This window comes from Pseudophryne corroboree, assembly GCF_028390025.1.
Source record: "Pseudophryne corroboree isolate aPseCor3 chromosome 3 unlocalized genomic scaffold, aPseCor3.hap2 SUPER_3_unloc_9, whole genome shotgun sequence".
Taxonomy (NCBI): domain Eukaryota; kingdom Metazoa; phylum Chordata; class Amphibia; order Anura; family Myobatrachidae; genus Pseudophryne; species Pseudophryne corroboree.
The window spans coordinates 280,116-352,204 of record NW_026967585.1 but is presented as its reverse complement, the minus strand read 5'-3'; the positions used below and the strand labels follow the sequence as shown (position 1 = coordinate 352,204).

At 46.0% G+C, this 72,089-nt stretch overlaps 1 protein-coding gene and 1 pseudogene across 1 annotated transcript; both read right to left on the bottom strand.

The window, feature by feature from the left end:
* Positions 1 to 12,338: 12,338 nt before the first annotated feature.
* LOC134984874 (oocyte zinc finger protein XlCOF7.1-like) lies at positions 12,339 to 65,562 on the bottom strand. Its single transcript, XM_063950353.1, has 6 exons — positions 65,525 to 65,562; positions 53,611 to 53,794; positions 46,557 to 46,635; positions 46,340 to 46,437; positions 45,785 to 46,181; positions 12,339 to 14,213 (listed from the first exon to the last, which is right to left on the bottom strand). The coding sequence occupies exons 3-6, from the start codon at positions 46,588 to 46,590 to the stop codon at positions 13,249 to 13,251; spliced, it is 1,494 nt and encodes a 497-aa protein (XP_063806423.1). The 5' UTR covers positions 46,591 to 46,635; positions 53,611 to 53,794; positions 65,525 to 65,562; the 3' UTR covers positions 12,339 to 13,248.
* A 1,689-nt stretch (positions 65,563 to 67,251) lies between these two features.
* On the bottom strand, positions 67,252 to 67,370 carry LOC134984899 (5S ribosomal RNA; annotated as a pseudogene).
* Positions 67,371 to 72,089: the final 4,719 nt, after the last annotated feature.

The window sequence follows — 72,089 nt, the reverse complement described above, 5'->3', positions numbered from 1 at the left end:
ATGCCCTTAATTAGTTTGGTCGCCCTCCTTTGTTCCTTTTCAAGCTCCAGGATATCCTTTTGTAGTACGGTGCCCAGAACTGTACACAGTATTCAAGGTGTGGCCTCACTAGTGATTTATATAATGGGAGTATAATACTCTCGTCCCTAGCATCAATACCCCGTGTTATGCATGCTAATATCTTATTAGCCTTCTTTGCTGCAGTCCTACTTTGGGTACTACTGCTTAGCTTGCTATCTATGAGGACACCTAAGTCCTTTTCCAGTACAGAATCCCCTAGTTTTACCCCTTTTAGTAGGTAGGTGTAATTTTTGTTCTTGTTACCACAGTGCATTACCTTACACTTGTCTGTGTTGAAGCGCATTCTCCATTTGGCTGCCCATGCTTCTAATTTAACTAAGTCGTTCTGAAGAGACTCGGCATCCTCCTCTGTATTTATAGCCTTACACAATTTCGTATCATCTGCAAAAATTGACACCATGCTCTCTAGACCTTCTGTTAGGTCGTTAATGAAAATATTGAACAATAGCGGTCCTAATACTGAGCCTTGCGGCACACCACTTAGCACTTCAGTCCAAGTTGAAAAATATCCATTAACCACAACGCCCTGCTTCCTATTATCTAACCAGTTTTTGACCCAAGTGCATATTGTGCTTCCTAGCCCTGATTCTTGTAGCTTGTATATAAGTCTCATGTGTGGTACAGTATCAAACGCTTTGGCAAAGTCTAAAAAGATTACATCCACGTCTTTACCCTGATCTAGGTTTGCGCTTACTGTTTCATAAAAGCCAAGTAAGTTGGTTTGACAGGATCTGTCCTTCATAAACCCATGTTGATTCCTTTTAATGACCTTATTGGTTTCAAGGACCTTCTGAATACTATCTCTTAGAATACCTTCCAATACTTTCCCCACTATAGATGTAAGACTAACTGGTCTATAATTACCTGGTTCAGCTTTACTTCCCTTTTTGAATACAGGCACTACTTCCGCTATACGCCAGTCTTTGGGAACCATACCTGATATAACTGAATCCTCAAAGATCAGAGATAGCGGTTTTGCCAGTTCAGAGTGAAGCTCCATTAGAACCCTTGGATGAATACCATCGGGCACTGGTGATTTATTAATCTTTAAATGTTTTAATCGGTGACAGACTACTTCCTCGCTTAAATAAGTACCTATCAGTGTGATATTGTCCTTATTGAGATTGTGTGTCAGTCCCTGAATTGGGTCCACTCTAGTGAATACTGTTGAAAAAAACTCATTTAGTGTGTCCGCTATGTCATTATCATTTTTGCTTAAGACTCCCAACGTGTCCTTCAAAGGGACTATACTCTCCTTTTTTAATCTCTTGTTATTGATGTATTTAAAGAATTTTTGGGGATTTGCTTTGCTTTCCTTTGCTACTAGTTTTTCAGTTTCTACTTTAGCCGCTCTTATTTCCTTTTTGCAATTTTTGTTACATTCCTTATAGTGCTGAAACGACTCTGCTTCCCCGTCAGATTTGTATTTTTTAAATGCTCGCCTTTTCTTGCCCATAAGTTCCTTAATCTTTTTGTTAAGCCACATCGGTTTATGATTTTTATTCCCTTTTTTGCTACTCATAGGAATATATTTGAGTGTATTTTTAGCTAGCAGGAATTTTAGTACCTCCCATTTCTCCGTAGTATTTTTTCCTAAAACAAACCTTCCCATTCAATATCCCTGAAAAATACCCTCATCATTTCAAAATTTGCTTTGCTAAAATTTAAAGTCCTAGTTGAGCCAGTATAGGGCTGTTTGTAGAAACTGATATTGAATGTGACCATATTATGGTCGCTGTTTCCTATGGGTTCCCCTACTATAATACCCGATACCAAATCCTGATTGTTTGTTAATACCAGGTCTAAGATTGCATTGTACCTAGTTGGTTCCTCAATTAGTTGGACTAGGTAGTTATCATTTAGTGTGTTTAAAAACATACTGCCCCTAGCAGTATCACATGAATCGTTTTTCCAGTTTATCTCTGGATAGTTAAAATCTCCCATCACTACTATGTCTCCTACTCCTGCTGCTTTTTCAATTTGCTTTAGTAACAATTCATCATCAGATGCGTTGATACCAGGCGGCCTATAGCATACACCCAATACTAAACTTTTTTGTTCCTTTTTCCCCGCATGCAATTTCTACCCATAGTGTCTCAACATTGTCTACAGTACCCTCCTGAGTATCTTCCCATATATTAGGTTTTAAAAACGGCTTTACGTACAGACACACCCCTCCACCCTTTTTATTTAGTCTGTCTCTCCTAAACAGTGTATAGCCCTCTAGATTGACTGTCCAATCATGAGATTCATCCCACCAAGTTTCAGTAATGCCTATAATATCATACTGTTTGCTTGCTGCAAGTATTTCTAGTTCACCCTTTTTACCAGTAATGCTTCTGGCGTTTACATACATACATACAACTAAGATAAGTATTTTCCCTTGCATTTAGTGAAGTAGATGGCAAAGGTAAAATACATTTTCACACAAGTCGCACATGTGTATCTACTTTAGGAGGAACTTCTCTTTTTGAACAGTCCGCAGTCGGAAAAGGATAATAAGAATCCCCTCTTTTCAGAATTCTATACTTCTTATTGGGTGTAGCCCAAGGCTCTTCCATAATTTCTGTCAATTCCTCTGACCCTGGAAACTCAATCTTAACTGTTTTTGGACGTTTAAACACAGGTGCTTTAGATTTTGATATTGCCTTAGCTGATTCTGCCAGAGACAGAATAGCCTTCATGGCTTCAATAAGCTCAGCTATATCCTCTGAGCTGAAACCCTCCGACTGTTCGTCATATGGAGTATTTGAATACACTGGATCCTCATCTGTTGTATCATCTTGTGTAGTCTGTAACATAGATGTATCTACTCTGGTTTTAACAGCCTTCTGACTTGTTGCAGCTGCTGGAAATAAACCACAAGAAGGGAGCTGCATGTATGGGTTAATAGTGTAACCTATTCCCGGGGGTGGAACTGCAGGTGCTAATCTGTCAGCTATACTAGACAAGGTTTGTGCGAACACACCCCACCACCCCACGGTGGATCTACTGGTTGCTGAACCAGAACCTGTCTTTTACTTTGCTGATATGCAAAACAGTTTGCACATATCCCCTCATAAGTTAGATACTGGGTTAACATCACCACTTTACAAGATAAACATGTTAAATGTGTAGGAGTCCCGGATAAAGTATTCTCGTCACTTTTGCCGCTCACAGACATGGTAAATAATCTGTATTATACAATATACTACACACTCTGTGACTGAAACCACTTTATATAAATATAGAAGTGATATCAATCTGACCCCAACCCAAGCACCAGCATTGAGGTTCAGAAAATACAGACAAACCTATAAAAGTCAGCAATCACACTAGCAGTCAGTCACATGTTATATATTAGACATTGTCATATAAGTATATAATCAACCACAAATACTTTCCCAGTATGTAGGAGTACAACTACCGTAATCTCTTTGTAAACAGTTATTTCAAAACGTTTTTCAGACATATTATGCAGAAAACAACAGTACTGTACAGGCCTCATATGCACTATGTACCAAAATTACCTATTCATACTAACACAGTAGATAGAATTTTAGTACTGTATAACCCTTGCTCAGTAGAGTGGGATACAGGGAGACTCACCCCACTTCCAGGATCGATCAATACGCTTAACAGACGCTGAGTGGATCCAGACGCTACAGGTGTACACTGCCGCTCTGGTAACTGATAAAGGACACAGACGCTCATTGAACCACTAGTGTATGCAGACGCTCCTGTCTATGACCCAGTCTCGGCAGTAACACTAGTGTACACAACCGCAGCGGCCTAAGCTGCGACCGAGTTTCCTCGTCGTAGCGTCTGAGCCGGAAGTGAGGTCATCAGTTCATGGACGGGAGATGTACGGAAACTGGTCATGAACTGGGGGAGGGGCGACCAGGAGAGCGTCTGACTTCCCCCTGCTTACATCAACCCTAGGGATCGTGGCCTCAACCTAGTCCTGGCGCCTATGATCCCTAAAGCCTAGCGTTGGAGCACCCATGGTGGTGGTGCATCAACCACTGTTTGTAGCCTTCTCCAATACAGTGCAGCTGTGTCCGAATTCCTCTAGTAAGTGGAACCGATGCCTTACCTTCTCCCCATGCTCCGGCCACAGCTTGGTAACGTCTGCTGGACCTGCTAGAACATCCGACATAGATGCCCGCTGAGACAGCACTGTACCCATAGGTAAGCGTTGTTGCGACTCAGTGGAGAGTTGTTGTAGCGACTCTTTCCAGCATGCGTTTAAGACGCTGTTAAGATCACTCAAAACATAGTAAGACTATAAAAAATAAAATAATAAAGCTTAGGGCTGCCTTAACAGCAGCCCTGTGACCATGGTCCGGCTCCTGCCACACCAAACAAAAAACTGATTTGACTGAGTCGATGGGCGGGATTATATGGATGAGCCCAATGCATCCTGGGAGGCCAGAAAACTCATGACTATTTGGTGCCAATCCGCTGTTGCTCAGGCATATCCCAATGTTAATCAATGTTGTATCTGCACACACACTCTTTTTTTTTTTTTCTTGTCAAATGAAAATATGAAACATAAGTTCCTTGTCAGACCCCTATTATGTTACCGGTAATTACCATTTACTTCGGGGGTGCAACCAACTACAGCTATACTAGATACATGAAAGAAAAAGAGGAAAAGGGCTGTATTGTCGGTGCACAAAAAGAAGATCCAATCTGGTTATCGCATCCACTTATATTGTTTAAAATTTAACTTTTATTATTATATATTTAAGAATTGTGCAAAATGATTACACACAAACTAGAAGTATAGGCGAAACATAGAGGTTAAAATATGACATAAACAAAACATAAAGGTGCAATGGAATATAATAAAGGTGATCAAAAGATTAAAAAATGTGTCGTGTGTTTACTCTAACGTCTACGTATTATATTGATAATTGATTATATCATTATTACTGTATTTGTCTAGTTAGTGAATGATATCTCAAGAGGACATTTTGGGAATGTGAATAAGACAATTGGAAATTATGTATTATCACTTATACAACACTCTGTTCTAATGGTTAAGTGTATATATTAATATTATCAAGCGGAGGGAAACACCTTCTTCATTAGGAACTTATGACACCTTGAAGTAGTTCCAGATCATATAGGTATAATCACGTGACAACCTGTTCCAATATTCAGATATTAGTATCGTATAATCCTGGATTTCAGTGTTCGATATACATATTATCTTTATACACAAAAGAAAAGCCACCCTCTATACTGGGGACTGATAATCCCTTGAGGTTATTTAGATTCAATTCCTGTGCGTTAGGATGCAGTAAAATGGATTTCAGATGGTATGTTGTTGAGTGTTTGACATACTGTTACCGTAAACTCTCATTAATGAATACAATTATGATGTTATGATACCAAGGTGTATGCTCTATTTTTATCCCTAGAGGGCAAACGCCTTCTTTATTTGGGACTGGTAACACCTTAAGGCTACTCAAAGTTAGATCAGATATCCTGCAGTAGTCATCATGATATTTTATCAAATAGAGTATGGGAAACACGCTGTCATATCTTTGATCTGTTATAACGTTGAGGTGTATACTCTATTTATATCCCTAGAAGGAAGGCACCTTCATTATAAAGGACTGGTAACACCTCCCCAATACTCTATATGTTCACAGTATTTTTGTCGTTACATGGGAAAGCACCTCCACTGTTACACGACACTGATAACTCTTAAGTGGTTGTATATATTGAGCCGATAAATCGTATGTCACCACCCAGTATTTCACCAGATTACCATATAGTAAGTTTATTATGGTTTATACAAATCACATGACTGTGGTATATTTCTTCTGAAATAATTAGGATGTTAAGATTAAAGCAAAAGGAAGGAATTATCTTAGTATCTAGCTTCACTATGTCTTAAGTGTTTTCATATTTTTATTGCAAGATGTGATCTGAACTTTTTATTCCGGTTGCCATTATTAGCTTGTATCACAGGTGTCTCATAACATTTCTAAATGTGTCTTATATAAGTGCAATATTTCCTTTCCACTGTATATATTAGCCTCTTGTGACGTATCTCATTACACACGCTCTATTAACTGATGCAGTATTACTACTAGCCTCACTGAGACATTGACTAAAGCAACATTTGGTTGATCGTCACCTGTCAGCTACTTAGCACTAGTGCTGTTTGAGGAAACACTATCCCTGCATTCAGTATAAATGTGTCCTGAATGCTTCTGTGTGCTTGTTACAAACAATTTGCTGCAGCTAATATTGGTCTCTGCTATTACACACTAATGCTATTGAACGATACTGCCATTCTATATAAATCAAAACTAACTGGACATTTTTCTAACTATCACACATAGACATTAGGACTCGCGGACACACGCTGCCCACACGCGTGTTCCGCCGTTACTCTGACAGCTTCGTCAGGGCTAAACCAGAGCGCTTCTCCTGGTATGATTTTTAAACTCTTTTAGTGATCCAATCAGCTATACTCAGCTAGTCACATGCCGTTCCAGGTGTCACATGATCTATAGAGCCAATAGCAGGACATTTTGGCTGTCATGACAACGGCTGCTGAGGTCGTTATACTCCGTAACTCTGCCAGTAGTCAGTGCCCTGAGACCTGTATTTATTAATTGTCTCACCTTCATTCGACACTTTGTATCATCCTTGTGACCCTGTCTATTCGTGTCTCTAATATTATTAGCCCACGCATGGACCATCATTCCAACGGAGCATAATTATAATGCTTAGTTGTTAGCCCATTCACTTTAGAATTAAAGTTATACATATCTAATCCTCGTGCTTTCCCTGTATTCTGTATAAAGCAAACTGGATATGACTGTGCTTATTATTACGGGTAAAACCCCGATTTTACATCTTTTTTTGTAGTAAGCATGTGATATGTTACTGAGAACCATTAGAGTTTAAACTTGATTAAGCCACCATATCTGATTTCCACCAATTGATCAATGTATCTGTATTACATATATACATGACTATAAAGACTCGTTAGTAATTTATCATATCAATCCATTATAAAATTGTGAGCATCCATCACCAAGATTTTGTTCAGTAAGTTAGTTAAACATATAAATTAAATGATATATGAAATAATCATGTATTTGTCTACTGCCATAATTATCACCAGACGAATACAGTTATGGGCCAATCATGTGAATAAAGTGAATACTGGATTTTTATCCGGCTATGTATATTATATTAGGATTGGGAGGCAATAATAATACATTACATGGTTGTCAAACGATTCTTTATATAAGTATTTAAAAATGGATATGATGCACACATATATTATTGATCTTGTGATGGCATGAAGGTAATATGAAGTGAGTTGAGTGACTGTGGATATTTGGTGATTGGTGCTGGAATGGTATAATACTCAGATCATAAATTATTGATCTGTTGAATAATTAAGTGCCTACGACTGTTAAGTGAGTGAGTGTGAACAGAATTTAATATATATATGAGGAGGAAAAATAAAAATTTACTAAACATGCTGTAAGACCCCCAATGTGCAGAGTTAGGTGTCATAAAAACGTGAATGACCTACTAATATGAGAAAAGGGAGAGAGAAAGGAAAGGGGGGGGGGGAGAATGAAAAAACAGAGAATTTAAAAGGGGAGGAAGAAAAAAAGGTTAAATGTTGATTGATATCTGTCATATCATGTAGTAATAAGGATTCAGATGTTTTTATACTCCGATGGATTCATTGTTCTGAATAATGCGTTAATATAAATTTCATAATTTATGGACGCCAGATTGGTGATCCAACAGGTAAATCAATTATCAAATAGAGGTAGTTAAATGGTAGATATCTTTAATTTCAATTGTACTTAGACTAGATAAGATGTATAACTGTTAGATTCATTCATCCCATTGGGATATAGAGTGTCAAGGAGAAAGATCATTTTGGTTGCAAATTGAAGTAGTTGTTGATCTAAATCTCCGCCACGTATCCCCAATTGTATATGTCTAAGGCCGAAAGCTCTTAGGCCCATTGGGTCACTATTATGGTGATTCAGAAAGTGTCTCGCGACAGGTTGAAGGGTTTTGAAATTGGAAGCATCTTTTCTGGCATTACGTATACTTCCAATGTGTTCCAAGATCCTGACTTTCAAAGGCCTGATGGTTTTCCCTACATATTTCCTATGACATGGGCATTCAAGATGGTAAACGGTTCCTACGGTAGTACAAGTAATTTTGGGAGAAATTGACCACTTTTTACCAAACTTATCATAGAAGTGGTCAGTGGAGACCATGTGAGCACAGGCTTTGCAATTACCACAGGGCATTGACCCTGTTGATTTCGTTCTGTTATCTGGGAGTTTAGTCAGATGACTGTGTACCAGTCGATCTTTTATACTTTTAGATCTCCTCCAACTTGCTTGTGGTCTCGATGGTAGTATTCTTGACAGGTCCGAGTCAGTTTGAAGTATGGACCAATGTTTCTGTAGGCTGTTTAAAATCCCCTTCTGAGATTAAAAGTGCCCACAAATCTTATCGGTTCTTCTCGAGTAGATTTGGGCTTAGGTTTTAGCAGGGTGTCTCGTTCATAAGAGCTCACTTCCCTCATTGTTCGATTCAGGAGTCTCTTACTATACCCCCTTACTTGGAGACGTTCATTAAGTTCATTCTGCCTGACGTGAAAAATCTCTTCATCAGAACAGTTTCTTTTGATTCTTAATAGCTCTCCTTTGGGTATTGCTCGAATAGTATTAGCCAAAATACCTGCTACAGTGTGTGCAAACCTGGTCAAGAACTACAGGAAACGTTTGACCTCTGTAATTGCCAACCGATGTTATATTACAAAGTGTCGAGTTAAACTTTTTGATTGTCCAAATATTTATTTTCCACAAGAATAAACAAATAAATAGTGTAACAATCATACAATGTGTTTTTCCGATTCTGTCTCTCACAGGTGAAGTCTATGATGGAAATTACAGACCTCTCTCATCTTTTTAAGTGGGTCAACTTGCACAATCGGTGGCTGTCCAAATACTTTTTTGCCCCACTGTATGTTCAAGATTATTCCATACATGAGATTATAGGCCCTCATTCTGAGTTGATCGCAGCAGCAAGAAAGTTAGCAATTGGGCAAAACCATGTGCACTGCAGGGGAAGCAGATATATCATGTGCAGAGAGAGTTAGATTTGGGTGGGTTATTGTTTCTGTGCAGGGTAAATACTGGCTGCTTTATTTTTACACTGCAAATTAGATTGCAGATTGAACACACCCCACCCAAATCTAACTCTCTCTACACATGTTATATCTACCCCTCCTGCAGTGCACATGGTTTTGCCCAATTGCTAACTTTCTTGCTGCTGCGATCAACTCAGAATGAGGGCCATAATGCGGTACTCCTTATGAAAGTGAATGATCTTTTTTTAGTAGATTAGAGGTGGCGTAACTCACTTACACAATGTAATGTGCTATAACCCTTATAATGGTTTCTTTATATTTTAACCCCACAATAAGATATGCAGGTGATCTTAGGAACAGCATACCTCACTTACATAGTGAGGAACAGTATAACACACATCAAGGTATCGTTTTCATAAGATACGTCTCAAGCGTACCATTACTCACAATGAATACAGCATAACTCCACATATAAAGATCTCTGCGTCAAATAGACTTGTACGGTGATGCAATAAAGGTACAATTTATTTCACAAATGGTTTAAAATGGTTGAAAAAATAAACATACAAGCCTTAGTGGGGATGGGGGCTGTGCGAGATCCCAGCAAGGAAGAATATATGATTTTGTTGAGCTGAGGTCCGGTAACGAAGCTCCAAATCCCAAATATATAGAAATAAAATAGGTCTTACCTTACATGGGAGACACAAATCCACCTCACCTGTGTAAAGACCTTCTTTGGGCAACGCGTTTCGAGTCTTTTGTGCCTTTTCAAGGCATGCCTTGAAAGAGTCACCTCAGACTCGAAACACATACAGAAAGAGTCCCCACTCCCATAATGTCATCCACTATTCACATGAGCTGTCACAATTGGACATAGCCAAAATCACAAGTACATACAGTCACTATTGGTGGTTCTGGGCTCCGGACAGTTCAAGGGAAATCGCACAGTCACAATGGCAGTGTGTGTACCCACCTTTATACAGCAGACGGGATATATATACACAGCAACACTGATATTATGTGGACACAAAAGTAACACTACCAGTGACACATTAACAGGAAATTGTTTCTGTCACCATAGCGACAATTATCTGATAATAAGATGATACACAGACACATAAAAAGACTCAACGGAAATCTTTTGTTTTTAAACTTTATTTCATATCTTTAATACACAGATTTTTCTCTATATTTTAAACTTAAAAAATACTTTACTCTGCACAACATGGACAAAATATCCTTTAAAGCACAGAAACAATTCCAGTTACATTATAGTATTGCAGGTAAGTAAAACAGATACATATCAGGAGAGCCAAAACCCTATGGGGGTCATTCAGACCCAGCCGCATTAGCGGCCTACAGCCGTTTGCTGGTGTTGGCAAAATGCACATGTGCAGTGGCCGTGCGGACACGCACATTGCGGCCGCATACCTGAGGGTCGAATGCTGGCGGGCCAGGACCATTTTCCGGATGGCTGCGTGATGTCACATCTGCGTTCATCTCTGATTAACCCCCTATAATCTTCCAGAGTGCACCTCATATCTCATCTTTTCCAAGTTACTACAAATGATATGAGATCGGTAGCAGCACTACTTTCAGGATTATTACACAGAACACACATAAAGGCTGACAGAGCAAATAACAGTAACACATACAAGGGATTCATTAGAAATAAGGAAGCATTATCATCATTAAGTCTAATTATCAACTGGTTCTGTGCGGGACCCATACACCTCTTTACTGCCTCCAGCAGCCCCCGGTACTGCACTGTGACCATCCGCCCTGTCTCCCCCACTACTGCCACTGCCCTGTCTCCCCCCACTACTACCACCACCCTGTCTCCCCTCTTGCTCGCCACCATGTGTCCCCCCTGTTTTACCTCAGCACTGCATGGGGACAATATTACCCACAGACAGTGCCTCCCACAGCCCCCGCAACAGCACTACTGCCACCCACCCTGTATCCTCCCCTGACACCTCAGAACTGCTTGGGGATTCTTGGTACTGCGGGTAACAGTCCTTCATCTGCAAGTAGAAGTAAGCAAGCTGGGCAGTAAGGAGGCAGAAGCTGCTTCTGGTACCTGTGACCCTGGTCATGTAAGGCTGAGAGAGTCAGTAAGATTATGTAATAGAGTCACCATCTTACAGGCAGCCGGTGAAGGGAGCAGAGAATGGGTGTTATATGGCAGGAACGGGCTGGTTAGGTAACAGACTGACTGCTGCATTCTGTACAAGCTACAACCGGTGCAATTCTTTTGGTGGGAGACCCAGGTAGAGGACATTGCAGTAGTCTATGTGTGATGATACAAGTGCATGTATGACTGTAGGTAGATCTTCTGAGGGAAATAAGTACTGGAGTCTGGCTATGTTCCTCAGATGAGGGTCTGATTGTGGCTGATACCTGAGTCTAAGTGTCACTCTACCATCCAGGACACCAATATTCCGCACAGGATCTGCATTCTGTATCTCTGAACCACCAAGCGCAAGTCTGGTTGGTTTGCAAAGCTGAGCTGTAGCCCTGCCCTTTGTTGGTGAGCTTCTACCATATAGACCTGTTTCACCAGGACTGAGTCACAGCTAAATGGCATCACCCACACCTGGAGCTCAGCTAGACAACCATGTAGGATTGGTACTGGGTTCTCAGTACCCGAAACAAAAGACAGGTCATCTGCATAGCAGTGGTAGATGAGGGCATGACATCTGATTATTTCACCCTGCAGTAACATGTATATTGCAAAAAGCATAGGAGATAGAAGAACGTTGAAGAACAATGCATGGCAATAAGGATACTCCAGAAGATTAAAATGGTTTCCCACCTAAATGATGTCTAGTGTGCTGATTTATTTCTCAGAGTATGGAAATGACTTTGCTGATATATAATAAGTTGTGATTTCTGTGTAAAACATTTTACACACTCAGAACAAGAAAATGGCCTCTCACCTGTGTGACCTCTCATGTTTAATAAGATCTGATTTGTGTGCAAAACATTTCCCAAACTCAGAACATGGAAATGGTTTCTCACATGTGTGACTTCTCTGATGTGTAAAAAGATCTAATTTTCATGTAAAACATTTCCCACACTCTGAGCAAGAAAATGGCTTCTCACCTGTGTGACATTATTATTATTATTATTATTATCCTTTATTTATATGGCGCCACAAGGGTTCCACAGCACCTAATTACAGAGTACATAAACAAATAATCAAACAGGTAAACAGCAATTTACAGTTGATGACAGTATAGGACAAATACAGGGTAAATAAACATAGTTACATCAGCAGACTACTGGATTTGATGCAGTTGAAGATTCTTAAAGAAAGAATAAGCACATGAGGGAAGAGGGCCCTGCTCGTGAGAGCTTACATTCGAGCTTACATTCTAAAGGGGAGGGGTAGACAGACAGGGGTGACACAGATGGGGTACATAGAGAGCGTGAAACATAGGGTGAGGATGAGATTTGGCTGGGTTTGGTGAAGTGGATCTTGAGAGCCTGTTTAAAGTTTTGTAGAGAGGTGGAGAGTGTGAGGGGGAGAGGTAGGGAATCCCAGAGAAATGGTGCAGCACGTGAAAAATCTTGGAGGTAGGAGTGGGAGGAAGTAATCCGTAGGCAGGAGAGTTGGCGTGCATTAGAAGAACGAAGAGGACGGGTGGAAGTGTAAAGGGAGATAAAGTCAGAGATGTAGATAAACTTTTGATCGGGGTCATTTGGGTAGTTTCTGTTGTCATTATGATTTAAAAAGCGTAAACACAGTTGTTTGACAATAAATGGCTTTACCCAACCACATGAGTGAAAGAAAAGTTTGTGAGCTATTCATATTCGCTGACAAATGGCCAGAAAATCACAAATTCTGCTAGGGTATGTAAACTTATGAGCACAACTGTATAACAAGATCTAATTTCCATGTAAAACATTTCCCACACTCTGAGCAAGAAAATGGCCTCTCACCTGTGTGACTTCTCTCATGCTTAATAAGATCTGATTTGTGTGCAAAACATTTCCCACAATCAGAACATGGAAATGGTTTCTCACCTGTGACTTTGCTGATGTGTAACAAGTTGTGATTTCCAGGTAAAACATTTCCCACACTCATAGCAAGAAAATGGCTTCTCACCTGTGTGACGTCTCTTATGTTTAATAAGATCTGATTTCTGTGCAAAACATTTCCCACACTCAGAACATGGAAATGGATTCTCACCTGTGTGACTTCTTTGATGTATAACAAGATGTGATTTCTGGATAAAACATTTCCCACACTCAGAGCAAGAAAATGGCTTCTCACCTGTGTGACTTCTGTTATGTCTAACAAGATGTGATTTGTGTGCAAAACATTTCCCACACTCAGAACATGAAAATGGCTTCTCACCTGTGTGACTTCGCTGATGTATAACAAGATCTGATTTGCGTGCAAAACATTTCCCACACTCAGAACATGGAAATGGCTCCTCACCTGTGTGACTTCGCTGATGTATAACAAGATCTGATTTGTGTGCAAAACATTTCCCACACTCAGAACATGGAAATGGCTTTTCACCTGTGTGATATCTCTGATGTTTAATAAGATCTGATTTGTGTGCAAAACACTTCCCACACTCAGAACATGGAAATGGCTTCTCACCTGTGTGACTTCTCTGATGTGCAACAAGATCTGATTTGTATACAAAACATTTCCCACACTCAGAACATAGAAATGGCCTCTCACTTGCCTTACCTGTCTGTGGGTAAATATGCTTTGTGTTCTGTGTAAAACATCTGGCACCTATAGAACAGGGAAACTCTATATCTACTGTCAGAACTGTACCAGATACACCAATATCAGAGTGATCAGAAGAACATTTCCCAGGATCAGAGGGATCAGCTGATAGACCTGGATGTATAATTGGGGTAATGGGGTTATCTCCTGGAGATTCTTGTCTACTGTCATTTTCTTTTATGTCACAATCCGGGGATAACATTAGATGTCCTTCTGAGATATTCCTGCTTGTGTGTCCATCTGCTGGAAATAAAATACATTATGTAAATGTGACTTTTCTGTAACAATATTAATCTTGCAAATAATAGATGACTCTCTGGGACACTTAATTGTAAATGTGTGTGTATAATAAAACATAACTTTTAATGAAGGCTTTATAATATTGTGTCTCAGACTATCATTGTGTCCACCCTCCGGAAAACACTCTCAATAACAAATGTAATATTATAATAAGACTTAGATATATCTCTCTCTTGTACTGGTAACTAACCATGAAGTATAAATGGAGATGTAGTCACTCGCCAACTCCTATGTCAGCACCAATATAAAATAATGGATGGGGAACATATCGTATGAATTGGAGATTCTAGATGAACAATAACATCAGTCATATGAGCTGATGGATCAGAGAAATGTCTCCTAACGTTACTCCTGGAAGCATTGGTAAGGTAGCATTCCTTTATGTGTGTGCTCATACGCTGGTAAGCCTGTACAAGTGTTACCCTTATATAAGGTATATTGCTACAGCAGAGTAGATGTGGAACAAGGTACTTTACATGCCATACATCATATGATACACTGTAATCATCATCATCTGCTAGGTTATAATCTACTTTATTATTTTACGTCCTAGGGGATGCTGGGGATAAATTTAGTACCATGGGGTATAGACGGGTCCTCTGGGAGCAACTGGCACTTTAAGAGTTTAATAGTGTCGGCTGGCTCCATGCCCCTCCTACCAGACTCAGTTTAGAAAATGTGCCCAGAGGAGCCGGTCACTGCTAGGGGAGCTTCTAGGAGTTTTCTTATTTTTTTATTTCTAGAGTTAATTAGGTTACAGGAAGGCTGCTGGCAACAGACTCCCTGCTTTGTGGGACTTGCGGAGATGATGCTCATCCTTCGCAAAGAGGGAGTGAACATAGGCCCTCATTCCGAGTTGTTCGCTCGCAAGGCGATTATAGCAGAGTTACACACGCTAAGCCGCCGCCTACTGGGAGTGAATCTAAACTTCTTAAATGTGCGACCGAAGTATGCGCATTATTGCGATCACAAACGAGTTAGCAGTTTTTGAGTAACTCCAGACTTACTCTGCCTGTGCGATCAGTTCAGTGCTTTTCGGTCCCGGCTGACGTCATAAACACACCCAGCGTTCGGCCAAGCACTCCCACCGTTTCTCCAGACACGCCTGCGTTTTTTCCGGAAACAGTAGCGTTTTGAGTCACACGCCCTTAAAACGCCGTGTTTCCGCCCAGTAACACCCATTTCCTGTCAATCACAATGCGAACGTCGGAGCGATGAAAAAGCCGTGAGTACAAATACTATCTTCATAGTAAAGTTACTTGGCGCAGTCGCAGTGCGAACATTGCGCATGCGCACTTAGAGAATTTTCACTGCGATGCGATGAAAAACTCCGAGCGAACAACTCGGAATGAGGGCCATAATTCCGTATCTGGATGATCTGCTGATCTTCCAAGGAGAAGCTGGTGCAGAGTACTGCGCTCTCAACTCAACTTCTCTGGGATCATGGGTGGATCCTGAACCTTCCAAAGTCACATTTGGAACAGACAAGGAGACTGCCCTTCCTGGGGATGATACTCGACACGGAAGTGCAGAGGGTGTTTCTACCGGTGGAGAAAGCGTTGGAGATCAAATCAATGGTCCAGGATGTCTTGAAACCTCCCCGGGTATTGGTTCATCAGTGCATTCGCCTTCTGTGGAAGATGGTAGCCTCCTACAATATGGAAGATTCAATGCACGGTTCTTCCAGCTGGATCTCCTGGACAAGTGGTCGGGATTGCATCTTCACATGCACCAACGGATATGCCTGTCGCCGAAAGCAAGAATTTCACTCCTCTGGTGGCTGCAAACTTCTCACCTGCTCAAGGGCCGCAGGTTCGGGATTCAGAGTTGAATTCTTCTAACCATGGATGCAAGCCTCAGAGGTTGGGGAGTAACGTCTAAGCATTACCATCGGATTTGGAAAAAGTATGTGTCTTGGTGTGAATCCAAGAAGTTTCCTACGGTGGAGTTTCAACTGGCATATTTTCTCCTTTTTCTGCAAGCAGGTGTGGATGTTGGCCTACGCTTGGGCTCCATCAAGATCCAGATTTCGGCATTGTCTATTTCCTTCCAGAAACAATTGGCTGCTATCCCTGGGGTTCAGACTTTCTTGAAAGGAGTTCTGCACATCCAAACACCCTTTGTGCCTCCTATGGCACCTTGGGATCTTAATGTGGTGATGCAGTTCCTGCAATCGGATTGGTTCGAACATTTACAGGAGGTGGACGTAAAGTTTCTTACTTGGAAGGCGGTCACGTTGTTGGCCTTGGTTTTGCTGCCAGATGTTTGTCAGAATTTGGGGGCATTGTCGCACAAGAGCCGCTACTTGATTTTCCATGAGGATAGAGCTGAGCTCAGAACGTGTCAGCAATTTCTCCCTAAGGTTGTGTCGGCTTTTCATATCAAGCAACCTATTGTGGTGCCAGTGGCTACTGACACCTCAATTACCTCAAAGTCCTTGGATGTCGTGCAGGTTTTGAAAATTTATGTGAAGAGAACTACTCGTCACAGGAAGTCGGACGCACTATTTGTACTTTATGATCCCAACAAGATTGGTGTCCTGCTTCTAAGCAGACAATTTCACGCTGGATCAGGCTTACTATCCAGCATGCTTATTCCACGGCAGGATTGCCAGTTCCAAAATCTGTTAAAGGCCCACTCTACCCGTAAAGTGGGTTCTTCCTGGGCAGCTTCCCAGGGTGTCTCGGCTATTCAGCTTTGCCGAGCAGCTACTTGGTCAGGGTCGAACATGTTTGCTAAGTTTTACAAGTTCTATACTTTGGCCTATGAGCACCTCAAGTTTGGTCAATCGGTTCGGCAGGAACCTCAGCACTTTCCCTCCTGTACTGGGAGCTTTGGTACATCCCCATGGTACTAAATGGACACCAGCATCCTCTAGGACGCAAGAGAAAATAGGATTTTAATTACCTACCGGTAAATCCTTTTCTCATAGTCCGTAGAGGATGCTGGGTGTCCACCCTGTGCTTCGTATTACTGCATTGTTACTTGGTTCAGTATTGTTGGTTTAGCCGTTGCTGAATTGTTCCAAGTTGGTTAGTTTGGCTTTCCTTTTTGTTATGTGTGAGCTGGTGTGAATCTCACCACTATCTGTGTATTTCCTTCTCTCAAAGTATGTCCGTCTCCTCAGGCAAAGTTTCTAGAATGAGTCTGGAAGGAGAGGCATAGAGGGAAACTAGTCCACACTATTAAACTCTTAAAGTGCCAGTGGCTCCCAAAGGACCCATCTATACCCCATGGTACTAAATGGACCCCAGCATCCTCTACAGACTACGAGAAAAGGATTTTCGGTAGGTAATTAAAATCCTATTTTTACAACCCCATCATCAGTGTCTTACCTCTATATTCTCAATAGTAATAAGGATGATGTGTGTACGGTAAGTATGATATAGAGAAGTACATATCAGAATCTATACAGCTGCCGCCATACTTCTGCTTCTCATACGTGTGCTACTGGCAGCAGTGAACATCTGAGTGAAAGTGCAGGGAAGACAGCAGAGTCTGATGAGATAGAGCAGGGGTGGGGAACCTCAGGCCCGAGGGACGTATAAGGCCCACAGAGCCACTTGATCCGGCCAGGCCAGGCTCACCTAGCCGGGCGCCCGCTGAGATTTTGTTACTAGTGGGTGCCTGGCTTCTTACCCTCAGTAGCAGCCGGAGGTAGGAACTCACTCCTGAGCTCCGGCTTCCGGCTCTGGCAGTGTGCGTGTGCTGCTGTGCGGTGTTATGGAAGAGATGTCATGACTTCTCTCCCATAGTTCTGAGGAGCAAGCGGCCAGGTGGATGGCAACGGTCCCGAAGCAGGAGCGGGGCTGGTGAGTATTGGGTTTTTTCTTTTAATGTGTGTGCGTAAGCGTCGCTACTAGGGGGCATATCTAATGGGGAATAACAACTGACTGGTGGCATATCTAATGGGGCATAACTACTGACTGGTGGCATATCTAATGGGGCATAACTACTGACTGGTGGCATATCTAATGGGACATAACAAGTGATGGGGAATACTTACTGGGGGCATATCTACTGGGGCATAACGACTGGGGGTATATCTACTGGGGGCATAACTACTGACTGGGGGCATATCTACTGGGGGCAGGCTCATTTTTAAGTTGATAATTTTTGTATGGCCCCTGAAGGATTTTATAAATATCCAAATGGCCCTGGGTAGAAAAAAGGTTCCCCACTACTGAGATAGAGATTGGATCTGCCTTTGCAAGGATGTACCACCCCTGTTAGTATATAAAATAATAAATAAGAGGAGCATGGTCCATCCAGATGTGTTTTCTGGAGCTCTCCTCACTAAGTGGCTTCTTATCTACCCTACCTGATAGCTCTCAGCCGCTGCTGGGACCAAGACCCAATCTATTAAGTCCCCCACTCCTACTGCCCTACAGCCGCTCGCTCCGAGCCCAGTTTACTGCCGCAGCCTAGTGACGCCTATGAAGCCACGGGATGTATTCTGGGGCTATGTGCGCCCAGTCTTTCCTGCACGCTCCAGACACCTGACTTGAAGGCACTTTTGGCTCAGGCGGGAGTACTTGCTCTCCAGATAACACAAGTGCGCAGCTCCCGCTACTACTGAGGACAGAAGGGGCTGCCCACAGTCACCGGAGCCCGGCGGTGGTATTGGGAGGTGAGGTGGCTGCCATTTTGGATCCTGGTTCCCGGCCATCGCATGCTTTGCCTTCTGCCTTCAATAAGGTTTAATATAAATAAGTGTCCTGACGGCTGGACCGGGGTCACTACACTAAATTGCAGCATTTGCCTGGAGGTGAAACTACCTTCTATTTATATGGTATCACTATAATCTACTTCCTCTCAGTCTACATGCAGAGCCCAGTATCAAGTATCGTCTGAGTACAGCTCATTACACTCTGATTACAACCTCACAGTATATTATTTTGTGGATTTATTCACTGAATATATTTTGCCATTTGTGTCTCTCTGTGCTGAGTACTTCACGTCTGTGGTCACGCTGACCTCTAGTGGAATTTCTCGGTCATTACTGTGTTATTTGAGTTGCATTACATCATGTTTACTTGAAATTTTGGCTCAGATACCCCTGTCACCCCGACTAAGAATGTCATTTTGAACGGAGTCATCTTGATGTAACCTCCTGACAGCGTACTACTGCTCCTTTTATTTACAGATTGTTTGTATTTTCCTATCTCTGAGAGGTCAGTCTCTTTGTAGCCGGCTTATCATGCCTCCAAAAAAGGTTAAAAGGTACCAAATCGGCCCCACCTGTCCATCTCTTTGGTACCATGAATTCAGGTGGTCCTTATGAGACCGCTACAATAATATCTGCTTCTTCTTGTCAGATGCACAGCCCAGCTGTAATGGCTGAAGACGTCTTAGGACACTCTAGATGGTCATCTTACTCTATGCTCTATACATTCTATGTTATCTACATTAAAGGACTGAAATAATCTCAGAATTTAACTCTAATATTCAAGCTTTGAGGTCCAGTATCAGTGAGATTGGCACTCGTACAGACTAAGATGAAAGAAATTGTTGCATCTCACAAAGATCTGATTTCAGCACATGACACCCTTCAGGAAGACATGGGGGTATATTTACTAAGGTCCCGATTTTGACCGAGATGCCGTTTTTTCTTCAAAGTGTCATCTCGGGAATTTACTAAGCAAAAATCTCGGCAGTGATGAGGGCATTCGTATTTTTTTGGAAGTCCAATTTTAAAAATACGAATGAATACACCATTGGTCAAATACACCTGCAAATTGGTAGAACTCTGTAATTTACTAAAAAGTGCAAATCACAAAATAACCAAACACTGCCGTGAAAAAATACAAATCGCAATAAAGTGCTAAAATAAAACAGACCTGCTTTTTTTACCGTGATTGGATAGGCATGCACGGATCCATGAGATCCGTGCATGTTTATCAGTGGGAAGGGGTGGGAAAGTGTTAATTTTCTGGAAAAAAAATGCGTGGGGTCCCCCCTCCTAAGCCAAACCAGCCTCGGGCTCTTTGAGCCGGTCCTGGTTGAAAAAATATGGGGGGAAAAGTGACAGGGGTTCCCCCATATTTAATCAACCAGCACCGGGCTCTGCGCCTGGTCCTGGTTCCAAAAATACGGGGGACAAAAAGCGTAGGGGTCCACTAGCTGGACAGATAATGCCACAGCGGGGGTCACTTTTACCTTTTCACCTGCGGCCGTGGAATTAAATGCCCAACTAGTCACCCCTGGCCGGGGTACCCTGGAGGAGTGGGAACCCTTTCAATCAAGGTGTCCCCCCCCTCCAGCCACCCAAGGGCCAGGGGTGAAGCCCGAGGCTGCCCCCCCCCCCATCCAAGAGCTGCGGATGGGGGGCTGATAGCCTTTGTTAAATGTGTTGAATATTGTTTTTAGTAGCAGTACTACAAGGCCCAGCAAGCCTCCCCGCAAGCTGGTACTTGGAGAACCACAAGTACCAGCATGCGACGGAAAACCGGGCCCGCTGGTACCTGTAGTACTACTACTAAAAAAATACCCCAATAAAGACATAAGACACACACCTTGACAGTAGAACTTTAATACATACATCCACACCACCAGATACACATACTTACCTATGTACCCACGCAGGTCGGTCCTCTTCTCCATGTAGAATCCATGGTGTACCTGTTGAAAAAATTATACTCACATAATCCAGTGTAGAGGGCTCCTTGTTTAATCCATTTGTAATCCTGGTACTTGGCAAAATAACAAACCGAACACCCGACCTCGCACTGAAAGGGAACTTTGTGGTCAGCGGTTGACCGAGAGTAACCTCACCGCTGACCGCAAAGTTCCCACCATTGGTTACAATGGAGCGCATAGGCGCTACATTGTAACACTGCCGGGTGCTGCCTGTCATACACTACAGGAGCACACAGCCAATCAGGAGGGTGCCACAACGTGGCGCTCCCTGATTGGCTGATGGAACCTTCTTAGACATAAGTCAGAGGGGGTTCCTGGCATTTGGGGAAAGGGGTCCCATGTTTTCAACAGGTACACCATGGATTCCAATCTCGATCCCTCACCAGACTCTTGCTACCCTCCAATCTTCACTATGTAAATTTATTTGGAATCATAAAAAACCCAGAATACGGTGAGATATTCTAGCTAAACATTCTCGGAATGGCGGTCTAAGACTCCCCATCCTCCGGCGATATTACGATGCAACTAGGTTGAGCCAAATGATCACCTGGCATGCTCCACAACACACTAAACGGTGGGTTGATTTGGAAAGTGATCTCCTGGGAATCCCGTCGGTCTCATATTTACCTTGGCTTTCAAGCAAGCAACGCCCACCACCTCACCACCCTTCACCCACAATAGATTTGACACTTAGCCATTGGCAGAATTTGAACAAAAAAGTAAAACTATCCACCCATCCCTCCCCTTTGACCCCCATCTGGTATAACTCAGCATTTCCCCCGGGGCTCTCCCACCAAATGGCCCGTCCTTGGCTTTCTGCAGGCATCACCAGAATTCACCACTTCACAGGGACACACGCCATTAGATCATTTTCTGATTTACAAAACACATAATCTTCCCAACTCTCTGTTTTACCAATATCTTCAAATCCGTCACTTTTTTTCTTCTCTTCGTCTACCATTTCTCTGACGTCCTAGTGGATGCTGGGAACTCCGTAAGGACCATGGGGAATAGCGGGCTCCGAAGGAGGCTGGGCACTCTAGAAAGATCTTAGACTACCTGGTGTGCACTGGCTCCTCCCACTATGACCCTCCTCCAAGCCTCAGTTAGATTTCGTGCCCGGCCAAGGTTGGATGCACACTAGGGGCTCTCCTCTTAGAAAGTAATAGTCTTAGATTTTGTTATTTTCAGTGAGACCTGCTGGCAACAGGCTCACAGCAGCGAGGGACTAAGGGGAGAAGAAGCGAACTCGCCTGCTTGCAGCCGGATTGGGCTTCTTAGGCTACTGGACACCATTAGCTCCAGAGGGACCGACCGCAGGCCCAGCCTTGATGTTCGGTCCCGGAGCCGCGCCGCCGTCCCCCTTACAGAGCCAGAAGCAAGAAGATGGTCCGAAAAATCGGCGGCATGAAGACTCAGTCTTCACCAAGGTAGCGCACAGCACTGCAGCTGTGCGCCATTACTCCTCTCACACTTCACACTGCGGTCACTGAGGGTGCAGGGCGCTGGGGGGGGGGCGCCCTGAGGCAGCAATATAAACACCTTGGCTGGCTAAAATACCTCAATATATAGCCCCTGGGGCTATATATGAGGTAACTACCCCTGCCAGAATTCCATAAAAAGCGGGAGAATAGGCCGCGAAAAAGGGGCGGAGCCTATCTCCTCAGCACACTGGCGCCATTTTTCCCTCACAGCTCCGCTGGAAGGAAGCTCCCTGGCTCTTCCCTGCAATCTACAGCACAGTAAGAGGGAAAAAGAGAGGGCGGGGCATCAAATTTGGCAGTATATACATTATAGTGTATTAAAAAGCAGCTATTAGGGACATAACTCAGTTAGTCCCTGTATATATATAGCGCTCTGGTGTGTGCTGGTATACTCTTATTCTGTCCCCCCAAAAGGGCTTTGTGGGTCCTGTCCTCTGTTTGAGCATTCCCTGTGTGTGTGGAGTGTGTCGGTACGGCTGTGTCGACATGTTTGAGGAGGATAATGATGTGGAGGCGGAGCAGATGCCTTTAGCAGGGATGTCACCCCCTGGATGGTTTTATGGCAGGAAATGAGTGCACGTATAGACTCCTTGCATAAAAAATTTGACGACATGCCGACTGTGGGACAGCCGAGTCTTCAGCTCGTGCCTGTCCAGTTGTCTCAAAAGTCATCAGGGGCTCTGAAATGCCCGCTATCTCAGATGGCACAAGTAGATGTCGACACGGATACTGACACCAGTATCGACGACGATGAGTCAAATTTAATGCCCGTTAAGGCCATTCACTGCATGATTGAGGCAATGAAAGAGGTGTTAAATATTTCTGATTTACATCCCGGTACCACAAAGAAGGGTATTATGTTTGGGGAGAAAAAACTACCCGTAGTTTTTCCCCCGTCAGATGAATTAAATGAAGTGTGTGAAGAAGCGTGGGCTTCCCCTGATGAGAAATTGGTAATTCCTAAGAAGCTACTAATGGCGTTCCCTTTCCCGCCAGAGGATAGGTTACGTTGGGAAACACCCCCTAGGGTGGATAAAGCGCTCACACGTTTGTCTAAAAAGGTGGCACTACCCTCCCAGGATACGGCCGCCCTTAAGGAACCTGCTGATCGAAAGCAGGAGGCGATCCTGAAGTCTGTATATACACACTCAGGCATTATACTTAGACTATTGTGTCAGCATGGATGTGCAGTGCTGCCGCTGCGTGGTCAGATAAACTGTCAGAAAATATTGACACACTAGACAGAGACACGATTCTGCTAACAATTTACCATATCAAAGACTCAGTCTTATATATGAGAGATGCACAGAGGGAAATCTGCCGGCTGGCATCTAAAGTAAGTGCATTGTCCATCTCTGCTAGGAGATGTTTATGGACTCGCCAGTGGACTGGAGATGTAGATTCCAAAAGGCATATGGAAGTTTTGCCTTATAAGGGGGAGGAATTATTTGGGGATGGTCTCTCCGACCTAGTTTCCACAGCAACGTCTGGGAAATCAGCATTTTTACCCCATGTCCCCTCACAGCTCAAGAAGGCGCCATTTTATCAGTTTCAGTCCTTTCGGACACAGAAAAACAAGCGAGGAAAAGGAGGGTCTTTTCTGTCTAGAGGCAGAGGTAGGGGAAAAAGGCTGCAGCAAACAGCAGGTTCCCAGGAACAAAAGTCCTCCCCCGCTTCCTCTTCCAAGTCCGCCGCATGACGGTGGGGCTCCACAGGCGGAGCCAGGTACTGTGGGGGGCCGCCTCATGAATTTCAGCGATCAGTGGGCTCGCTCACAGGTGGATCCCTGGATCCTTCAAATAGTATCTCAGGGATACAAGCTGGAATTCGAGGCGGCGCCACCCCACCGTTTCCTAAAATCCGCCTTGCTGATTGCTCCCTCAGACAGGGAGGCGGTGCTAGCAGCGATTCACAAGCTGTATTCCCAGCAGGTGATAATCAAGGTACCCCTACTTCAACAAGGCCGGGGTTACTATTCCACACTATTTGTGGTGCCGAAACCGGACGGTTCGGTGAGACCCATTTTAAATTTGAAATCCTTGAACACGTACATAAAAAAATTCAAGTTCAAGATGGAATCGCTCAGGGCGGTTATTGCAAGCCTGGACGAGGGGGATTACATGGTTTCCCTGGACATCAAGGATGCTTACCTGCATGTCCCCATTTACCATCCTCACCAGGAGTACCTCAGATTTGTGGTACAGGATTGCCATTACCAATTCCAGACGCTGCCGTTTGGACTCTCCACGGCACCGAGGGTATTTACCAAGGTTATGGAAGAAATGATGATACTCCTTCGAAAAAAAGGAGTTTTAATTATCCCATACTTGGACGATCTCCTAATAAAGGCACGATCCAAGGAACAGTTGTTAGTGGGAGTAGCACTATCTCAGGAAGTGCTGTGCCAGCACGGCTGGATTCTGAATATCCCAAAGTCACAGCTGGTCCCCGCGACACGTCTAATGTTCCTGGGAATGATTCTGGACACAGTCCAGAAAAAAGTGTTTCTCCCGGAGGAGAAAGCCAGGGAGTTGTCTTCTCTAGTCAGAGACCTCCTAAAACCAAAACAGGTATCGGTGCATCACTGCACGCGGGTCCTGGGAAAGATGGTAGCTTCTTACGAAGCAATTCCATTCGGCAGGTTCCATGCCAGGATTTTTCAGTAGGACCTGTTGGACAAGTGGTCCGGATCGCATCTTCAGATGCATCGCTTGATAACCCTGTCCCCAAGAACCAGGGTGTCTCTTCTGTGGTGGCGGCAGAGTGCTCATCTTTTGGAGGGCCGCAGATTCGGCATACAGGACTGGGTCCTGGTGACCACGGATGCCAGCCTACGAGGCTGGGAAGCAGTCACAAAGGGAAGAAACTTCCAAGGACTATGGTCAAGTCAGGAGACTGCCCTTCACATAAATATTCTGGAACTAAGGGCCGTTTACAATGCCCTAAGTCAAGCAAAATCCCTGCTCCTACACCAGCCGGTGCTGATCCAGTCAGACAACATCACGGCAGTCGCCCATGTGAATCGACAGGGCGGCACAAGAAGCAGGATGGCGATGGCAGAAGCCACAAAAATTCTCCGATGGGCGGAGAATCATGTACTAGCACTGTCAGCAGTGTTCATCCCGGGAGTGGACAACTGGGAAGCAGACTTTCTCAGCAGGCATGACCTCCACCCGGGAGAGTGGGGACTTCATCCAGAAGTCTTCCAAATGATTGTAAATCAATGGGGTCGTCCACAGGTGGACATGATGGCGTCACGCCTAAACAAAAAACTAGAGAGGTATTGCGCCAGGTCAAGAGACCCTCAGGCGATAGCTGTGGACGCTCTAGTGACACCGTGGGTGTACCGGTCAGTTTATGAGTTCCCTCCTCTACCTCTAATACCAAAGGTATTGAGAATAATAAGAAGGCGAAGGGTAAACACAATTCTCGTGGTTCCGGATTGGCCAAGAAGAACATGGTACCCGGAACTTCAAGAGATGATCTCAGAGGACCCGTGGCCTCTACCACTAAGACAAGACCTGCTCCAGCAGGGGCCCTGTCTGTTCCAAGACTTACCGCGGCTGCGTTTGACGGCATGGCGGTTGAACGCCGGATCCTGAAGGAAAAGGGCATTCCGGAGGCAGTCATTCCTACGCTTATTAAAGCCAGGAAAGAGGTTACAGCAACTCATTATCACCGCATATGGCGGAAGTATGTTGCATGGTGTGAAGCCGAAAAGGCCCCAACAGAGGAATTTCAACTAGGTCGATTTCTGCATTTCCTGCAAGCAGGAGTGAATATGGGCCTAAAACTGGGCTCCATTAAGGTACAGATCTCGGCTCTGTCGATTTTCTTTCAAAAAGAACTAGCTTCAGTACCTGAAGTTCAGACATTTGTAAAGGGAGTGCTGCATATTCAGCCCCCGTTTGTGCCCCCCGGTGGCACCTTGGGATCTCAACGTGGTGTTGAGCTTCTTAAAATCACATTGGTTTGAACCACTAAAAACCGTGGATCTGAAATATCTCACGTGGAAGGTGGTCACGTTATTGGCCTTGGCTTCGGCCAGGCGTGTATCAGAATTGGCGGCTTTGTCTTGTAAAAGCCCTTATCTGATTTTCCATATGGATAGGGCAGAATTGAGGACTCGTCCCCAGTTTCTTCCTAAGGTGGTGTCAGCGTTTCACCTGAACCAGCCGATTGTGGTGCCTGCGGCTACTAGAGAGTTGGAGGACTCCAAGTTGTTAGACTTGGTCAGGGCCCTGAAAATATATGTTTCCAGGACGGCTAGAGTCAGAAAATCTGACTCGCTGTTTATCCTATATGCACCCAACAAGTTGGGTGCTCCTGCTTCTAAGCAGACTATTGCTCGTTGGATTTCCAGTACAATTCAACTTGCGCATTCTGTGGCAGGCCTGCCACAGCCAAAATCTGTCAATGCTCATTCCACAAGGAAGGTGGGCTCATCTTGGGCGGCTGCCCGAGGGGTCTCGGCTTTACAACTTTGCAGAGCTGCTACTTGGTCAGGGGCAAACACATTTGCAAAATTCTATAAATTTGATACCCTGGCTGAGGAGGACCTGGAGTTCTCTCATTCGGTGCTGCAGAGTCATCCGCACTCTCCCGCCCGTTTGGGAGCTTTGGTATAATCCCCATGGTCCTTACGGAGTTCCCAGCATCCACTAGGACGTCAGAGAAAATAAGAATTTACTCACCGGTAATTCTATTTCTCGTAGTCCGTAGTGGATGCTGGGCGCCCATCCCAAGTGCGGTTTATCTGCAATACTTGTACATAGTTATTGTTAACTAAATCGGGTTATTGTTAAGCCATCTGTTGAGAGGCTCAGTTGTTTCATACTGTTAACTGGGTATAATATCACGAGTTGTACGGTGTGATTGGTGTGACTGGTATGAGTCTTACCCGGGATTCAAAATCCTTCCTTATTGTGTACGCTCGTCCGGGCACAGTACCTAACTGAGGTTTGGAGGAGGGTCATAGTGGGAGGAGCCAGTGCACACCAGGTAGTCTAAGATCTTTCTAGAGTGCCCAGCCTCCTTCGGAGCCCGCTATTCCCCATGGTCCTTACGGAGTTCCCAGCATCCACTACGGACTACGAGAAATAGAATTACCGGTGAGTAAATTCTTATTTTCCATTGCCGGTTCCCTCCCCTCTTGAGAGATTCTGCATATATAAGTCAACTGATAGGGGCGCTATTTCTCTTCTCTACAAATCCAACCTCATCCCTGACTATCTCCCTCTTGAACTGCACGAGCTAGCATGGGAAGCGGATCTTGGGCAAAACTTTGATGAGGAGGGGTGTAGCGCAATTCGTTCCGCAATCTCACAATGCTCAATCAGTGTAGCAATTCGCAAAAACTCATACAAAATATATACGAGATGGTACTTGGTACCTGATCGGCTACACAGAATTTATCCGGATACCTCCGACATTTGCTGGAGGAACTGTGGCCATGTGGGCACCTTTTACCACATCTGGTGGACCTGCCCGGTAATCGCTAAGTATTGGACGATGGTCCGCATGCTATCGTCTTAACTAATTGATTTGCCCACACCTCTCTCACCCGCTAACCTTATTCTCTGCGCTCCGCCCGACGCTATTTCTTTTTTTTTTTTTTTTTATTAATATTTTTATTGAAGAAAAGTCGAGCATGCAAGTACAGAACAGACAAGAGATGACAGCTTCAAGTAGATGCTTAATCATATACAAGTTATCCCCTAGGGGGGTAACCAAATATTACAGAAACAAGGGTAAATTGTAACAATACCCAGTATATGCATGTCACGACCATCATAATTTTTTTATGTTTAAACATCAAACAAGCAAAAAAAAAAAAGAAAATAATAAGAAAGGTTCTGAGAAGAGGAGAGAGAAAAAGAATGGGGGGAAAGAGAGGAAAGGGAGGGGGGGAGGGGGATGGGAGAATGGTGGTTCGTCAGAAAAGCGGCCTAAGTGAATACATGAGATGGGAGGGTAATACTTCCCAGCTACTAATCATACCATCTGTACCACCAGGGTCTGTATTACATCTCTTATGTTTATTGGGTCCTGTATGGTATAGAGAGCTGCCTCACAGCGTGACACATCTCGTCAGGTCCCAGTAGCGGGGGGCGTAGTATAGGTGAACCATGGTTCCCATATCCTCCTAAATTTGTCCGATCTGTCATGTAAGGAGGCTGTGATTTTCTCCATCGTGGAGATATGCCAGATTTTTGCTATTAGCATACTCCTAGGGGGAGCATTGGTGTTTTTCCAATTTTTGGCTATATGTAGGATTTGGAGCACTAAGCTATTAGCTTGGCTGTCTAGGTTGGGTAAGGGTAGACCCAGCAAAGCTGACCAGGGACCCAGAGTTATCCGTGAACAGAAGACAGAGCCTAAGAGAGCCTCCACCTGAGACCAAAACGTATGCATTTTGGGGCATGACCACCAGATGTGTTTAAAGTCTCCAATCTGGCCACATCCACGCCAGCACAGTGGGGAGGACCCGGGGAAGATCTTATGCATTGTTGCTGGGACCCGATACCATCTGGTGTAGACTTTATAAGAGTTTTCCTTCACAAGAGAGGAAATTGATGATTGGGCTACTTTTTGTCTAATGGTTTCCCATGAGTCTTCATCAGGTGGAGGGCCTAGGTCCCGCTCCCACCTATGTTCATGGGGGAGGGTGCTTGTTGCCTTCAGGGATCGTAGTAATCCGTAGAGTATAGAGATAATACCCTGCCTCATAGGAGAGTAAATACATAGACGCTCCAAGGGGGTGAGTTGGCGAATAACCTGGGATTTGGGGAGGGAGTTTAAAAAGGAGCGGAGTTGTAAATATTCGTAAAATACGGGTTGGGAGATATCGTATTTGTCACATAAAGATTGTAGGGAACGCCATGAGGAACCTTCTGTAAAATCAAATACGAGACCCGGGCGTGGGTTCAGATGAAGCCACGAGTGAGATTGTAAAGTGGAACCTGGGGGGAAGTCCCTGTTATCCCAGATGGGGGTGATAGGAGATGGGAAAGTGGACAGGCCATAATGTCGAATGCAAAAAAACCACAAGTCGCAAGTGAGTTTCGTCGAAGGGACACAGGTTTGTAACGACCGCAGTGGCTTGGTCGGTGAGAGGAGGGGGACCAAAGAGGAGACCCCAGCTGCCAGAAGCTCGATTCGTATCCAGGGCAGATGGGGGGCAGGGGAGAACCATGCCAGAGCCTGACTCAGGTGGGTTGCATGATAATATTTACGAATGTCCGGCAGTCCCCTACCCCCCGCCAACGGGTCACGTATCAGAGTGGAGGTCCTAATTCTAGGGGGCTTACCAGACCATATAAATTTTACAAATAATTTCTGCATTCGACATAAGGCCTCCGCGGGGATGTTCACGGGGATTGTTTGGATCAGATATAGGATCCTCGGAAGGATGTTCATTTTAATTGAAACTATCCGTCCAAACCAGGCTATAATCTGTTTGTCCCAAGCTCTGAGGTCAGACTCTATACACTTAAAAAGGGCAGGGAAGTTTTCAGAGTATAGGGAGTCATAGGAGTTTGTGATGTACACGCCAAGGTACTTGATTTTCTTGGAGCGCCAGGAGAAGTTATAGTTAGCAGCTAGGAGAGATCTGGTATTCTCATCAAGATGCAGTGGGAGGGCTTCCGATTTGGAGTAATTAATGCGATATCCAGAGTAATGAGAGTATAGTGAGAGGGTTTTAAATAGATTAGGGATGGATATATTGGGAGAGGAGATAGTCAAGAGGACATCATCTGCGAATAATGACAATTTGAATTCCTCCTCACCCACATGGATGCCTTTGATATCGGGGTTGGTCCTAACCATACACGCCAGAGGTTCAATCGTCATGGCAAAGATTAGTGGAGACAAGGGACATCCCTGGCGTGTTCCATTGCTAATGTGAAAGAGTTGAGAGTCCTTGCCGTTGACCCGAACTCTAGCGGAGGGGTTGGAGTAAAGTGCCTGAATACCTTGAAGTAGGCTTCCCCCCAGACCAAATCTGCGTAGAGTGGCAAACATGAAAGGCCATAGTATTTTGTCAAAAGCCTTCTCTGCGTCTAGCGAGAGAAGGACAGAAGGCATTTTTGTTTTGTTAATGAGATGGACCAGATTAATAGTTCTTCGTGTATTGTCTCTGGCTTGTCGGCCTGGGATGAAGCCCACCTGATCAGCGTGTATTAAGCGCGGGAGAACAGGGTTTAACCTTAAGGCTATAATTTTTGCGAATAACTTAATATCGTTGTTTAATAGGGAAATGGGGCGGTAGCTGGCACAGGAGTTGGGATCTTTCCCAGGTTTATGGATTAAGACTATTCGTGCCTCTAAGGTACGGGGTGATAGAGGATTACCATTTAAGAAACCATTGAAGAGCCGGCAGAGGTGGGGCAGAAGCATCCCCTTAAATTTCTTATAATAAGTAATTGACATCCCATCGGGTCCAGGGGCCTTGCCCGGTTTCTGAGTTTTAAGTGCGTTCTCTATTTCTTCGATGGTAATCTCTGAGCCTAATTGTTACACTGTCGCGTCACTCAGTGACGGTAGGTTACATTTGTCTAGGAGGGAGTCAATTCCCTTTTCAAGTCTCGGTGGTGAGGGGGGGGTAGTTTCCGAGTTATACAGCAATTTATAAAATTCCTCGAATTCACCCAGAATGCGGTCAGGATCATGGGTCAGAGCCCCTTGTTTGGTGCGAATGGATAAGATATTTTTAGAGGAAATCCTAGCCCTCAATTTCCTGGCTAATAGTTTATCCGCCTTATCCCCTTTTTCGTAGTAAATCTGGTTGAGACGTCTAAGGCACATTTCAGTCTTATGAGACAACAGTAAATTAAGTTCGCCTCTGATTTTAAGTACCAACTCTAAATCAGCAGGGTCAAGAGATGACTTATGCACCTCCTCCATTTGGTGGAGCTGCCTAGATAACTCCAGAGTTTTTTGGGAACGCTGCTTGGTGATCCTGGCCGCAGTCTGGATGAAGTGGCCCCGGAGGACCGCCTTGTGTGCCTCCCACAGGGTCATATCGGAAATGCCGGGGGTTTGGTTCTTATTGAAGTAATCAGTTAATACCTGAGTAGTTTGCTGTAACACTTCAGGTTGTTGGAGAAGGGCGTCGTTAAGCGACCAGGAGGGGGGGGAAGGAGTACGGGACAGCCCAGTCAGAGTCAGAGAAATCGGGGCGTGATCAGACCACGTGATTGGATAAATACAGCAGTTCTGGATTCTAGATGTTAGGTCCCTTCCGACCATAATCATATCAATTCTAGTGTATAGATTGTGGACTGGGGAATAGAACGTGTAATCCTTAATTAGGGGATCGACTACCCTCCAGGAGTCAAATAGGAGGTGATTTTTAAGTAGCGATTGTAGGGCTCTAGAGTTGCGGGTGCTGATATGGGACTGGGACCGTGGGAGGGGATGGGAGCGAGCCAGATTATGGTGTAGTATGGTGTTAAAGTCTCCTGCTATTAAGAGGTCACCTTTCCTACACTGGGCGATTTTGGAGTCTAAGGAAGCAAAGAACGAGGCCTGGTTAATATTGGGAGCGTAGACATTAACCATGGTGATAGGGACATTATTAAGTTTACCTACTATAATAAGAAACCTACCGCGCTTATCCTTAATGATTCGGTCTGATTCCAAATGTAAATGAGTGGGGATTAGAATGGCGACCCCTCTTTTCTTTTGGGTGCGATCACAAGCGTGTATGGCAACAGGGTGGTGTCTAGAACGTAGTTCAGGGTGGGAAGTCCCTTTGAAATGCGTCTCCTGAAGGAATACCAGATCTCCCCTCACCTGCTTCAGAAAAATAAATAACTTGGTCCTCTTTTGAGGACTGTTAAGGCCCTTAACATTGTAAGATATTACGTTAACAGACATAATGTTACAAGTGTAAATATAGCATGAGTGGTCTTAGTGAACCTGAGGTCGTTTCCCTGGGAAACGAGGGGAACGAGGGGAAGAGGAAGAGCGGGAAGTTTGGGAAGAAAAAGAAGGAGAGGAAAAAGAAAAAGATGAAAAAAAAGAAGAATCAAAAAAGTCACAAAAAGACATTTAAAAAACTGTAAAATAAACAAATAGAATTGACCGAGCCAGTGACCCATCGTACGCTGCGTACGGGTCTGTATGTTTGAGCACCCGTATGGGGAATTAAGGGAGAAAAGAACTCCCTCACGCTCAAAACTGACTATGGAGGCTCGGTGAAGGGCGCGGCTCCGGCCGCCGGGACGCCCACCAATTAAACATATGGGGGGGCGACCAAGGGGGTCGTCGCAACAACCTGCCACAATGGACCACTGTTAAAATTATATAAGTAAATAAACAATCTCAGCTCAAGAAAAAATTCCTAAACCCCTAAACTAGTTTGTAAAACATTAACATTTAACGGATAGTGACCCAGCAGCACCTCTGTGCAGAGACTTTCACGGCGGGTCATGGCTTGTAGAGGTTTTCTCCGGGACCATCGACCAAAGACGTCTAGGCGCTCGCTGAGGGAGGGGTGAATTTGGAGAGTGTCGGAGATCTGGAGCATCCCGTGGGGAGGAAGGTTTGTTGGCCTCCGGGGGGGATAGGTTCAGTCTCAACAGGAGCCTGTGAGCCTCTTCTTTGGATCGTGCCAACAGTCTCTTCCCATCCAGCTGTACAATTAAAGCAAAAGGGAAGCCCCATCTGTAGCGGATTTGATTGTTTCTGAGGATTTGGGTGTACTCCCTCAAATCGAAGCGTCTCTTGAGAGTAGTAGGGGATAAGTCCTGAAACACCAATAGCTTATGTGATTCAAATAGGCACACATCTTTGTTCCGGGCAGCCGACAGAATTCTCTCTTTAGTCTTGAAATAGTGACAGCGTAAAACTACGTCTCGTGGGGGGGACGAAGTTGAGGGCTTTTGACGTAGTGAGCGATGGGCTCTGTCCAAGAGGAACTGCTCACTAGAAATGTCCGGGAGGAGGTGCTGGAAGAACCTGAGGAGAAAATCCTCCAGTTGAGCTGGTTCTACTGACTCTGGGATATATTTAATGCGCAGGTTGTTACGTCGTGCGCGGTTGTCAGCGTCCTCTTGTTGGTCCTGGAGTAGGTATATATCCTCCTGCATGACTTGAACCGAGCGCTCTAGGTCCTGTTGGAAAGTAATGACTTCATCGATTTTCTGTTCCACCTCATTAGTGCGGGCCCCGAGGTCAGATATCTCGGCTTTGAGGCCAGAGATGGCTTTGTGGATCTCCGAGTGGAAAGCCTGCTTCAGCGACTTCATTTCCGTTAGAATTGAGGCGAAGCAATCTTTCATGGAAGGTTCATGGGTTGACGATTCTTCCTCGGATTCCGAGACCAGGTCCGGGGGGGGGGGGGGGGGGCAACTAGGGGTTTGGCCGCACAAGACTTCATCTTGGATATAAAGGTCGAGATTTCTGCCGAAGCTGAGGCTTTCTTAGCCTTGGATTTAGATTTGGGCATGGTGTAAGACAGTCCCGAGGATAGCGAAGGTCAGCGATCAGAGCTGAGGTTTAACGTAAGTAATTAGCGATCCATCATGTAGGCTGCATAGAAATAGCACATGAGACGACCCCCCGGGTCGCACCCATAGGGAATCAGCAGAACATTCCCCCGCTTGGAGAGATCATGGGGGGCTGGGGTATCATATAAAGAGATTCACCGGCAATGGGCCGGGGAGGGTGGCACCCCCGGGCTGTAGGTTGTAGTATAGAAAGAGTCCAGTGTCTTAAGACAGAGACAAATAGCCCCAGTTATATATGGTTATAAGTGGTACTCAGGGGGAGAGTGAGTGAGATTCGGCCTAGTGAATGGAGGCCTCACATAAAGGGCCAGAGGACACCTCCTGTGTATAAACTTAGTGCAAATGCTGGGAAGAGGGAAGGTGTGCCAGCCTGTGTGGGGTTAATCCGCTCAGGGCCCCCAGGTGTACCTTGTCAGCTCAGTGCAGTGGGTCCAGGAGGGAGGGTTAGCAGGGTTCAGCCGTCAGGTGAGGCACTTCAACAGAGAGCCCCGGAGCCGGGCCTGATCATCCCCACCTCGCCGGGAGCAGGGCACAGGGCTGATAACCTTCAACTTCAGCGCGAGACCGGCGCCTGCCGGGTCCGGGAGCCGGGAGACAGTCCCCAGAGAAGACCCCAGTCAGAGCCGCCGCTGGGCCGTGCGTCACCCGACGGTCGGCCGTGAGGGGGGTGACCACGGTCCCTCGTTGGATGCAGCTGGATGTGGCAGGAGTAGGTAAGCGTTGGTGGGGGAGAGCAGGAGTGTGGAGCCCCGTCGGGTCTCGTCGCCGCAGCACCCTCGTAGGCCTGGGAGCAAAAGATGGCCGCCGTCTCTGAGGCGCCGGGGTGGCGGAGTCCGCGTCCCGGCCGTATCTCCCTGCCCGCGCAGTGGACGGGCGGTCGGTGGATGGCGTCCAGGCAGCGGAGGTAGGCTATGGGGCAGACCACCGGGCAGGCAGCAAGACCAGCAGCTGTGGAAACGGCAGGAGGAGGCCCGAGTCCGGAGCTCCAGACGGCCCACCACGGGCGAGTAGCTTAAATCTAGGCCCCCGGCTTCGTAGTGGAGGGTAGGCCGCAACCCGCGGGAGCCAGCAGACCGGCTCCCCGATTCCGCAGCGCTACCACACCATTCAGCACTGCACCCCCAGATCAGGGAGCAGATTTAGAGGGGTTTTTTGTGGTGGAACATGTGGGTTTTTCCGTTTTTTTCCCCAGGGTTCTGAGGAGCTCACAACACTTGCTGCCTATCAGTTCAGCCTCCAGGCCACGCCCCCTCCCGACGCTATTTCTAAGGATTCGAAAAGAGTGATCCTCTTCATCTCTTGCGCAGCTAAATATCAAATAGCGCGTAATTGGAAGAGCCCCGGAGCGCCCAATTGTCAGGCACTAATTAACAGAATTTGGTTCGTCGCAAACATGGAATATATTACTAGCCTCCAACGCAACACAATACAAAAATTCCACTCCACCTGGCTCCCTTGGTACCGATATCATGACCACCCCCTTCCTGGATTGTACTAAAAACGAATTCCAATCTACAACTTTTTTCCCTCCCCCTCTTTTTTTTCCCCTTCCCTTCCTCTCTTCTTCTTTCCATCTCTCATTTCCTCCACACTTAACGGACCCCCGATCCAGGGGAGGACCTCTTCTTCTTTATCTTCTTCCTCTTTCTCCACCTCTTGATTTCTCTCTCTAGTTCTCCTCTTCCAATCAGCTTGACCTTCCTACATTTCCACATGTCTATCGCTTCTACCTCAGCTCGTAACTTCGCAAGCTCGAGCTTCTTCCCGAAGCTATGTCTCTCTTTTCTCTAAAACTGTCCTAATATTCCCACTCACAATATCCAGATGTAACATTATTGTGATATTTAGTCTTATCCCTCTACTGTCTTTTTCACTTTTTTTTGGAGAAATTTGTTATGTATGTACTAATATTGGCTTCCTAGCCACAGGTATACTGATTGTGTCACCGTTTTTTCACCATTCGCTGTTCCGTATGCTTCTCCCTTTCAAATTTTTTTTACATGATTGAAAAAAAAAGTGGTGAGAGAACAAACCAGCACACAACATAAAAAGAGGATAGCAACACAAACCACAACTTGAAAATAGGGACAGCAAAAGCAGACCCAAACTACAACACATAAGAACAACGCTTGCTGGAAAATATGAAAGCACAGAGGCGGGCGCCCAGTATCCCCTATGGACTACGAGAAAAGGATTTACCGGTAGGTATTAAAATCCTATTTTCTCTAATGTCCAAGGGGATACTGTGATGATCTTAGTACCATGGGGATGTTCCAAAACTCCAAACCGGGTGGGAGAGTGCTGAGACCCCATCAAAACTGATTGACCAAACTGAAGGCCCTCAGTTTCCAAGGTGTTAAACCTTTAAAACTTTACAGCATGTTCAAACCCAACCAAGTAGCTGCCCAGCATAACTGCAAAGCTGAGACACCCTGGGCAGCAACCTAGGAAGAACCCACTGACCGTGTGGAGTGGGCCTGAACAGACCTTGGCCGCGGCAAAGCCGCCAAAGAGTGAGCCTGTTGTATTGTAAGCCTGCTCCAACACGCAATAGACTGCTTCAAAGCAGGACAACCAATCTTTGAAGCATTATAGAGAACAAAAAGTGAGTCTGATTTTCTGAGACGAGCTGGCCTCTTGACATAAATCTCGAAAGCTCGAACCACGTCCAAGGACATTGGTGTAACAGACGTGCCAGTGACAACCAGAACCACCATCGGCCAATTGATATGAAATGCTGACACCACCTTAGGCAAGAATGTCTAGCGAGTTTTAAGCACCGCTCTATCCTCATGAAACACCAGAGAAGGACTCTTACAGGATAAGGCCCCTAATTCCAAAACACGCTTCACTGAGGCCAAGGCCAACAACATGATAGCCTGCCATGTCAAATACTCCATGTCCACCTTGTGGAAAGGTTCAATGAAACCGATTGGAGAAAGGCCAGAACCAAATTGAAAACTCATGGCGCTGTGGGAGGCACAAGGGGTGGTCGAATATGAAGGACACCTGTCAAGAACATCTGGACCACTGGGAAAACAGCCAATTGTTCCCTGGAAGAAAAAGACATGGCTGAGATTTGAACTTTTATGGAGCCTAAACGTAGGCCCACATCCACAACAGCCTGCAGGAATTGCAAGAAATGTCCCAGATGAAAATCCACAGCAGAATACTGTTGACCCTCACACCAAGAGACACATTTCTTCCATATGTGATGGTAATGTTTCGATGCGTCCATCTGGCCGGCTTTCAGCATAGTCGAGATAACCTTGTCCGGAATCTCTTTACTGGCAAAAATCTTCCCAATATACTTCCATGGTAAGTCTGGATAGACGAACGGCCCTTGTGCAAGAGGATCATCCTGAATTGGCAGAGGCCAGGGGCCAATGAGTAATAAGGCTAGAATGTCTACATACCAGGCCCTGCTGGGCCAGTCTGGGGCAATCAGAATTGCCTGAACCCTGTCCCTTTAAGTCCTTTGAGAACTTTTGGAATTAGAGTAACTGGAGGGAACAAGTACACCAACCGGTAAATCCACGGTGTCGCCAGAGCGTCCACTGCTGTGGCCTGTGGATCCCTCCTCCCAGAAAAGTAACGCAGAAGCTTCTTGGTGAGCTGAGAAACCATCAAGTCGATTTGCGGTTAGCCCCAGCGATTAAATATCTGCTGAAACACCTGCGGGTAGAGACCCCATTCCCCCAGGTGCAGATCATGTCTACTGAGGAAGTCTGCTCCCCAATTGTCTACTCCCGGAATTAATATGGCGGAAATGGCCTTGGGATTCCGCTCCACCCAGAGGAGTATCTGTGACACCTCCCTTATTGCAGCTCTGCTGTTTGGACCTCCTTGTTGGTTTATGTACGCCATAGTTGGGGGTTTTCCGACCATACCTGTATGGCCTGATACTGAAGGATATAATGAGGTCAGCAGAAGGTCATTGTAAATCGCCCTGAGTTCCAAAACATTTATCGGAAGGGAAGCCTCTTGATCAGACCACCTTCACTGGAACCGAGCCCCTAGGTTCACTTCACCCTAACCATGGAGGCTTGCATCCGTTGTCAACAGAATCCAATGTTGAATTCCGAAGTGTCAACACTCCGGGAGGGAGATCAGCAACCACCATAAAAGGGAAATCCTGGAGTTTGGTGAAAGGCATATCTTCTGGCGCATGTGCAGATGTGACCCAGACCATCTGTCCAGCAGATCCAGCTGGAATGGTCATGCATGAAATTTTCTGTACCGAATTGCTTTGTAGGAGACCATCATCTTTCCCAGTAAGCGTATGCAAAGATGTACCGAGATTTTGTTCAGCTTCAAAATGGAACGTACCATTGTCTGAATTATCTTTGCCTTGTCCATAGGAAGGAACACCTTCTGAGACACCGTGTTCAGTATCATTACCAGGAACTGAAGCCTCTGCGTAGGTTCTAGGTGGGATTTCTGCAGATTGAAAACCCACCCATGATCCGTGAGTAGTTGTGTTGGAAGGCTGATCTTTTCCATCAACTGTGCTCTGAATATAGGGGGTAATTCCAAGTTGATCGCAGCAGGAATTCTGTTAGCAACTGGGCAAAACCATGTGCACTGCAGGGGAGGCAGATATAACATGTGCAGAGAGAGTTAGATTTGGGTGTGGTGTGTTCAATCTGCAATCTAATTTGCAGTGTAAAAATAAAGCAGCCAGTATTTACCCTGCACAGAAATAAAATAACCCACCCAAATCTAACTCTCTCTGCACATGTTATATCTGCCCCCACTGCAGTGCACATGGTTTTGCCCAACTGCTAAAAAATTTCCTGCTGCGATCAACTTGGAATTACCCCCAGAGCCATTATGAGGAGATCGTCCAAGAATGGAACGATGTTCACTTCCTGCTTGCGGAGTTGTAGCAACATCTCTGGCATCACCCCTGATAACACCATCAGTGCCGATGAGAGACCAAAAGGCAAGGCCTGAACCTGGTAGTGACTGTCATGCAGTGCAAACTTGAGGTAAGCCTGAAGAAACGGCCATATTGGGATGTGAAGATACGCATCCTTAATATCCAGAGAAACCAGGAATTCCCCTTCTTCCATGTCACACTTGGCTTGAGTTGGGGATCTGACGACTGATAATTGACTGAGGGAGCAGCTATCGACAAAGGAAGGAAACGAGGTGGCTGAATGTAGTTCTTATTCATGGATTGAACACTTAGGCCCGAAGATGTAGAGCGGTAGGCAATGAGGACAATGACCAAGAATGATACACTGAAGACAGAGGAATTCAGTTTTAATGAGACCACAATCATACACAACGACTAGGAGAGAAGTCTGAGTGAATTTTGAAAGAGGAAAGGTTAGTGATTTGTAAACGATGCTGAAGAACACTGAGTGAAGAGATGACTTGTGATTTTTAAACAATGCTGAAGAGAGGATCGCTGTGAGCACCATCAGCAAATGGAGACCCTCTACCAGATAGAGGGCCCAGTGGTTAAACCACAAGAGCAGGTGGACTGGGAGCAAAGGACTGCAATAACAGAACTGACCACCAGGCGGACACAACAGAACCAGGCTACCAGGGGATAACCTGGGAGCGCAGGGCACCTTACAGCAGCAAGTAACTTGAAGAACTGAAAACATAGCTAAGCATCAGCCCCTTTTTATAAGGGAAGCCTGTACCGGATTGGCTGGATGCGAACTGGGATACCTATTGTCTTAGATTGGTCTGCAACATGGTGGCTCCCTGCACAGAGGACACATGTGGAACCAGCACACAGCCACTTCCTCTGGCCTAAGCCTCCCAGATGCTGCACTCCAGCAACAGGACATTTGGAAACAGACACCTCTGGCTGCCATGCTCCCCTCCCCAGGACCCGGCCTCCAGACACCTGGCAGCCGCACTGGAGGACCTTGCTGCTGTAGCTCCTATCCATCGCAGCGACACCAGCCAGCTAACAGGAAGCTAAGAGGAAGGCCGCAGGGACCAGAACCGGTGGTAAGACTCCGGATGCTGACAGTACCCCCCTTTTTAGGGTGGTCTCCGAACACCCACGCTGCTTAGTGGGATTCTTGGCATGAAAGTCACAACTCAGTCTTGGAGCATGAACATCCTCTGCAGCCACCCAAGATCTTTCCTCCGGACCATATCCCCTCCAATCTATGAGATACTGGAGACGACCATACCTCTTGCGGAAGTCAAGAAACTTATGGACCTCGAGTTCCTCATTTTGAGCAGCTTGAACCTTCGGAGGTTAAGGGAAAGCTGCCCGAAAATGATTTAGTATAAGAGGCTTTAGCAGAGAAATGTGGAAGGCATTGGGAATTTTAAAATAGGGAGGCAGTTTCACCTTGTAAGAAACAGGATTCAACACTCTTTTAATAGGATACGGACAATGAATCTTGGAGCAAACTTTTGGTAGGAACTTTGAGTCTGAGGTTTCTGGTGGATATCCAAACACAATCTCCCACTTTGAGACTAGGAACAGCCCTACGTTTCTGATCAGCATAGGTCTTTTATTTCTGGGAAGCCTTAAGTAGCGCCTTATGAATTTGTCTCCAAATCTTAGTGAACTGACGAAAAGCGGATTCAGCAGCAGGAACCTCAAGAGGTGGGAGAGGAAGGAACTCGTGGATGAAAACTATAGTTAATTAAGAAAGGAGTGGAATTGGTAGAAGAATGATATAGTTTATTGTATGCAAACTCAGCAAATGGGAGGTAATCCATCCAGTCTTCTTGAGCAGGGGACATGAACATCCGTAAGAAAGTTTCCAGATCTTGGTCGACTCTTTCAGTCTGTCCGTCAGTCTGGGGATGGTAGGCTGAAGAGAAGTTCAACTTGATTTCTAGGACAGAGCTTAGAGCTTTCCAGAACTTGGCGACGAATTGAGGACCCTGATCAGAAACTAGTTCCTGTGGAAGGCCATGCAAATGAAAATTCTATGAGAAAAACAATTTGGATAGCTGAGGAGCAAAGGGAAGACCGGTGAGAGGTATGAAGTAAGCCATCTTTGAAAATCATTCCACAATGACCCAAATGGTGTTGTGCCCTCTGGAGACTGGCAAATCGGTTATGAAATCCATAGAGATGTGAGTCCAAGGCTTTTGAGGTGTTGGAAGTGGATGAATAAGACCCGAGGGAGATGTTCGTGAACTTTTATGTTGAACACACTTGGAACAGGCTGCTACAAATTCAAAGACATCCGTTTTAAGATGAGGCCACCAGAAGAATTGCTGAATGAACTTGAGAGTCTTAAGACTACCGGCATGACCCATGAAAGATGAAGAATGAGCCCACGTAAGCAATTTCCTGCACAATTTTTGGTGCTACAAAAGTTCTTCCCGGAGGAGGTAGAGGAACAATACGAGTTGAAGCAAATGAAGCCAGATTCAGAATAAATTGTTTCTCAGAGGAGTTGAGTGAATCATCCATTTGAAAAGAATGAGAAAGTGCATCTGCTCTTCGATTTAAGGTTCCTGGGCGGTTAAAGAGTTTGAAGGAGAACCGAGAGAAGAAGAGAGCCCACCTGGCTTGCCATGGGTTTAAACAACGAGTTTAAGCAATGGGTTTAAGCCATCATGGAAGGACTTGGAGGAGAAGACGGAATGGGAGAAGATTCTGATTGATCAGGACTGGGGCTCAATGTTAGTTGATTAGGAAGAAGAAAAGGTCTCAAGTCAGTTTGAGAGGTTTCCTGTTGAGGACGAGGTTTAGCTTTCTTATGAGATGATTTTCCAGTTCTGCCCATTCTTCAGCATAACATTACGGAGATTAGAGAACAAGGTCAGGAGGCCAGTAGCGACATAGCAGAAGTATTGAAGTGTGGAAATAGGGAGACATCAGTGAGCGTAGATCCCCAGTGGCCATCGGTTACAGAAACATTGTGAGGTCAGTTGTTTATGGGTAATAGCAAGAAGATGCCATCCTTGGGCGGTAAAGTAATTTATAGGAGTCAGAAACTGGAGCCTGCTACTGTCCTGGACATATGGACTGTTACGCCATAGCTTTACTGATGCCCCAAGAGCTCTAATTGGATCTTGATGGGATTGAGGGGAGCAGGAAGAAAAAAAAAACAGCAGCAGTCATACAGTATGGAGGATGTAGTCAGCACAGTCTGCCATTAGAAGGAGTTGACATAGCAGGAGTGGGAGCCAGGCAATAATAATAATAAAAGCAGTTCAGACCAATTACTGCCCAGGTAGGGCCGCAGTGGCAGAAGTCCTTGCAGGAAATCACTGAGGCTGTAGTGAAGGGCACTGACCATGGGCTGGACGTGTCTGTAGCTCCCAGAGAAGCGGCTGGTTTCAGGAGGGCATGTGGCTATATTGTCAGTTTTCAAGATGGCCACTTCTGGCAGGGAAGCCCAAATTAGAAAAAATCTGGCCGGCTATGGCGGGTGAGCCAGGTCAGTAATAAGACAGGAGAGGAGAGGGTACTAGGATGCAGTGACACAGGGTAGCGTATCTGGCTGCATAGGAATTCCACGTGTATGTCCTCTATAATTCACAGCTCCGCTAGATTCCCCCATAGCACCATGGGTTAGGAGGAGAGGTGGAGATGCTGGAACACTGCTTGAGTGATGACAGGCAAGCACTCTGTGTATTACCCGTTGCCACGAGTCTAGGCTTCAACGGCCGGAAAGTAGAAGGCAGGCTGCGGGCGGGTGAGCTAACTAACCTGACGCGTCCCTGCTGAGACCACCAATCCCCATAGTATGCGCCGCATCAGATGCCGGGAGAGCAGCTCCACTCCATGTCTCCAGCCGCGGTTACAGATGATCCCCAGTCAGCCTCTCCACACGACTCCAACAGCACAGCTAGGCACAAGAGTGGACAGGGCGCACAGCCCTCAGTGAGTAGCAGCGCTACCTCGCTGAGGTCCGGTCCGCGGTGGGATCACTGCACAACTTCAGTCTGCAGCTTCAGATCCGGGTGTAGGCCGCAACCTGCAAAAGCCAAATGAATGGCTCCCCGGCTCTGCAACCTTCACACCAGGGTGTCAAAACACAAAGAGGGACAAGAAAGGGCCCGAAAGAGCCGTAGGGCAGCTGTAAAAGGCAGAAAGGACCTATATAAGCAGGAGCTCCTTTATCCTGCTTCCTGCTGCCTTTCCAGTCAGGCCACACCCCCCGTGACATCATTTATTGATGTTGAAAACAAAAGTAATGTAGATTTTCACACCAATCTAAGACTTGCGAATCTACTTTGGGAGCCACCTCCCTTTTTTTTAAACAGACCACAGCTGGACGAGGATAATTGGAATTCCATTTCTTGGAATTCTAACTTCCTACTGGGCGTAAACCCAAAATTTCCATCAGCTGTTTTGGGATGTTTAAACACAGTTGCCTTAGCTTTTATAGTTTTTCACACAGGCTCTGCTGCCTCTTCTAAGGATAGAATGGCTTACATAGCACTAATTAGCTCAGATGATATGTACACTGAGCTGAGACCTTCCGAAGTGCAATGAGTCCTCATCCTCCAACCAATCCTCATCTAAAACATGTGTAGACTGTGAAGATGTTGTATCATGTCTATGTGATTTACTTACCACCAGCCTTTCAGGCTGCTTTTTTGAGAGGCTGACAATTCCCTAGGTGTATAAACCTCAGAATGAATGTTGCATGTAAGTGTTATAGGGAAATCTATCACTGGTATAGGAGCTGGTATAAACTGCTCAGCTACATAGGATAATGTCTGTGCAAAGTAGCTCATGAAGGTTCACCAGAACCTGTGCCTGCCTCACTATACACGTTGGTAAGAGTTGTCGCGACGCGGTCGGGAGTTGTTGGAGCGACTCTAAGGTGCGTATAAGATGCTTTATAGAAAGATCACTAAATAAAAAAATAGTAATACTATAAAATAAAATAAGAAAACTTATGGCTGCTAAAAAAAACAGCAGCCCTCTGACCATGGTCCAGCTCCTGCTGCACCAAACAAAAAACTGATTTGCCTGAGCCAGGAGGCGGGGATATATGGACAGGCCCGTTGCATGCTGGGAGGCCGAATGCTTTGACCGTTTTTTGCAAATCTGCTGTCACGTCATCATATCCCAATGTTATCCTGTGGATAATCTGTGGACCCTGCCAGAGAAAGATATATATATTTAAGAGGATAGAATTTGATCGGTGTTGTTACACTGTTTTGTTGGCAGGTTAATTGATACTTTTGTCCTCATTGGTTACTATAGGTCACGTGGACGAGGTTCTCTCCGTGTCCCTGGACGTAGCGTGTTGGATGACGTCACTTTGATGCGCTGGAGTGCGCAACGGATGGCGACATGGACATTCCACCGGGTATATTAGGAGAGTGGTTGTATGTCTCTTTTGTTCTACACCCTGATGAAAATGCCGCGAATAGAGCATTGAAACGTTGGTACACTAAACCTGCATGGTCTATTTATTCTGAGTGCCGCCTTGTATGGATTCTACAGTACGTTGCACCAACTGATGCAGCCTGGTTTGGAGGGCACCGGCTATTGATTCTTTAATATTTTCTTCAGGTTTCTTTTTCAGATGGAACCATGGGTCATGCACGTGATGCAACTCGGAAAAGGGAGCCATTGGTTTTGGCCGAGACCGGCATTTGTTTGTTGGTGATCCCTTGTAGACAGTGAGTAGTATCCATCTACAGTGGAAGAAGCATGGACACCAAGAATCTCAGCGGGGGAATAGTGGGCGAAGTAGATCATGACAAATCGGGACCACAGGCATTTAGGGCGCCTAGCAACCACCAATTGTTCCAAATGCATCAGGAACTGCACCAACAGTACAATGCCGGACCCAGCCAAGCAGTCCCACAGTCCCAGATCTGGTGAATTGGAGGGCCACGTGAGATATGGTGGCACGTCAGACTGGTGCTCTGAAAACCAATCCGAGCCTTCCGGCCACTGTTCCACCACTGAGAACATACCTAAAGTCTAACACTAATGCGATAGCTGTTTTTATGGTAATTATTTTGGACAATAGAGTAGGACCTGCAGTATAGCGGGGTCCCTTGTCGGGGGCTGTAGGCTTAAATGCACTGAGCAATACATGAACTAAAACTCCACTGTTTATTATTGTTAGTTAAAATAGTGAGTGCAAGACACATTTATGTATGTAGTAAGGCTACTGGGAGACCTTAGATTGAGCAATATTGGATCTGGCCATTACATTCCCTATAGTAATAACCTCAGAACTGCACAGAGCAGGAACTATTATTCACAAGTAATTAGGAATGTGTTCATCATGAACAAGTCCACAATTACCGTCTGAAGGTTATACAATTATTTCAAGTCTGCACAACTGATATTTGAGAATAAAGCCTTTAACAGAAAACTCCCCTGAAGAAGTCACTATTGACGAAACACGTTGGGTGACATGCAATTTGGATTTAGAGTGAATTGGAGTGGATAAGAGGAAGCCTGCCCATGCAAGGGTGACAACAAGTGCAAAACGCTTGTCTTATGATTATACAGATATGTACTTGTGATAAGCTTTTAATCTGTTTAACTTGAAGTTCTAGATTCAAATTTCATTTTATTTCTGAATCTTATACGAATTGTATTTGGTGAGCTCAGGTCTACTGTATAGCAGGAAATATGTTATACCTGCATCATCTAACAAAATGCATATAAATTAGGCACTCCACAAAAAACAATACTAATTATATTATATACATACATATATACACATTTATATATAATCACTAATAATAAACTTCTGCTTGTTACTTTTAATAACATTATAGTGTTGTGTGTAATAACTCTCTACATGTGATGTTTGTCATGGATAGCCTTGTGTTAGAAACACCCAACTGAGAACAGGGCTGATGGCAGAGGAGGGTGTAGGATAAGAGATTGCTGTAGTGACTGAGCAATGAGAATATGTGACTTCTGTAATAAGTGTTTATTACTCACCTGTGCTGATATCTGTAGGGATCTCCTCCTCACACTGCTGATCACCCCTCACATACGTCTCTTCTTCTCCCTCTATATCTTCTGCCTTTATATTAGTCACATACGTCTCTTCTTCTCCCTCTATATCTTCTGCCTTTATATCAGTCACATACGTCTCTTCTTCTCCCTCTATATCTTCTGCCTTTATATCAGTCACATACGTCTCTTCTTCTCTCTCTATATCTTCTGCCTTTATATCAGTCACATACATCTCTTCTTCTCCCTCTATATCTTCTGCCTTTATATCAGTCACATACGTCTCTTCTTCTCCCTCTGTATCTTCTGCCTTTATATCAGTCACATACGTCTCTTCCTCTCCCTTTATATTTTCTGTTTTAATATCAGACAGACGTTCTACCTAAAAAAACAAAAAACACTATAATGACATTTGCATACAGTCAGATGAAACTAAGGTGAAACAGTATAATATCAGTGTATAAGACACACACAGCTCCTCTACAGATCATATAGTGACAGTCACTTTGGAATATTGGGGAGACCCTAAATCCCACCTACCTGATCCTCCTGTGGGATCCTGTGATTCTCCTCTGTACAGTCCTGGGAATACAGAGGACGGGGACATCTCTCTGGGGTATCTCTGTTACTGGGCCCATCTGTAGGAGACACACAGTGACTGAGTACAGTGTATATATGTGATTATCAGGTGATGTGCGTATATAGGGGGCCCCCATACCTGCTCTCCCCTGTACAATACATGACAGTCTCCTCTTACCCAGTGATGTGAGGGGCCGGTGATTCTCCATCATCACGTCCTTGTACAGACCCCTGTGTTCCTCTATATACTCCTCCTCCTGCATGGAGACATAGACAGTGACATCCTGACACCTTATAGGAACCTGACACACACAGTGATACAGTCATCACCCAGACACATCCCCCTGTGTTACTGTATAATGCCCCATTCCCAGCAGTCACCTCTCCAGTCATCATCCAGACACGTCCCCTGGTGTCACTGTATAATGTCCCATTCCCAGCAGTCACCTCTCCAGTCATCACCCAGACACATTCCCCTGGTGTTACTGTATAATGCCCCATTCCCAGCAGTCACCTCTCCAGTCATCACCCAGACACATCCCCTGGTGTTACTGTATAATGTCCCATTCCCAGCAGTCACCTCTCCAGTCATCACCCAGACACGTCCCCCGGAGTTACTGTATAATTTCCCATTTCCAGCTGTCACCTCTCAAGTCATCACCCAGACTCATCCCCTGGTGTTACTGTATAATGCCCCATTCCCAGCAGTCACCTCTCCAGTCATCACCCAGACACATCCCCTGGTGTTACTGTATAATGTCCCATTCCCAGCAGTCACCTCTCCAGTTATCACCCAGACACATCCACTGGTGTTACTGTATAATGTCCCATTCCCAGCAGTCACCTCTCCAGTCATCACCCAGACACATCCCCTGGTGTTACTGTATAATGCCCCATTCCCAGCAGTCACCTCTCCAGTCATCACCCAGACACATCCCCTGGTGTTACTGTATAATGTCCCATTCCCAGCAGTCACCTCTCCAGTTATCACCCAGACACATCCACTGGTGTTACTGTATAATGTCCCATTCCCAGCAGTCACCTCTCCAGTCATCACCCAGACACATCCCCTGGTGTTACTGTATAATGCCCCATTCCCAGCAGTCACCTCTCCAGTCATCACCCAGACACATCCCCTGGTGTTACTGTATAATATCCCATTCCCAGTCACCTCTCCAATCATCACCCAGACATGTCCCCCGGTGTTACTGTATAATGTCCCATTCCCAGCAGTCACCTCTCCAGTCATCACCCAGACACATCCCCTGGTGTTACTGTATAATGTCCCATTCCCAGCAGTCACCTCTCCAGTCATCACCCAGACACGTCCCCTGGTGTTACTGTATAATGTCCCATTCCCAGCAGTCACCTCTCCAGTCATCACCCAGACACATCCCCTGGTGTTACTGTATAATATCCCATTCCCAGTCACCTCTCCAATCATCACCCAGACATGTCCCCCGGTGTTACTGTATAATGTCCCATTTCCGGCAGTCACCTCTCCAGTCATCACCCAGACACGTCCCCTGGTGTTACTGTATAATGTCCCATTCCCAGCAGTCACCTCTCCAGTCATCACCCAGACTCATCCCCTGGTGTTACTGTATAATGCCCCATTCCCAGCAGTCACCTCTCCAGTCATCACCCAGACACATTCCCTGGTGTTACTGTATAATGTCCCATTCCCAGCAGTCACCTCTCCAGTCATCACCCAGACACATCCCCTGGTGTTACTGTATAATGTCCCATTCCCAGTAGTCACCTCTCCAGTCATCACCCAGACTCATCCCCTGGTGTTACTGTATAATGCCCCATTCCCAGCAGTCACCTCTCCAGTCATCACCCAGACACATCCCCTGGTGTTACTGTATAATGCCCCATTCCCAGCAGTCACCTCTCCAGTCATCACCCAGACACATCTCCTGGTGTTATTGTATAATGCCCCATTCCCAGCAGTCACCTCTCCAGTCATCACCCAGACACATCCCCCGGTATTACTGTATAATGCCCCATTCCCAGCAGTCACCTCTCCAGTCATCACCCAGACACATCCCCTGGTGTTACTGTATAATGCCCCATTCCCAGCAGCCACCTCTCCAGTCATCACCCAGACACATCCCCTGGTGTTACTGTATAATGTCCCATTCCCAGCAGTCACCTCTCCAGTCATCACCCAGACACGTCCCTTGGTGTTACTGTATAATGTCCCATTCCCAGCAGTCACCTCTCCAGTCATCACCCAGACACTTCCCCTGGTGTTACTATATAATGCCTCATTCCCAGCAGTCACCTCTCCAGTCATCACCCAGACACATCCCCTGGTGTTACTGTATAATGTCCCATTCCCAGCAGCCACCTCTCCTGTCATCACCCAGACACGTCTCCTGGTGTTACTGTATAATGCCCCATTCCCAGCAGTCACCTCTCCAGTCATCACCCAGACACATCCCCTGGTGTTACTGTATAATGCACCATTCCCAGCAGTCACCTCTCCAGTCATCACCCAGACACATCCCCTGGTGTTACTGTATAATGCACCATTCCCAGCAGTCACCTCTCCAGTCATCACCCAGACACATACCCCGGTGTTACTGTATAATGTCCCATTCCCAGCAGTCACCTCTCCAGTCATCACCCAGACACATCACCTGGTGTTACTGTATAATGCCCCATTCACAGCAGTCACCTCTCCAGTCATCACCCAGACACATCTCCTGGTGTTATTGTATAATGCCCCATTCCCAGCAGTCACCTCTCCAGTCATCACCCAGACACATCCCCCGGTATTACTGTATAATGTCCCATTCCCAGCAGTCACCTCTCCAGTCATCACCCAGACACGTCCCCCGGTGTTACTGTATAATGTCCCATTCCCAGCAGTCACCTCTCCAGTCACCACCCAGACACATCCCCTGGTGTTACTGTATAATGTCCCATTCCCAGCAGTCACCTCTCCAGTCATCACCCAGACACGTCCCCTGGTGTTACTGTATAATACCCCATTCCCAGCAGTCACCTCTCCAGTCATCACCCAGACACATCCCCTGGTGTTACTGTATAATGTCCCATTCCCAGCAGTCACCTCTCCAGTCATCACCCAGACACATCCCCTGGTGTTACTGTATAATATCCCATTCCCAGTCACCTCTCCAATCATCACCCAGACATGTCCCCCGGTGTTACTGTATAATGTCCCATTCACAGCAGTCACCTCTCCAGTCATCACCCAGACACATCCCCTGGTGTTACTGTATAATGTCCCATTCCCAGCAGTCACCTCTCCAGTCATCACCCAGACACGTCCCCTGGTGTTACTGTATAATGTCCCATTCCCAGCAGTCACCTCTCCAGTCATCACCCAGACACATCCCCTGGTGTTACTGTATAATATCCCATTCCCAGTCACCTCTCCAATCATCACCCAGACATGTCCCCCGGTGTTACTGTATAATGTCCCATTTCCGGCAGTCACCTCTCCAGTCATCACCCAGACACGTCCCCTGGTGTTACTGTATAATGTCCCATTCCCAGCAGTCACCTCTCCAGTCATCACCCAGACTCATCCCCTGGTGTTACTGTATAATGCCCCATTCCCAGCAGTCACCTCTCCAGTCATCACCCAGACACATTCCCTGGTGTTACTGTATAATGTCCCATTCCTAGCAGTCACCTCTCCAGTCATCACCCAGACACATCCCCTGGTGTTACTGTATAATGTCCCATTCCCAGTAGTCACCTCTCCAGTCATCACCCAGACTCATCCCCTGGTGTTACTGTATAATGCCCCATTCCCAGCAGTCACCTCTCCAGTCATCACCCAGACACATCCCCTGGTGTTACTGTATAATGCCCCATTCCCAGCAGTCACCTCTCCAGTCATCACCCAGACACATCTCCTGGTGTTATTGTATAATGCCCCATTCCCAGCAGTCACCTCTCCAGTCATCACCCAGACACATCCCCCGGTATTACTGTATAATGCCCCATTCCCAGCAGTCACCTCTCCAGTCATCACCCAGACACATCCCCTGGTGTTACTGTATAATGCCCCATTCCCAGCAGCCACCTCTCCAGTCATCACCCAGACACATCCCCTGGTGTTACTGTATAATGTCCCATTCCCAGCAGTCACCTCTCCAGTCATCACCCAGACACGTCCCTTGGTGTTACTGTATAATGTCCCATTCCCAGCAGTCACCTCTCCAGTCATCACCCAGACACTTCCCCTGGTGTTACTATATAATGCCTCATTCCCAGCAGTCACCTCTCCAGTCATCACCCAGACACATCCCCTGGTGTTACTGTATAATGTCCCATTCCCAGCAGCCACCTCTCCTGTCATCACCCAGACACGTCTCCTGGTGTTACTGTATAATGCCCCATTCCCAGCAGTCACCTCTCCAGTCATCACCCAGACACATCCCCTGGTGTTACTGTATAATGCACCATTCCCAGCAGTCACCTCTCCAGTCATCACCCAGACACATCCCCTGGTGTTACTGTATAATGCACCATTCCCAGCAGTCACCTCTCCAGTCATCACCCAGACACATACCCCGGTGTTACTGTATAATGTCCCATTCCCAGCAGTCACCTCTCCAGTCATCACCCAGACACATCACCTGGTGTTACTGTATAATGCCCCATTCACAGCAGTCACCTCTCCAGTCATCACCCAGACACATCTCCTGGTGTTATTGTATAATGCCCCATTCCCAGCAGTCACCTCTCCAGTCATCACCCAGACACATCCCCCGGTATTACTGTATAATGTCCCATTCCCAGCAGTCACCTCTCCAGTCATCACCCAGACACGTCCCCCGGTGTTACTGTATAATGTCCCATTCCCAGCAGTCACCTCTCCAGTCACCACCCAGACACATCCCCTGGTGTTACTGTATAATGTCCCATTCCCAGCAGTCACCTCTCCAGTCATCACCCAGACACGTCCCCTGGTGTTACTGTATAATACCCCATTCCCAGCAGTCACCTCTCCAGTCATCACCCAGACACATCCCCTGGTGTTACTGTATAATGCCCCATTCCCAGCAGTCACCTCTCCAGTCATCACCCAGACACATCCCCTGGTGTTACTGTATAATGCCCCATTCCCAGCAGCCACTTGTACAGTCATCACCCAGACACATCCCCTGGTGTTACTGTATAATGCCCCATTCCCAGCAGTCACCTCTCCAATCATCACCCAGACACGTCCCACAGTGTTACTGTATAATGCCTCATTCCCGGCAGTCACCTCTCCAGTCATCACCCAGACACATCCCCTGGTGTTATTGTATAATGCCCCATTCCCAGCAGTCACCTCTCCAGTCATCACCCAGACACGTCCCCTGGTGTTACTGTATAATGTCCCATTCCCAGCAGTCACCTCTCCAGTCATCACCCAGACACATCCCCTGGTGTTACTGTATAATGCCCCATTCCCAGCAGTCACCTCTCCAGTCATCACCCAGACACATCCCCTGGTGTTACTGTATAATGCCCCATTCCCAGCAGTCACCTCTCCAGTCATCATTCAGACACATCCCCCGGTGTTACTGTATATATCACATTCCCATCAGTCACCTCTCCAGCAATCACCCAGACACATCCCCTGGTGTTACTGTATAATGTCCCATTCCCAGCAGTCACCTCTCCAATCATCACCCAGACACGTCCCACAGTGTTACTGTATAATGCCTCATTCCCGGCAGTCACCTCTCCAGTCATCACCCAGACACATCCCCTGGTGTTATTGTATAATGCCCCATTCCCAGCAGTCACCTCTCCAGTCATCACCCAGACACGTCCCCTGGTGTTACTGTATAATGTCCCATTCCCAGCAGTCACCTCTCCAGTCATCACCCAGACACATCCCCTGGTGTTACTGTATAATGCCCCATTCCCAGCAGTCACCTCTCCAGTCATCACCCAGACACATCCCCTGGTGTTACTGTATAATGCCCCATTCCCAGCAGTCACCTCTCCAGTCATCATTCAGACACATCCCCCGGTGTTACTGTATATATCACATTCCCATCAGTCACCTCTCCAGTCATCACCCAGACACATCCCCCGGTATTACTGTATAATGTCCCATTCCCAGCAGTCACCTCTCCAGTCATCATCCAGGCACTTCCCCCGGTGTTACTGTATAATGCCCCATTCCCAGCAGTCACCTCTCCAGTCATCACCCAGGCACGTCCCCCGGTATTACTGTATAATGCCCCATTCCCAGCAGTCACCTCTCCAGTCATCACTCAGACACGTCCCCTGGTGTTTCTGTATAATGCCCCATTCCCAGCAGTCACCTCTCCAGTCATCACCCAGGCACGTCCCCCGGTATTACTGTATAATGCCCCATTCCCAGCAGTCACCTCTCCAGTCATCACCCAGACACGTCCCCTGGTGTTACTGTATAATGTCCCATTCCCAGCAGTCACCTCTCCAGTCATCATCCAGGCACATCCCCTGGTGTTTCTGTATAATGCCCCATTCCCAGCAGTCACCTCTCCAGTCATCACCCAGACACGTCCCCCGGTATTACTGTATAATGCCCCATTCCCAGCAGTCACCTCTCCAGTCATCACCCAGACACGTCCCCTGGTGTTTCTGTATAATGCCCTATTACCAGCAATCACCTCTCCAATCATCAACCAGACACATCTCCTTGTGTTACTGTACAATGTTCCATTCCCAGCAGTCACCTCTCCAGTTATCACCGAGACACGTCCCCTGGTGTTACTGTATAATGTCCCATTCCCAGCAGTCACCTCTCCAGTCATCACCCTGACACATCCCCTGGTGTTACTGTATAATGTCCCATTCCCAGCAGTCACCTCTCCAGTCATCACCCAGACACGTCCCCTGGTGTTACTGTATAATGTCCCATTCCCAGCAGTCACCTCTCCAGTCATCACCCTGACACATCCCCTGGTGTTACTGTATAATGTCCCATTCCCAGCAGCCACCTCTCCAGTCATCACCCAGACACGTCCCCTGGTGTTACTGTATAATGCCCCATTCCCAGCAGTCAGCTCTCCAGTCATCACCCAGACACATCCCCTGGTGTTACTGTATAATGTCCCATTCCCAGCAGCCACCTCTCCAGTCATCACCCAGACACGTTCCCTGGTGTTACTGTATAATGTCCCATTCCCAGCAGTCACCTCTCCAGTCATCACCCAGACACATCTCCTGGTGTTACTGTACAATGTTCCATTCCCAGCAGTCACCTCTCTAGTCAGCAGTGGAATGATCTTGTTGGTGAGTTTCTGGATCTTCTGGTCACTGTGTCTCTCATGTATCAGTGAGTGAGGTGGAGGCACCGTGATGGGGCTCTGGGACCTGCTCAGTCCTCCTGACACATGCGCATGGCTGCTGGGTGTCTCACGCTCACTAGATGTCTTCTTCACACCTCTGTGAAATGGGGGAGACATAAATATCACTGTAAATATCCCCTCACCTCCACAGTCATGTCCCTGTACTATTACTATAGATAATAGGATTTTGGTACTTACCAAATAAATCCTTTTCTTTGAATCCACAGGGGGCACTGGAGTACTCTTGGGATATGGACGGTGCGATAGCAGGGATAGGCACATTTAAAAATGTAAATGTGTAACCCTCCTTCCCCCTCTATACTCCCAAGACGCCTAAGTGTTTTTTTTGCTGAGCCAAATAGGAGCGACAAAGAGGATGAACAACGGACAATTACATATAACATTATAACATAACGGACAATTAAAAAGTTGACACAACAATAGATAACAATCACCTTAACATTTGAACAAGTCGGTGAAAATGTGTTAACATAAGAACTATTGAACTTACCACCAGCCAGGTGAAACTGCTCTGGGTGGGTGTCCAGTGCCCCTTGTGGATGCAAAGAAAAGGATTTATCTGGTATCAAAATCCTGTTTTCTTTCTAATCCACTAGGGGTCACTGGAGTACTCTTGGGATGTACCAAAGTTTCCCCCTTGGGCGGAAGAGCTGTCTGATGTGAAAGAGGATACTACCTGTGGAAGAAAAGCAAGATTTGTCCAAAGTTCCGCTCTGTCAGTATAAAATACCAGATACGGTGGCTTGCATGACAAGGCACCCAATTGTGCAACACGCTTTGCCGATGCTAAGGCTAAGAGAAATACTGTTTTCCAAGTTATAAACGTAACATCCACGTGTTGCAAGGGTTCAAAACTTGACTGCAAAAACATGCAAAACTACATTCAAGACCCATGGAGCTGTAGGTGGAATGAATGGAGGTTGAACTCTAAGGACACCTTGCAGGAAATTGTGAACTGTTGGCTAAAGAGCGAAACGCCTTTGAAAGAAAACTGACAAGGCAGAGACCTGCACCATCACTGTTGTTAAACGTAGTCCTCCATCTAACCCCGTCTGTAAAAAGAGCAAAAGATGAGATAACTTGAAAGAATATATTGGAAACATCCTAGCTTCACACCAACCTATATAAGCTCGCCAAATCCTGTGATAATGAGCTGCTGAAACTGGCTTCCTAACACGTAACATGGTTGGTATAACCAACTGTGGAATGCCCTTTCGTCTTGAGAGTGGTCTCAACAGCCACCCCGTAAAACGCAGCAGCGCTAAGTCGGGGTAAAGGAACGATCCCTACTGTAGTAGGTCTGGACGTAGCGGAATCAGCCAGGGATCATCTGCAAGTAGACCATGGAGATCCAAGAACCACACTCTCCGAGGCCAATGAGTCGCCACTAGTATAACGGTCTTGGACTCTCGTTTGATCCACTTTAGCAACCGAGGAAGCAGGAGAAACGGAAATAGATACACAAGGCTGTATGGCCACGCTATGGTGAGAGCATCCACTGCCACTGTCTTTGGATCTCTTGTTCTGGACACATAACTGTCTGGTGATTATGGCGAGAAGCCATTAGATCCACTTTTGGGTAACTCCACCGTTGGACTAACATCTGGAACACTTCTGGGTGTAAGGCCCATTCTCCTGGAGGAAAATCCTGCCGACTGAGATAATCTGCTTCCCAGTTGTGCACTCCTGGAATGAAGACCGCCAACAATATCACGTGGTGATGTTCGGCCCAATTGAAGATTCGAGCAACCTCTCGCATGGCCTTGTGACTTTGAGACCATCCCCTTTTTGTTGATGTATGCGACTTCTGTCGCGTTGTCTGACTGAACCTGAACAGTCTGAAACAGGAGCAAGTGAACTGCCTGACGCAGAGCGTTGTAAATTGCCCTGAGTTCCAGGACATTGATTGACAGTAATCTTTCTCGGTCTGAACATAGACACTGAAACTGACAATGTTGGACCACTGCTCCCCAACCTTTGAGACTTGCGTCCATCATCAGAATTATCCAATTCCAGACTCCGAACCTTTTTCCTGCACTGAGATTTTGTATGTGGAGCCACAAGAGTAGTGATACATAACGGACAATTAGAAAGTTGACACAACAATAGATAACAATCACCTTCACATTTGAACAGGTCGGTGAAAATGTGTTACCATAAGAACTACTGAACTTACCACCAGCCAGGTGAAACTGCTCTGGGTGGGTGTCCAGTGCCCCTGTGGGTGCAACGAAAAGGATTTATCTGGTAAGTATCAAAATCCTGTTTTCTTTCTGATCCACTAGGGGTCACTGGAGTACTCTTGGGACCTATCAAACTTGTAAAAGCACACAAACGTGTGCACTGATGGCCATGTAATTGCATGGCAAGGTTGCGTCGTAGAAGCTCTAAGGCCTGCTGCCCATGACGTTCCCATCGACTAGCTTGAAAGTGCACCTGATGAATGGTCAGGTTAATCTATTTGGCCAAGATCTGTTTGGAAGCTGGCCAACCTATATTGACTGCATCATAGAGAACAAACAAAGTATCCGTTATACGTACAGTTGATGTTCGGGCTACATAAACGCCGAGTGCACGTACCACATCCAATGTAGCTGGAGTACCTGAATCTTCTGGAAAACAGGAACTACGATTGGTTGATTGATATGAAAGAAGATACTACCTGTGATGACCCTTGCATGGCCTGCACCCGTATCATCAGACGGTAGTCACCCCTAAGCCATGCAGGCCCGTAACCCAAGATAGGTGTGTTCTTAAACGTAGCCCAGTGACTAAAGGACCTATGTGTACAGGAAGTACAGGGCTGACACAACCGCCTGTGACATCACAAATTACTCCAAGGGGTTAACAGTGACTCATTTCATGATCCTCTTATGGTCCACCCCCTTATCAGCATAATTACCTGGCTTTGTTCTACCAGGGATTGTTTCCAGACTCCCAGGCACCAGCCCAGCAGGGAGTCAAGCTGCTCAAGGGACGTTTTACATTCCCAGGATTCAAAAGCCAGCTAATCCCTGCACAGATCTGAGGGATAAAAGGAAGAGTAAGGCAGAAGCTCTGGGTTCTTCAGATTGGATCTGTTCCTGCTCACTGTCCTTGCGAGGCAGGACCAGAGTGGGGGAGGCTGAGGTCCCTCCAGACCCAGCCAGGCTTATTGACACCAGCCAGACCAACAGCATACCCCAGCAGCAGAGACACATCCAGGGTTTGCCGCTCTCACAAGCAGGCCAAGCGGCCGGGATTCATCACCAGCAGGCCGAGCAGCCAGAACTCACAACCAGCTCACCAGTGGCCTTTTTGCAGACAGCAGGACCCTCCCAGCACGCTGTGCCCAGCTCACATATTGCCCGAGGTGATTATTTAACTGCTTAGGGGGGGAAGAGTTCCTTGTGTGGTTTTTCATAGTAGTTTTGCCTGTGTTTGTTATGTAGTGGAGCTACCCGTATAGTGTGTTACAAAGTTGGTTATGGTTTTCATATGCAATGTTAAATATGAAATAAAGGTGCAGTTTGTACCTTACTATTGTGTCCTTACTGTGTGATTCCTGACCCATACTGGGCACTGGGGTAACCGCACCAAGCTGTAAAGGGCAGCCTTTCTGAAGGCTGCTCCCATAATAAGTGCACATAAACCCAGTGTCCTCACCTGTTTTAGAAAAGCGTGATTTGTCCAAAGTTCTGCTCTGTCAGTATGAAATACCAGATACAGTGGCTTGCATGACAAGGCACCCAATTGTGCAACACGCCTTGCCGAAGCTAAGGCTAGGAGAAAATACTGTTTTCCAAGTTATACTACAGCAGGGGTCGTTCCTTTACCCCGATTTAGCGCGACTGCGTTTTACGGGGTGGCTGTTGAGACCACTTTCAAGACGAGAGGGCATTCCACAGTTGGTTATACCAACCATGTTACGTGTTAGGAAGCCAGTTTCAGCAGCTCATTATCACAGGATTACTGTCAATCAGTGTCCTGGAACTCAGGGCAATTTACAACACTCTGCGTCAGGCAGTTCACTTGCTTCTGTTTCAGACTGTTCAGGTTCAGTTGGACAACGCAACAGAAGTTGCATACATCAACAAAAAGGGGATGGACTCAAAGTCACATGGCCATGCGAGAGGTTGCTTGAAGCCTCAATTGGGCCGAACATCACCACATGATATTGTCCTGGAGACAAGCGCACCATCTGATGAATTTGTAGATGAGAGCCGGATCACTATGCGAGTAGATCCAGTTGAAAAGGACCTGAGTGAAATCTTCTGAACTGGAGTGTGATGAAAGATGCCCCCATCTGTCTTAGCAGTCGAATGTACAAATGCACCGAGACTGTCCGTGGTTTGAGCACTAGCAGTACTAGATGATGAATAGCATGTACTTTCTGTTGTGACAGGTAAATGCATTGATCCACCGTAATCAGAATCATTCCTAAAACTGAATTCTTTGACAATCCAACTGTACTGAGCTAGTACACTGTACAACAGTAAGGCATGTTTAAGAATTTGTTGAGACGAAGCCTTGATGAGAAGGTCATTTAAGTATGGAACGATTATCACTCCCAGGGATCTGAGATGAACTATCATCACAGACATCACCTTTGTGAATACCCGAGGCGCTTGTCGTACTGCAAACTTAAGTACGCCTGATGCGGATGCGGTGGCCAAATTGGAATGTGTAAGTACGTATCCTTGAGATCCCGCAAAATCATGAATTGCTGTGGTTCTAAACCTGCAATCACTGACCGTAGGGATTCCATCTTGAATGTGTAGTAAGTGATGTACCGATTGAACCCCTTTAGGTTCCATATTGGTTTGACTGAGCCATCCGGCTTTGGTACTACAAAAAGATTGGAATAAAACCCTTGACCTTGTTGGTGTACTGGAACCTGAACCAAAACTGCTGAATGTACGAGAGACTGAACAGCGGTCTGCAGACCTGCCCACTTGTCTGCTGACACAGGCAGACCTGTCTTGAAAAACTGCATCGGTGGTAGACAGTCAAACTCATTGAAACCTCTTAAAACAAAACTGCGGATCCACCCATCTGTGATGTCTGAAACTATGCGAAGGGAAACTTCTGAAGGTGTGCTCCCACAACTGAAGAGCAGAGATGGGCTGGAAGCCCGTCATGCCACTGGCTTGAGTCCTGACGACGGTTAGTGGTTTGTTGAAAATCACGTCCCTCTCTGCATGGCGGCCTGTCAAGAACGCAACCACAGCAGCTGTTGGGCTGCAAGCCGAGAACAAACTTATCCAACGAAGCCGTACCTAAATACTCAACCAATTCACAAATGTGAGCGGTAAGAAATATAAGCTGGTCTGAGGGAAAACCCTGTTGTAGGCCTAACCTGAGCTGTTTCATGCAACTACAGCCTTGTTAACCCAAACTCCAACTTAAACAGGTATAAGCATCACCCCTGTTGCTGTATACATGGACTTTAGCATGGCCTCCAGCTTACTCTCCGAGGGGTCTTTAAGCGTAGCTGCACCTGGGACTGGAATAGTTAATTTTAGTGAAAGTTTATAAACTGAAGACTCCACTGATGGTGATTTAGTTGTCATAGCCGGTGGGAAAAGATATTTAGACAGAAATCGCTTTGTCCCAGAAAAGTGTTTAACTGGATTTAGCCATGCTTCTATTAACTGCTTAGTAAGAGATATGAATAAGAAAAACACACAGTCGCCCATAGTCTGCTAGCAATAAAACCTCATATGTTTCAGTGCAACCTAGCAGCTGGCGTACCGCTCTAATGAGATCATCATAGCTCGGGCTATTAGTGACCTCACTATCTGACTCCTGACCCAATGCAGAGATATCAGATGTGGCACTGAATCGTCAGAATGTAATTATGAAACAAACGATGACCATTCTTAGAAATTGAACTATACATGGACTTTGTAACCCAGCAAAGTTCTAGAAACATCCTGAGCCCACATTGGCTGCTCACACGGTATTAACCGTGAATCAGACTTAGCCGCCTCATGGTCTTTTCATGCAGCGGACAACTCTGACTGCAAATCAGGCATTCTCACAGTTATCACAGACATGCTGCTGTTTCTCATATTGTCATGCAGACAGACAATAATACAGTGAGACAACGTCCGCACAACTCAGTGAAAATAACTGTAGCGTCTATAATACCGCGTGCACCGCACTGTGTCATAGAGGAAATCTATGATGGTCACTGTGCCACCTACTAAACACCCCTGCCCCCTCCAGTGGCCGTGTGTTGTAGGACTGACATATTGCTGTAGGAAGAAGCAGGAAGTAGGTGTGTAACCTTTGTGTGAAAATGGCGCCCCAGCATGTGCTTTTTTTTTTATAAACATATAGCATTCCAAAAGCATTAATAACCTAGGCTTAATAGCCTATGTCCCTTATAGCCCTGGCCACCATCCCTTATATTTAGGTGAACCGCTGAACTAGGGACCGCCATGACCTCCCCCAATGCTTAAAGCAGTGAGCCGCGCCTAGCTTCTTCCACCCACACCCCCACGCATTGTATACCAAGTGCCGGCTCTGAGTGACGGTACCCTGCAGCAGCTACCCACCGTGGTCTGTATGCTGGTGGAAGCCGGAGAGCGGGGTAGATGTGTGATGTGACGGGCGTCCAGTGGCAGCAGTGTGATCTGTCCGCTGCTGGGAGCCGCGCTGCCGGGAGCCGCTTCTCTGGAGCCACGAGGTGTAGCCTGACAGGTGCCCAGCAGCAGCATTATGTGACCGCTGCTGGGAGCCGCTTCCCAGTTGTCTAGAGGGGCAGATTGTAGAGGGCAGCGCTGTTTGGAGCTGTGCTGCCTGGTGCCAGGGAGCAGGCGGGTGTGGAGCGACACAGGAGCCCAGTGGCAGTATGTGTCTGACCACTGGTGTGAGCCAGGGAGCGGGGAAGTTTGAGCCAGTAAAGCTATACCTTAGTAAGCAGCTCGTGCAAAACACGTTCCCCGCACATGGAGGGGCGGCAGCAGGAGCTAACTGCCCCACAATCACAGCAACAAACAGGTACAACAGAGCGGCGGCAGCATAAGCTGACCACCCGCTCCTTACCTCAGTGTAATGGGGAGGTTCTGACGGGGCTTCTCTCTAAGCTCCATCAGCTCCTGCAGCCATGGCTGAATCAGCTAACGCTGATGAAGGTCTATAGCGGGTCTTCTCTGTCTAAGCACCAACAAGCCTTCCCTGCACAACAGCAGCACACACTCCCGGACCCACACTTCTTAATAAGCTGGGAAGGGAGTGTGATTGATACAAGAAAAAATTATTTAGAAAAAGTAAAAGTAAACCCTGGAATGACTCCAGGTTGTGACCTTCCCTGATGAAGGCAAAAAAAAAAACACTGAGGCATCTTGGAAGTATGGAGGGGGGAAGAGGGTTACACATTTAAATATTTAAATGTGCCTATATCTGCTAACACACTGTCCATATCCCAAGAGTACTACAGTGCCCCCTAGTGGATGAAAAATAAATAAGTGATGTCACTGTGACGCTCCCAGATCCCCTAACCTCCCCAGTCATGTCCCTGTATTACTATAGATATAAGTAATGTCACTGTGACGCTCCCAGATCCTCTCACCTCCCCAGTCATGTCCCTGTATTATTACTATAGATATAAGTGATGTTATTGTGATGCTCCCAGATCCCCCTCGCCTACCCAGTCATGTCCCTGTATTATTACTACAGATATAAGTGACGTCACTGTAACACTCCCAGATCCCCTCACCTCCACAGTCATGTCCCTGTATTATTACTATAGATATTAGTGATGTCACTGTGACACTCCCAGATCCCCTCACCTCCACAGTCATGTCCCTGTATTATTACTATAGATATTAGTGATGTCACTGTGACACTCCCAGATCCCCTCACCCCCCAGTCATGTCCCTGTATTATTACTATAGATATTAGTGATGTCACTGTGACACTCCCAGATCCCCTCACCTCCACAGTCATGTCCCTGTATTATTACTATAGATATTAGTGATGTCACTGTGACACTCCCAGATCCCCTCACCCCCCCAGTCATGTCCCTGTATTATTACTATAGATATTAGTGATGTCACTGTGACACTACCAGATCCCCTCACTTTCCCTGTCATGTCCCTGTATTATTAATATAGATATGTAATGTAACTGCAACACTTCCAGACCCCCTCACCCCCCAGTCATGTCCCATTATTATTATAGATATAAGTGGTGTCACTGTGACGCTACCAGATCCCCTCTCCTCTCCAGTCACGTCCCTGTATTATTATTAGAGATATAAGTGATGTCCCTGTGACGCTCCCAGATCCCCCTCACCCCCCAGTTATGTCCCTGTATTATTACTAGAGATATAAGTGATGTCACTGTGACATTCTCAGATGCCCTCACCTTCCCAGTCATGTCCCTGTATTATTACTATATCTATAACTGATGTCACTGTCACATTCCCAAACCCCCTCACCTCCCCTGTCATGTCCCTGTATAAGGTATGTCACTATGATGCTCCCAGATCCCCTAAACTCCCCAGTCAAATCTATGTATTATTACTAGAGATATAAATTATGCTACTGTGACACTCTGAGATCCCCTCACCTCCCCAGTCATGTCCCTTAGTGTTCAAGATAGGCTGTTTTAGCTGGGCGCCACGCCCTGCCCGATTTTTTAAGGGCAAAATCCGTCCTGCCCTTTCTGCGGCATCCTGATAAAACTGCTGTCAGCTTCCTGCCTTCTCAGCATGTAAAGATGCCTTGCGCGTGCGCACGGCATCCATTCATGCTAGTGTAGAGAGCTTGGGGAAAGCCCAGCACATAGTAGGTGCTGTGAACGTTTCCAACAGTGACGCTGCCGGCCGCCCACATCCCCTGCAGTAACGTCTGTGGGCTGCACCACCCACTTAAATTATGTTTTATGGCCACGAACCCTATTTTACATGCCAACGAACCTTTTCGGATGCGCGCGTGACTTTGCCGTGCGCGCACACATATGCCACTGCAGTCCAGGGCACTGCCTAACACTATTTCTGGAGTGAACACTATCCCTGTACTATTACTACAGATAATTTATGTAACTGTGACTCTCCCAGATCCCCTCACCTCCCCAGTTATGTCCATGTATTACTAATAAAGATATAAGTGATGTCACTGTGACTCTCCCAGATCCTCTCACCTCCCCAGTCTTGTCCCTGTATTATTACTATAGATATAAGTGATGTCACTGTGATGCTCCCAGATCCCCTCACCTCCCCTGTCATGTCCCTGTATTATTACTGTAGATATAAGTGAAATCACTGTGTTATTCCAACGTCCTCTCACCTCCCCAGTCATGTCCCTGTATTATTACTATAGATATGTGATTTCACTGTGACACTCCCAGATCCCCTCACCTCCCCAGTCATGTCCCTGTATTATTACTATAGATATAAGTGATGTCACTGTGATATCACCACCACTCCCAATGTATAATAATAATAATAATAATAATAATAATAATAATAATACCAGGACACCACAAGCTGCTGTCCCTGTATAATAATAACCATACACAAAAACCTGCTCCCCCTGTATTCTACTAATAACAACAACAGGAACCCCCATTCTACTCTTCCTTTAAAATAATAATAAAATGACACCACAGGCTGCTCCATCTGCAAAAAAATAATAATAATAGGACACAACAGGCCGCTCCCTTCTGTATAATAATAATAATAATAATAATAATGATGACAAAACACCACAGGCTGCTGCCTCTGAATAATAATAAGTGGACACGACTAGCTACTCCTTCTTTATAATATTAATAATAGGACAACAAAGGCTACTCCTCCTGTATTATAATAATAATAATAATAATAATAATAATAACAACAATAACTGCACAACACAGGCTACTCCCCCTGTATAATAATAATAATGCTTCCCCTGTATATTAATAACAACAGGACACCACAGGCTGCTCCTCCTGTATAATACAGGACACCACATGCTGCTCTGCCTGTATAATAATAATAATAATAATAGAACACCACAGGCTGCTTCCCCTGTATAATAATAATAATAAATAACTGTACACCACAGGTCGCTCCCTCCGTATAATAACAGGATACCACAGGCTGTTCCTCCTGTATAATAATAATAACAACAACAACAACAACAACAGGACACCATAGGCTCCTCCTCCTGTAGAGTAGGATGTCACAGGCTGCTCCTCCTGTCTATTATGACAAAACAGAATGCTACCCCTGTATATTATTGCAACACAGGCTGCTCCTCCTGTATACTATGACAAGACAAAATGTTATCCCTGTATATTATGACAATACAGGCCGCTCCCCCTGTACAGCACAATGCCACAGGACACAACACCTGTAATGTCCCGTATATAGAATTACGGTAACGGTGGGATCTGTGCCACCTGTAATACGGTAACGGTGGGGTCTGTGCCACCTGTAATACGGTAATGGCGGGGTCTGCGCCACCTGTGTTACGGTAACAGTGTGGTCTTGTGCCACCTGTATTACGGTAACGACGGGGTCTGCGCCATCTGTATTATGGTAACGGCGAGGTCTGTGCCACCTGTAATACTGTAATGGCGGGATCTGCGCCACCTGTATTACGGTAACGACGGAGTCTGCGCCACTTGTATTACGGTAATGGCTGGGTCTTGCGCCACCTGTATTACGGTAACGACAGGGTCTGCGCCACCTGTATTACGAAAACGGCGGATTCTGCGCCACCTGTATTACGGTATCGGCGGGGTCTGCACCACCTGTATTACGGTAACGGCACAGTCTGCGCCACCTGTATTACGGTAACGGCACGGTCTGCGCCACCTGTATTACGGTAACAGCACGGTCTGCGCCACCTTCATCACAGGAACGGCGTGGTCTGCGCCACCTGTATTACTGTAACAGCGAGCTCTGCACCACCTGTATTTACGGTAACGGTGGGGTCTGCGCCACCTGTAATACGGTAATGGCGGGGTCTGCGCCACCTGTGTTACGGTAACAGTGTGGTCTTGTGCCACCTGTATTACGGTAACGACGGGGTCTGCGCCATCTGTATTATGGTAACGGCGAGGTCTGTGCCACCTGTAATACTGTAATGGCGGGATCTGCGCCACCTGTATTACGGTAACGACGGAGTCTGCGCCACTTGTATTACGGTAATGGCTGGGTCTTGCGCCACCTGTATTACGGTAACGACAGGGTCTGCGCCACCTGTATTACGAAAACGGCGGATTCTGCGCCACCTGTATTACGGTATCGGCGGGGTCTGCACCACCTGTATTACGGTAACGGCACAGTCTGCGCCACCTGTATTACGGTAACGGCACGGTCTGCGCCACCTGTATTACGGTAACAGCACGGTCTGCGCCACCTTCATCACAGGAACGGCGTGGTCTGCGCCACCTGTATTACTGTAACAGCGAGCTCTGCACCACCTGTATTTACGGTAACGGTGGGGTCTGCGCCACCTGTATTACGGTAACGGCGGGCTCTGCGCCACTTGTATTACGGTAACGGCGGGCTCTGTGCCACCTGTATTACGGTAACAGCGGGCTCTGTGCCACCTGTATTACGGTAACGGCGGGCTCTGTGCCACCTGTATTACGGTAACGGCGGGGGCTGTGTCACCTGTATTACGGTAACGGCAGGGTCTGCTCCACCTGTATTACAGTAATAGGACACTAGAGTGTCAGCCACCTGTACAGGGATAATGCAGCACCAGAGGCTGCTCCAGCTGCACTATAACAAGGCACCAGAGGCTGCTCCCCCTGTAGTACAGAACCTGACACCAGAGCTGCTCAGCCTATAGAATAATAATAATAATAATATCATTACCTGCTGCCAGACACAGCAATGGCTGCTCTCTGCTCCTGCTGCCTTGTGGGAATGATAGAAGGAAGGCGGAGCTCAGACCAGGGGAAAATGGCCGCCGCTCCTGACGTCACTACCCGACCAGGGAACCTATTGCTGCTGCCGGACTGGTCTACAAGAAAATGGCCGCCGGCCTCCTACACTGAGGACATGTATGGTAAGAAGGATTACAGAGGGCTGGGCTGTGGGCGGAGTGGAGGAGGGGAGGGGCCAGTAACCAGGTAGCAGCCGTTGCCAATCATACACTACTTTCGGCCTGTGCGTTCCACCTTACTTCCGGACTGTGCGTTCCACATACAGGAAGTGAGTTTTCATCGACTGTTGCAGCCTCCCAGTGTCCGTGGAGATCAGGTAATGGCGTCTTACTATACAGGGGGAGCAGCCTGTAGTGTCCTGTTATTATTATACAGGAGGATCAGGCTGTGGTGCCCTGATATTATTATTATACAGGGGGAGCAGCCTGTGGTGCCCTATTATTATTAATATACAGGGGGAGCAGCCTGTGGTGCCCTGTTATTATTAATATACAGGAGGAGCAGCCTGTGGTGCCCTGTTATTATTAATATACAGGGGGAGCAGCCTGTGGTGCCCTGTTATTATTAATATACAGGGGGAGCAGCCTGTGGTGCCCTGTTATTATTAATATACAGGAGGAGCGGCCTGTGGTGCCCTGTTATTATTAATATACAGGGGGAGCAGCCTGTGGTGTATTGATGTTATTATTATTCTTAGACAGGGGGTGTAGCCTGTGGTTTCCTGTTATTAATATTATACTGGAGGAGCAGCTTGTGGTGTCCTGTTATTATTATTATTATTATACAGGGGGAGCAGCCTGTGGTGTCCTGTTATTATTGTTATTATACAGGGGGAGCAGCCTGTGGTGTCCTGTTATTATTTTACCGGGGCAGCAGCCTGTGGTGTACAGTTGTTGTTGTTATTATACAGGGGGAGCAGCCTGTAGTGTCCAGTTGTTGTTGTTATTATTATTATTATTATTATACAGGAGGAGCAGCCTGTGGTGTCCTGTTATTATTGTTATTATACAGGGGGAGCAGCCTGTGGTGTCCTGTTATTATTTTACCGGGGCAGCAGCCTGTGGTGTACAGTTGTTGTTGTTATTATACAGGGGGAGCAGCCTGTAGTGTCTAGTTGTTGTTGTTGTTGTTGTTGTTGTTGTTATTATTATTATTATTATTATTATAATACAGGGGGAGCAGCCTGTGGTGTCCTGTTATTATTGTTATACAGGGGGAGTAGCCTGTGGTGTCCTGTTATTATGAAACAACAAAGTATGGTCCTTCAAAGAGAACAAAGGACAAAAAAAAAAGCAACTATAAGCCTTTTCCTGGGCACACTTGAAAACTTGAAAAAAAATTTGGGAAATGATGAAATTATTAAGACATAACTTTTATTAATGTATACTTTAAGAGAAGACGAGAGCTGGCATCAATAATTAAAGAACATGGGTGTTCACATGTACTAATGTACCTGTTATGGGCAGAATAATGATTTAAGTGATCGAAAATAAATAAAACCTCATCCACAAAGATAAATCATACAGATCCTCTATGATTGGATTTTTATATGAGTGAGGTCACTACCTCGAGTCCGATATAATCTGATAAATGCTGTAACCTGTGACCAGGTTAATGCACTGGGCCCCAAAGTGTTTTAACTGCTGGAGAGTAAAATACCTACGGTACCTAGTATTCCCTGGTGGTTCCCCATCCAGGTACTGACCAGGCCCTGCAGTGCTTGGGTTCCAAGATCAGACGAGTTTGGGCATACTCAGTGCGGTCTGACCGTAGTTAAGTCTGTCTCCTAGGCGCACCGTTGACCGATTGTATTGGGACCCAGAATGACAATCACAGAATAAATACCAGGTTATATTTGTGCAATAAGTTGATACAATAAATTGCTAGATTGTTGCTGAGGGATCTAGTCAGTGGTGATTTGAGGCAGTAATAATGACTGTGGGGTCTTGGGGTTAGGATTCCCAAACTCAAACTCTATTGCAGTTATGCTCTCAAATAGCCCACAATAATCAAAACAATAATAAAAAAAAAAGTGTCTACAGTACAATTCATTCTCTGATATTGGTTTTAGTATAGTAATTACAGTTGCAGCCTCTTTCTCACCCCTTACCCAGTAATCATGCACCAAAAAAGAGATGTTATGCACAAAAACTATAAGAGTCTAAATACATTACATAACAGGAGATAATCAGCTTTCACCTGTTAGCCAAGGAAGCATATGGTGGACCTTATGGGAGAATACGGGGGAGCTGTGGTTTGGGCAAGGAGAACTCGTTTCCTTACCCAACCTGTTCAGGAGACCCTCAGACTGGTGGACAGTGCAGGAATCGAGGAGTGAGGCGGCCGCGGTCTGTGCGACCGGAAGTTCGGGCACTGGAACCGGAAGTGACGCACGTTTCGCTCTAAGAGCTTGATCACATGATCGCCTGCTCTCGGAGTTCCCCACTGCCAGTATTTATGTAAGGGCGCAGCCTATCACTTAGTGGGAGAGGTAGGGAAAGCATCTAAGTTAGCTACATCACCTGAGGTTGAGAATAGATTTCAACAAGTTAGAACTAATTGATTAAGCAGTATATCATTAAGAGTATAATGAAATTGTTATCCAGCTAAACTGATTAAGTTTGGAGAACAGAAAATGAGGATAGTAAATCCTATATTGAAAATTAATATATATGAAATAAGAATAAAAAATACAACTTAAAAAGGAAAAAATTAATAAAATAAAAAAGGGGGAAATATGAGATAAAAAAAAAAAAATTTGTATGGTGAGTATAAAGTGAAAAGTATCAATTACAGGGGATTGCAGGTTATGAATACATGTCAGATTAGGTGTCATTTATTAGGAGCAAGATATGGTTATTTATATTAAATCCGGAGGAATTGTAGGGGTGATGTACCTACAGGGGGGGGTTTTGGGAAAAAGGGGGTGGGGGGGAAAGAAAGGGAAAGGTGGGGGGGAAAGGGGGTTGTTAGGGGGAGGAAAGGAGGAGGGGAAAAGGAAAAAAGATAGATAATAAAAATTAATTACCAAAATGGATAATTAGGGGATTCTGAATAAGTGTGGGGGGGAAAGAGTTAGATATGTAGGATGGGTAAGAGATAAAGACCTGAATCTAGTACAGTGAGCAAACCAGAAATTACAACTTTTTGCACGGAAATTATTATTAACAAAAATTTTTACAGAGAGAACTGGAACATCTGAATTCCCCTCTGACTTGGAAAATCTATCGTCACAAGAAAGGCTAGCTCTGGCGACATTGGAGGAACTTGCTGACCCTAATGAATCAATTCCCACTACACAACAAACGAGACCCTTGCTGAAGAAAAAATCCATCTTTTTTCCCAAGGATTCCTTATGCCCAGAGGTTATAGTTTTCCCGAACTTGGTTACTCGGGATCTGGACAGATTATATCTGAATAAGAAATACCGTCACTCTGCAGATAATCTGATACCGAATTAACGGAGGACTCTCCAGGAGATCAAAACCTGGACCGACGTAGTTCTGAAACCGTCGGATAAAGGAGGAAATTGTCACAACTGAGGGCCTGAGCTGACGGGAGGCAGCCTCAGTTGTAGGGGCTGAGATGTAACGGAACCTGGGAGGTTGTATCAGACCCCTAGACATGTAAGTAACATGTAGAATAACTGCCCGAAGGCGTGACCACGACAACCAGGATAAAACTCAATGATGTTTATTATGACAAACTCCGTAACACAGCAGCAGTAAAAGGAAACATAAAAGTCAACAGAGGATAAATACAATTCCTGGGTACTACAGGGTGGCAAGGGCCACAGGCACTGGTAGTGTGAGACAGTTCTTATAATCTTCTAGTTGGAAAGTCCTTACCAGGCCTGACTGTAGCAATGGAGAGAACCCAGGATCGTACCAGCTGGTGTTCCAGGAAAGGCTGGGCTGCTGAAGATAAAACGGCTGCTGTGGATACTGGCTGGAACCAGACTGTTGTTGGTACGGAGTGGATACTGGCTGGAAGCAGTTAAATAATAAACGAACTTGAGAGCGATGAAATAATAATGAAGTTTGGAGTTTGAGAGCGGTGAAATAATAATACCGGTGGAGAGTGGTAAACTGCAGAAAGGACACCGGCCCTTTAAGAGAAGCTGTACACTGCTGGAAGCTGGGCTGGAAGCAGGTGATTGATAATGAAGTTTGGAGTTTGAGAGCGGTGAAATAATAATACCGGTGGAGAGTGGTAAACTGCAGAAAGGACACCGGCCCTTTAAGAGAAGCTGTACACTGCTGGAAGCTGGGCTGGAAGCAGGTAATTGTTGTAGCTGGAAACAGGTGAGTCCAGAATGGATCGGAGAGTCAGGCTACACCGCAGATGGAATGCTGGTGCGGGTCTCTATAGCAGAAGTCTGGAGACAGGAGCTGGAACCTGGAAGACAACCACAGGAGAGAGACAAACTGGAACTAGGTTAGACAACCAAAGCACTGACGCCTTCCTTGCTCAGGCACAGCTTACTTATACCTGCAGCAAGCAAGGGGTTGGCTAGGCAATTATGCAAATCAACAATACAGACAGCAGATTGGTGGAAATGATCAGATGACAAAATCCAAGATGGCTGCGCCCATGCAGACACTTGGAGGGAAGTTTGGTTTGTAATCCATGTGAGAATTGAAACAGTAATGGCGACGCCGGCCACATGAGACAGGAGATGCCAGACTGACAAGCGCACATTTAACCACGCGGGCACAGCGGAGGCCGCGGCTGATGAAATCACCACTCTGACATTCTGCATGTGGAAACTCAGGAACAGCGGGATCCGGTCCTGGAACGCTGAGCCAGCCTTAGGAGGCATCTGAAGGGTAAGTAATGGCGTCCAGATACCCGGATCGTGACAGAAATGTTGTGATCTGGCCAACAGAATTATATCTCAAACAAGCCAAGAAACAACTGGACGACCAATCATGCTACCAGAAGAGTATTTTTGACCCTACAGAAAGGTACACTAAACTCTATATGAATATCATAAACAGGGCATATCACGAAGGCACTATAACCAAGTCAGAGCAGGACTATCTAACGGTAAATAATCTTCGAGTACCTAAATTTTACCTTTTACCAAAGGTCCACAAGGATCTCCGGGACCCCCCTGGTCGGCCCATAGTCTCAGGAAACGGTGGCCTACTAGAAAGAGCCTGCACATTTTTGGACACACATCTTAGGGACTACGTTTTGGAACTCCCATCATATACCAGTGATACAACTGATGTCCTCAGAAAGATCAGTGATATACATTTGGAAGAAACACATCTCCTCATGAGCCTTGATGTTGAGGCGTTATATACAAGCATCAAACATGACCTTGGCATCTAAGCGGTAGAATACTTTCTGAGAATGTGGGGAATGGATGATTTTCACCAATTTCTGTTACAACTTCTTCAATGTGTATTAAACAAGAACTATTTCACTATCAACAACCTCTTCTACACCCAGGTAAGAGGAACAGCGATGGGGGCAGCTTGTGCCCCGATGTACGCCAACCTCTTCCTGGGCTGGTGGGAGAGGGAGTTTGTATTTACGTCTGATCTTGGAACCCAAGCACTGCAGGGCATGGTCAGTACCTGGATGGGGAACCACCATGGAATACTAGGTACCGTAGGTATTTTACTCTCCAGCAGTTAAAACACTTTGGGACCCAGTGCATTAACCTGGTCACAGGTTACAGCATTTATCAGATTTCAGGTACACTACCGATTTTCCGGCATCCTCGGTTCCAGTGCCGTGCCGGATTATCGATTTTGCCGGATTAACGGTGGAAACTAATTTTGCACCTTCAGAACATTTCTAAAGCAATAAATAGTAAAATATATGCTACAGTATATTAATTAATGAATAAACACAATAGTGTATCCAAACTGTTTATAGGCAAAACAGGTATCAGGCTCAGGCTGTGTGTTCCGCCCATGTGGACGCCATAACAGCCCCACTGATGCTTGCTGTGTCACCTGCAGTGTCCGTGGAAGCTGTACCCACTGACACTTGCGCGTATTGCGTGTTACGCCCATGCACAGAAAATGTTTCGGATTAAAGGATGTCCCTAACCCCCTTTAATCCGGAAAAATCAAAATTGTCAGGATTAAAAGAGGTTCCGGATCATCGGTTGCCGGAAAATCGGTGGTGTACCTGTATATCGGACTCGAGGTAGTGACCTCACTCATATAAAAATCCGATCATAGAGGATCTGTATGATTTATCTTTGTGAATGAGGTTTTATTTATTTCTCTGACGTCCTAGTGGATGCTGGGAACTCCGTAGGGAATAGCGGGCTCCGAAGGAGGCTGGGCACTCTAGAAAGATCTTAGACTACCTGGTGTGCACTGGCTCCTCCCACTATGACCCTCCTCCAAGCCTCAGTTAGATTTCGTGCCCGGCCGAGGTTGGATGCACACTAGGGGCTCTCCTGAGCTCTTAGAAAGTAATAGTCTTAGATTTTTTTATTTTCAGTGAGACCTGCTGGCAACAGGCTC

Excerpts from the sequence above, each read along its gene's own strand:
- LOC134984874 (XM_063950353.1), bottom strand. The coding sequence starts at position 46,590 with ATGATGGAGAATCACCGGCCCCTCACATCACTGG. Across the intron at positions 46,182-46,339 it reads GGATCCCACAGGAGGATCAG|GTAGAACGTCTGTCTGATAT; the intron begins GTAGGTGGGATT and ends TTGTTTTTTTAG. Across the intron at positions 14,214-45,784 it reads CCCTACAGATATCAGCACAG|ATGGACACACAAGCAGGAAT; the intron begins GTGAGTAATAAA and ends TATTTCCAGCAG.